The sequence below is a fragment of the Zea mays genome, chromosome 6 (genome assembly GCF_902167145.1).
Source record: "Zea mays cultivar B73 chromosome 6, Zm-B73-REFERENCE-NAM-5.0, whole genome shotgun sequence".
Classification (NCBI taxonomy): domain Eukaryota; kingdom Viridiplantae; phylum Streptophyta; class Magnoliopsida; order Poales; family Poaceae; genus Zea; species Zea mays.
Window position 1 is genome coordinate 125,198,454 of NC_050101.1, and position 53,009 is coordinate 125,251,462.

General features: G+C 43.8%; 1 protein-coding gene across 3 annotated transcripts; it reads left to right on the forward strand.

Moving 5' to 3' along the window:
- The first annotated feature begins 5,622 nt into the window (after nucleotides 1-5,622).
- LOC103629949 (putative pentatricopeptide repeat-containing protein At5g13230, mitochondrial) lies at nucleotides 5,623-11,560 on the forward strand. 3 transcript variants are annotated; one of them, XM_008651050.3, is made up of 3 exons: nucleotides 5,623-8,935; nucleotides 9,390-9,463; nucleotides 10,503-11,560. In XM_008651050.3, exon 1 carries the CDS (start codon nucleotides 5,725-5,727, stop codon nucleotides 8,194-8,196), a length of 2,472 nt encoding a protein of 823 aa, XP_008649272.1. In that variant the 5' UTR covers nucleotides 5,623-5,724; the 3' UTR covers nucleotides 8,197-8,935; nucleotides 9,390-9,463; nucleotides 10,503-11,560. The 3 variants fall into 3 exon arrangements, with proteins under 3 accessions (XP_008649272.1, XP_035816030.1, XP_020395055.1); XM_035960137.1 differs by having other exon boundaries at nucleotides 9,394-9,463; XM_020539466.2 differs by having other exon boundaries at nucleotides 5,623-9,463.
- Nucleotides 11,561-53,009: the final 41,449 nt, after the last annotated feature.

Here is a 53,009-nt window from a genome sequence, read left to right on the forward strand (position 1 = left end):
CTCAATTTGCCTTTACAAACACCTGTGCTCATGCTCTTATGTGGAGTTGTTAGTCCATTGTAATGTGTTGAGCATCTAATCACCAAAAATATAAATGGCCCAAGGGCACATTTCCCTTTCAATTTGTGGTATCTGCATCTGTGGCTGTGGATGGGGTTGCTCTTGAGCTTGCTGCATAGTTGCTAGAGTTTGCATGATAGCTTGCACTACTTGGGTTTGCATGAAGAACATCTGCTCCACTGTCATCGGGGGTGGCGAGGGAGGTAACGGCTGCGGCTGGGGCTCCTCCTCTCGCTAGACATGTTGCTCCTGCTGGGTATGCCTACCTCCTCGGCGCCTGTTGTTAGACATCTATAGAAGACATACATGATACATTGGTCTTGCAATCTTTCAGCATAAGAGAAGGTATACATAATTCATCATAACACTGGGTGAATAGAGTCTTCATTGAATTTCAACACGATCCACACAACTTCTCAGATAAAGAGGAAAGTGGAAGTAAATGGTTTCCCAACTAAACAACTGACTTTATTGACATCATTAGCTAAACCAAACTGTAGGGGAACCCACATTTGTGTGACAATCATTACAAAGATTAAAATCCAACATAGGTTCATCATAACAAGCATAACAACATCTGATAAGCAAAGCATACTAACTTGACCAACTAAGACTGAGACTCATGACTTAATGATTCATTATAGATTTCGACGCTAACGATCTAAGGATCTAGAGCTATCTTGGTCTTGCAGACGGGGGGAACCATAGGCATGGTGACTACGAGGCGACGAGCGATAAAGGTGCTGAGTCGCCTAGAGGGGGGTGAATAGGCGTAATATGAAATTTACAACTTTAAACACACACTACAAGCCGGGGTTAGCGTTAGAACTTAAATCGAGTCTGGGAGAGAGGGGGAAACAAATCAACTAAGAAATAAAGCGGATGAACACGGTGATTTGTTTTACCGAGGTTCGATTCTAAAGAACCTAGTCCCCGTTGAGGTGGTCACAAAGACCGGGTCTCTTTCAACCCTTTCCCTCTCTCAAATGGTCACTTAGACCGAGTGAGCTTTCTCCATAATCAAACGGGTCACTTAGACCCCGTAAGAACCACCACACACTTGGTCTCTCTTGTTTTGATTACAAGTCTCTTGGGAACAAGAATGAGGAAGGAAGAAAGCGATCCAAGCAACAAGAGCACAAAGAACACGAGCAAACACTCTCTCAAGTCACTAGGTGGTTGGAATGATTTTGGGACTTGAAGAGGCTTTAATCTTTTGATTTGTGTCTAGGAGTGAATGCACTAGCTCTTGTATTGAATGAGAACTTCAGAAAACTTGGATGCTTGAAGTTGTGGTGGTTGGGGGGGTATTTATATCCCTCAACCACCAACAAGCCGTTGGGGAAGGCTACTGTTGATGGGCGCACCGGATAGTTCGGTGCGCCAATGGACAGGCACTGTAGGCTGTCCGGTGTGTCGCCACGTCACCCAACCGTTAGGGTTCTAGAGCAGTTGACCGTTGGAGGCTTTGTCCTCATGCGGCACCGGGCAGTCCAGTGCCACACCGGACTGGTCCTATTCACTGTCCGGTGCGCCTCTGACTTCTGCCGCGCACTGTAGCCTTTGTAGAGTCGACCGTTGCGCGAGTTAGCCGTTGCTCCGCTGGTGCACCTGACAGTCCGGTGAATTATAGTGGAGTGCACCTGTTGAAACCCGAGAGTAGCTAGTTCATCTTTGTACGGACATGGTGCACCGGACAGTCCGGTGCGCCAGTCCACAGCACACTCAAGTTTCTTTGCTCCTTTTAATTTGATCCCTAACTTGAATATTTATTAGTTTGAGTTGAACCTTTTTGCACCTGCAGAACATGTATTCTAGAGCAAACTAGCTAGTCCATATATTTGTGTTGGTCATTCAACCACCAAAATTAATTGTGGGAAAATGTTAACCCTATTTCCCTTTCACAAGGAAACCATCCTCCTGGCGGCGACGCTCTGCCCGCTCAGCACGCAACTCCGTGATCTCCGCACGAGCTTGCTTAGGTCGTCCAAAGAGTGGTCCAGCTCGGTGTTGAGCACAACGACTAGGTTGACTGTGCTCCTCAACCTAGGGTTGTTCTCTCCAATGGGCGACACAACCACACTCTCAGTGCTACCAGTGGGACGATGGGGGTAGCATCTGAGGTTAAGACCATCGTCTACCCCACTGAATAAAGATCAGTACTGGGAAAGTGCAGGTTGTGCAGCATCCTGCATGGCCGCCTCGGTAGTGTCCCTCTTGAAGATAGAGTAGTGTTCCAAGAGAGCCTCTGCACCCAGGAGGCCATCCTCCAGACATCGCACCAAGAAGATAGCCTCCCAGCGGTCCAGATACCTCCCGTGACTGTGCTGGTAACTACACAACGATACTCAATCGATCAGGTGCATCACTCAAAATCTCGGTGCAACAGGGTGTTAAGTGCATCGTGAAAGTGAAAACCACGAGCGGCGTCATGGGTGATTGGTCGGGTGACCCTTCCCTCCGGCTCCTACTCCTCCGAGAGCTCAGTGCTATGGCCTAAGCTGTCTCCGTCGAGGTCTCCTCCAGGACCTCATCTAGCATTCAGGGCACCCAATGGTGGTGCAGTGGGCGCCTCATAGACTCTACCTCCTATAGAGGTGGGGAGTAAGAGTCCTCCTTCTCCCTCTCCTGACATCGTCGCTCCTGCTCCTTGTGCAGACGATGGTGTAGCCTTTCTAGGTGACTCGACTAACTAGTCACCGTGCGGTAGGAAATGGATCACCGACTTACGAGCGGTGTGCCTAAGACAGGCCATCTAAAAATACACCGTAAGCATAAGAGTAAGATCAAAACTATTATGAAAGGTAAGTAAGCCATAGACAAAACCAAATAAAATTTTAGCAAGGTATTATATATATTGAGAGCACAGGGCTTCCAATAGTTCGGCCTTCCCTTGGACCGCACCTAACAACCAGGTGCATATGGTCTGGTGCATCCCCTCGCCATGCACCAGGTCAAACTTCTGCCCCCTGCATGCGCATTTGTTTCTATTTGCATGCGCGAAAATTTTGAAGGCATGCACACAAATTTTGGAATGGATTGGCATGCATGGAAACAAAAAAAATCTGATTTGAATGTTTTATTCCGTTCATAAATATAGGATCTCTATAACAACCATGTAGCTAGGCTCGTTAGAAAAATTTTATGCTATATACTAACACTAATTATGCTACACGATGTAGGTATTTATGCAATACGGTACGCTGCGTAACAAATCGGTTTTCTGCTGCATGTGCACAGATTTAGGATGATAAGAATGTGCCTTGAGAGGAAATTAATTGACATGCATGAAAAAAAATCTGATTTAAATGCTTTATTTCCCCATAAATATAGGATCTGGCCACTAGCAATGCAACTAGGCTCGTTGAAACCAGTTTATGACATATATTGATAATAATTATGCTACATGATGTAGATATTTATGTAGTGTGGTACACCGCGTAAAAAATCTATTTCCTGCTACATGCGCACAAATTTAAGATGACAAAAATGTAAGTTGAAAGAAAATGGATTGACAAGCATGGAAACAAAAATCTAGTTTAAATGTTTTATTTCGTCCATAAAAACAAGATCTCTACAATAGCCATGCAACTAGACTTGATGGAACCAGTTTGTGACATATACTGATACTAATGCTACATGTTATATATATATATATTTATTTAGTGTGGTACACCGTGTAAAAATATATGTTTTCTTCTGTATGCGCACAAATTTAAGATGACAAGAATGTGCGTTGAAAGGAAATGGATTAGCATACGCAAGATTTATGGAATCATGGCAAATGACCTCATTTCTTAGAGTGGTTACTTTTTTCTAATTTTCTATTTCGTTGCGTAAATGTGTGTGTCGTAAATATCTTATATAGGGGTGTAAATGGTATGGATGTTATCCGAGCATCCGACCGTCCGAAGAGGCCAGTTATCCGGTCGAATAACTTTTTTCGGATATCCGCAGCATATTCGGATTTTCGGATTCGGATCCGGATAACATAGTTCAAATATGGGATATGAATATGAGATGGCTGATACCTGTCAGATTTTAGATATCGGGATTTCTTTTCGGATATCTCTTCCCGGATATCCAGATATCTTTTCAGATATATTTTTTCGGATATTCGGATAACTGTGTGCATTTTGATGATTTTCAGAAGAAAAAATAATAATAATACGCAAATAGCCCCAGAAATTCATAAAATTTTAGGTAGGCGCAACATATGTCCATATATAATTTTAAAAAAAATGTTTGGACCATAAAATCTACAAGATGCCATCATTTTTCCTATTTCATTTCAACTTATTGCGTAAGTTACACATGGAATCACTCTAAGTGTCCAATTTTCAACGTAATCAATATTTCACTTTATCATTTTCATGTAGAGAATTTAGGTTATCTTATTATAGAATGTTTATTACTCTTGGTAAGTTATTTGCATTTTTTGTCGACACTAAAATATTTTACGATTTTAATTGCTTTTATGCTTTTCTGCAGAAAGAAATTAACAATACACAAATAGCCTTAGAAATTCATGAAAATTTACAGAGGTGTAACATATGTCCACATATAATCCTAAAAAAATGTTTGGACTAAAAAACCCACAAGATGCCATCATTTCTTCTATTTTAATTTCACTTGTTGCATAAGTTACACGTGAAGTCACTCTAAGCATTCAAGTTTCAACATAATCAATACTTCACTTTATCATTTTTATATAGGGACTTGAGATTATCTTCTTATAGAATGTTTATTATACTTGGTAACTTATTTGCATTTTTTGTCTATTCTAGAATATTTTATGAAATTAATTGTATTTTAATGATTTTTTGCAAAAATAAATTAATAATATACAAATAGCTTCGGAAATTCATGAAATTTTACAGAGCCACAACATATGTCCATATATAATCCTCAAAAATGTGTAGACCATAAAATCTATAAGACGCTAACGTTTCTTCGATTTCACTTCCACTTGTTATGTGAGTTACACATGAAATCACTTTATGTATCCAAATTTCAACATAACTAATACTTCATTTTATCGTTTTCATTTGGAGACATGAGTTTATCTTCTTATAGATTATTTATTAGTCTTGATAATCTATTTGCAATTTTCAGTCAACACTAGAATAATTTTATGAATTTAATTGCATTTTGATGATTTTTCGAAGAAAGAAAATTAATAACACACAAATAGCATTAGAAATTCATGAAATTTTATAGGAGGCACCACATGTGTCCACATATAATTCTAAAAATATCAGACCATAAAATTCACAAAATGCTAGCATTTCTTCCATTTCTCTTTCACTTGTTGCATAAGTTACACGTGAAATCACTGTAAGTATAGAAGTTTCAATATAACCAATACTTTACTTTATCATTTTCATGTAAGGACTTGTGGTTATCTTCTTATAAAATGTTTATTAGTCATGATAATTTATTTGTAATTTTCGATCGACATTAAAATATTTTATGAATTTAATCCATTTCATCATGTAGCTATCGGTTTTTAGATTTACGGGTTAAAATTGCAATGACTAGCTTGCAGCCCATAGTTGTGGCTTTGTGTGAAATACAAGCTGGAACGGCCACCCAAGCGAGGTCACCGAATCTCGTTCCCTCAAGTTTCAAGTCCTGCCGTCCTGGCTCCATCGCTGCCGCCGGATGATCCGCAGCCGCAGCCTCCTCCCAACCTTCTCACAAATCAATGGTCTGCTCAGCCGTAACCTGGCTGCCAACGAGGCGCTGCAGTGGCTGGACGACGAACTCGCGTCGCTCGCGCTCCCCAAGCTCGACTCCTACGCGTGCGCAAGGTTCCTTCAGCGCTGCATCGCTCGTGGTGACGCCCGCGCCGGTCGCGCCGTGCACGCGCGCGTCGTGCAGCGCGGAGGGGTGGCGCAGCTGGACACCTTCTGCGCCAACGTCCTGCTCAACTTCTACGCGAAGCTCGGTCCACTAGCCACCGCGCGTAGGTTGTTCGACGGAATGCCAGAGCGGAATAGGGTGTCCTTCGTCACGCTCATGCAGGGCTACGCTCTGCGTGGGGAGTTTGAGGAGGCGCTGGAGCTGTTCCGAAGGCTGCAGAGGGAAGGCCACGAGGTGAACCATTTCGTGCTCACCACGATCCTGAAGGTGCTGGTCACCATGGATGCTCCTGGGCTTGCCTGCGGCATCCACGCCTGTGCGTGCAAGTTGGGCCACGACAGGAACGCCTTTGTGGGGACAGCACTGATTGATGCCTACTCGCTTTGTGGGGCCGTCTGTCATGCGAGGTGCGTGTTCGACGGGATCGTCGGGAAGGATGCTGTCACTTGGACAGCTATGGTTTCTTGCTACTCTGAGAATGACATTCCAGAGTATGCACTTAATACTTTCTCCAAAATGAGGATGACAGGTTTTAAGCCTAATCCTTTTGTGCTTACCAGTGCGCTCAAGGCCGCAGTTTGCCTGTCATCTGCCTTGCTAGGCAAGGGCATCCATGGTTGCTCAGTCAAAACACTCTATGATACTGAACCTCATGTTGGTGGTGCCTTGCTTGACATGTATGCCAAATGTGGAGACATTGAGGATGCCCACGCCATTTTTGAGATGATTCCCCATGATGATGTCATACTCTGGAGCTTTCTGATCTCCCGTTATGCTCAGAGCTGTCAGAATGAACAGGCATTTGAGATGTTCCTCAGAATGATGCGGTCTTTCGTTGTGCCTAACGAGTTTAGTTTGTCCGGTGTTCTCCAGGCTTGTGCTAATATTGCCTTTTTGGAGCTGGGCGAGCAAATTCATAACCTTGCTATAAAGTTAGGCTATGAGTCTGAATTATTTGTTGGCAATGCACTCATGGATATGTATGCGAAATGCAGAAATATGGAAAATTCGCTTGAGATCTTCTCGTCATTACAGGATGCCAATGAGGTGAGCTGGAACACAATTATTGTTGGCTACTGTCAGTCTGGTTTTGCAGAAGATGCTTTGAGTGTGTTCCATGAAATGCGTGCTGCACATATGCTCTCAACTCAAGTTACATTCTCTAGTGTGCTCCGGGCTTGTGCAAATACATCATCCATCAAACATGCTGTCCAAATTCACAGCTTGATTGAAAAATCCACATTCAATAATGACACAATCGTTTGCAATTCACTGATTGATACATATGCCAAGTGTGGATTCATTAGGGACGCTTTGAAGGTATTTGAATCTATAGTGGAATGCGATGTGGTTTCATGGAATTCCATAATCTCAGCATATGCTCTCCATGGACGAGCCACAAATGCTTTGGAACTTTTCGACAGGATGAATAAAAGTGATATTAAAGCAAATGATGTCACCTTTGTGTCTCTCCTGTCTGTCTGCGGTAGCACAGGCTTAGTCAATCAAGGACTCTGGCTGTTTAACTCTATGATGATGGATCATAGAATCAAACCATCTATGGAGCATTACACGTGCATTGTTAGGCTTCTGGGACGTGCTGGCCGTCTAACTGACGCTCTAAAGTTTATTGGGGATATTCCTTCAACACCATCTCCTATGGTTTGGCGAGCCTTACTTAGCTCATGTGTAGTCCATAAGAATGTAGCTCTGGGAAGATATGCTGCAGAGAAGGTGCTTGACATTGAACCACATGATGAGACCACCTATGTCTTACTGTCAAATATGTATGCTGCAGCTGGAATTTTGGATGAAGTTGCTCTTTGGAGGAAATCAATGAGAAACGTCGGTGTAAAGAAAGAGGCTGGCCTTAGTTGGGTTGAGATCAAGGGGGAAGTTCATGCCTTTTCAGTGGGATCAGCAGACCATCCAGATATGCGGATAATAAATGCAATGCTGGAATGGTTAAACCTGAAGGCTAGTAGAGAAGGTTATGTTCCAGACATAAACGTAGTGTTGCATGACGTGGATGAGGAAGAAAAAGCTCGCATGCTATGGGTGCATAGTGAGAGGCTGGCTTTAGCATATGGCCTTTCTATGACACCTCCTGGCCATCCAATACGGATAATGAAGAATTTGCGTTCCTGCTTGGACTGCCATACCATGTTTAAAGTTATATCTAAAATAGTTCAACGGGAAATCATTGTTAGAGATATCAATCGCTTTCATCATTTTGAGGAAGGAATATGCTCCTGTGGTGATTATTGGTGATTTTCTATTGTCCATTTATTTATTTGAACATATGATAGCATATCCTATATAGTGCTATCAGTACAGTTTTGTAGGAAAGCTTCTTACCATGACAAGACCTCCAAAATATACATGCATACTTGATTTTCTGGATGAACTGTCCTGAAAATGATATGTTGCTTGATCTGAAGAGTATGCTGCTGAAGTCCTGTTTGGCAAATGGTGCTGGGCACCATGTCTCGGCAACAGCACTGGAGCGCATTCCCAGTGCGGCTCCCACGCCTCCGCCACCTACAGTCTTTGCTTCCATCACCGACTCCTACTATCTCTGGCCCCACCATGCCTCTGCAGTCTCCCGAGCCACCACTTCCACCAGCTGCTGGCTGTTGTGAGTTGTGACGCTGTGGCTGATAGGCCAATCAGCGACTCCACTGGTGGCAGGCAGATCAGTACTGGAATTTCAAATGTCCGGAGCAACCATCGCTGCAGCATTAAGGACGACGAGGCTGAGTTAACAATGCTGCTTGATACTTGCAGTGGGGAGCTGAATAAGCAGTTAATAAATCATATGTGCTATTACATCTGCAGTTACCCATAGGGATATGTTTAGAGTAGCCCTCAGCTAATGATATGCTGTTAAGCTGTTTCTTTCTGCTATAACGGTATAACCATAGGTTACTGTTGTTTCTTAATTTTTGAGGTTCAAAGAAGTCCAATGGCTGAGATTATGAGGGAGGGAGTTCGTTAACAGGAACTCGAGGTAGTGTCTTTCACTTGATGCCATTTCTCTCCAGTGTCTTAGATTTTGAACTCCTACACTACAAGTATGCTATGGTAACTGAATGTACCTTATTCGCTACTCCATTAGAGCACAGGACAATCATGAAATGTAATGTCTCCCTATCATGTAGCCAGAGAAACAAAAATATTTTAGTAATTTTAGTTCTATATAAACACACAACACTTAGGTGATGATTACCCACATTGAAATGACTTAAAAAGATCACGAATAACTTAAATTTGTTAAGTCATTCAAAGGTGGGTGATCATCACCTAGCGCACGCGCACACAGAGATATCTGGATATCTGAGGATATTGCATAAGAAATAATTGATGTGTTTAGTGTAGTTTACCTGCCAGACATTGATCATGATCTATACCTAATATATCATATGATTGTCATGATTGCACTGCTCATACCCTTTTTTGTGTAGTTAGGGCCTGGAATATAGTTGGCTTTTAAGGATAGTGAGATTGAAGTCGTTGGGGGTGATGGATCAACTAAAAGGTATTTCACAGCGCTGTCAAATGCACTGAGCATTGTATATGTGAGCTACCATCAGGAGTTTGTTGTGTCAAAAGAATCAACTACTATTGCTGAATGCTGGACAAAATCTATTTTATTTGTCATCTATTGAGGCTTCTCCACCTTAATCATTTCCTTTTACCACCTCACCTCATCCTCACTTAATTAATCTGCATCTTCATTCCTTACCAGTGGCGGACTCAGCTGTTATGTTTAGGGTGTGCCAAGAAAAAAAATAAAAAAAACAAACAAAAAATAAGAATCAATAAGATTCGAACCTTGACCACCAAATTTAAAATATAGCACTTACACCACTATACTAACTATACTTATGTGATCTTAGGGTGTGCCGTGGACCATATGGACCACCCGCTGGGTCCGCCCCTGTTCCTTACCTATATCTATTTTAATGATCTGTTGTTTCAGGTTGGGCCTTATGAAATATATGTTGTTTGTTGTGAAGATGATGGTGCCTCACTAGATGATCGAACTGTCTTCAGTAGTGCTAGCTAGAAGCCTGTTGATGTCAACAAAATGGGTTTACTTGATGGCAACGACTGCTATGCAAACAGTCCTTCTTTACAAGGGTGCAAGCAAACTATCTGGTCCATTAGATTACGATCCAACCACAGATACAACCATGGTTTGTTAGGGGCTTTTTTATAAAGATTATTGAGCTGATGGTGGAAGGGTTTAAGTGTTAAATATGACCTACGGTTGGATCACGATCTAATGGATCAGATGGTTTGCTTGCACCCTTGCAAAGAAGGACTGCTTGCATAGCAGTCGTTGCCTTACTTGATTGTGTAATTAAGGGTGTGTTTGGTTCAGCTTTTCTATTTTTGCTAAAAAAGCTAAAAGCTGACCAAAGGGATGAAACCTGTAGCGGCTTTTCATCTAGTACATTTCTTGCAGCATCCATCATCCTGTTTTCATTGGTTGTGGACTTCTAACTTTTCATCAAAACTACCCACCTGCCACTAATTAAGACCTCCTCCTTTGTTCTTTTGTTTCGTATCAGCTTGACTCTTCCCTTCTTCATGAGACCATGAGTCCTATCCTCGTGCGCTAGGATTGAGGGTGGCGCCGGTGCTCGCGCATGTCACCAGCATCAATTGCAGGGTGGCGGACCTCACCTCCTGGCAACCCATCTCCAGCAATCCCTCTCCGCATGTCGCGACAATTGGCTGTCTCTTGCTCGAGCGAGCATCACAGCTTGCTGGCTGACCACACGGCTGTGCCCTGCTGGCCAGAGGCCACCCCCAGGTACGTCAATGCCCTCCCCCTGCTGCTGTCCTCCCCCCTTGTCAGCTTTACAGGAAAGCACCGAATCTCTGCATCTGTTCAATAACAGCTTTCTGATTTCTGCCTCCTCAAATCTTGCAATCTGTCCAACAAAATCTGCATCATGTATGGATAGCTGGATACAGCAATCATGATAAGCCATGATGGTGAATTGTCCAATCTTTTTTTTTCAATGCGGTGAATTGTCAAGTGATTTCAGTGATGTCATATGGCTTATAGTTTTCAGGTGATTTCATTGACGTGATCAAATTTCAGTTTGTCTTGGACTGCTGTGAATGTAATATAGAAAAATATACTAGTGCATAGAGGTGATATCCTTTAATTTCCATGGCATCTCTTGCATAGTACAACCTGTTATTAGAATTTAACACTGTTATCCTATTGATTTTTTTTGACTCTGTCATCCTTTGATGGATGTTCTTTTAGTGCTTGCTAGATGTTATTCTAGTACCAAAAAAAAATATTCAGAGCAGGGCTGCGAGATCTGTTATGCTAACTGAATTCAGTGAAATATTTGTTTGCTTGATTAAAGCATGGCTGAGAAAGCAGAGTGCAGTGATACCAATTGGGGGAAATTCATTGATATTTGTAAAGGAGAGTTGATGCTGGGGTTGGCCCATGTTTTTTCTTTCAATAGAACCATTGTTTGCTTGTATTGTAAACCATTATCTGCTTGTGTTGGTGCCATGGATATTCATGCCATATTTGTTGGGTTGCTGCCATGAAACTTGTGCTTATGTTGCTATCTTCAAATTGTTATTGCTTATGAAACAAGTGCTGTTTCCTCGCTGCCATAAATATTAGTATATTAATATCTTGTGTAGAGAGATGGAGCATGGAAGAATTACATATTCGCTGCGGCTTTAAGCCAACTAATGGGTGTTCAGGGCTAGCACTGGATCATGTGCAAGGCGTACGTGGTGGCATCACGGAGCCGGATGGTACCTCGCTGTTGCCGTGATTGCTCGTCGGAGCGAACCCTCCGCCGTAATATCGCCGTGTGCCATGGTCAGAGCTTAAAGCGGTATGAATCGCAGTAAGTGACTCCCTAATCGACTCATCTTCCTACGTAGAACGTTTAGAACCATTCGGGGAGGGAGTTGGGGCTCCGTGGCGCCGACTGCATGTTCTCCGGCGTGTCCACCTCCGCCTGTGGGGTCTGCGCTGTCGCTATGGTGACCGGAGGGTGAGAGAAAGAGAGCGGTCGTTGGACTCAAACGGAGGGTCGAGAATAGGAGCAGGATACCTCTTCGTCGCGTAATAGGATCCAAGCCGTTTATTTACAATCGGACGGATTAGGTCAGATCGTGCGTGGTTGTCTCCTGGGCCATCGATCTTCAATCCAATGGCATGTATCACGTACCGATTCATAGCGCCCAAATCTAAGCTGCACCGTGAGATCGGGATCAGGCAGCCAAAATATGCAAGTACCCATTCGGCCAAGCTCTTTTGCTAAAGAGCCCCTATTCTTTTGCATATTCAACCCGCAGTACCTCTCCTGTGTAAAACCCTTGCAAACCGGTCCTATTTGTCTCGAATTAGTCCCTAAGCTTTTATAAAATAGTGCACGCAGCTCAGGATCCCTGATATATATATATATATAGAATTAAATCTGAAAATTGATTTTAGTATAAAAATAATTCTAGAAACTTTGTAAAATCCATAACTAATTCATTTTAACTCCAATTTACTCCATTCAAATTGTGTTAGCTCCGTAATAATATTGCCTACGCTTTAGTAACATTATCTTACCATGTGCCATGCTTTCAAAATTAACCAACTAATTTGTTTGGCCTATGTTACCAGATAACTTTTCCAATTAAAACTAGTGTAATGTTTTAAATTGGTCTAACAATATATGATGATATGATCTCTACCCAAGTTATAACTTAGAGTAAAGTTGAAATAGTTATTTCTTTAATATCTTTTCTCATATGATGTACATTAATCAACATAGAATTTAGTTTTTAGTATTTAATCATGAAAATCTTCCGAAAACTATATCTTTTTAACCGTAACTCAGATCCTAGTGATTTTGGAACCTATGATCTCGTAGCTGTACGTAGAATATTCTTACGCTGTCTGTTCTCATATTTGGTGTAATGCTATTTTATGAACTCCTTGTCTATTTATATGTATTGCTACAAGTAGCAGCGAGGTCGTGAGAATCTAAAGACCAACTTGGTGAAGTATCTGGAGTTGCGCCAAAAAGGCAAGTTGTGCCCTTGATCACTCTTCTTTACCTAATAATGTTCCTGTTAATCATTGTGACATGCTCAGGTTAATTTGATGGGACCTAATAGGTTACCCTAGTTTTATTTACCCCACACCATGCAAAACAAATGAACTATTGGTTAGACTTGCTATTGTTGTATCTGGTTTTGGGATTAATGTTATATCTGAATTACGATCATATTCCATTAATACTATTGGTTTAATTATTGTTCATGATAAAATTATTGTGTTAATTTGAACATGAAGCTTAACTTGATATAATAGTGCTACCATAAGGGTGGAATGAGACGCCCTTGGTCAAGTAATTAGGAAAGCTAGCGAGAGACTACCTTACTCGAAAGGGGCAAGTGGGGAGTGCGTCGTTGTAGAGTATAGGGAGGTCCTCGGGTCGAACTGCCTGTAAAACTTTTCGGACGAGGGATTCTTATGCTTCCTTCTTCCTGAATCCGTAGCGGGTTTCTCGAACTAGCGGAACTTTGGAAAGGTCTCGTAGTGCTACCCTGCCTCGTCTCCTCGGTAGAGATGAATGGGAAGTCGTGATCCCTTGGTAAATGAGTAGCACGACTTATGGGTAAAGACGCGCAACCTCTGCAGAGTGTAAAACTGGTATATCAGCCGTGCTCATGGTCAAGAGCGACTCAGGACTCTCGCATGATTAATGTATGGAATTAAACTTAATTTATCATTTGCATTGTATTGTTAGTTTATTATTAATTGTGATATCTTATTTGATTAGGTTGATATATACTTATACTTAGTAACTGCTAATAAAATTTTGACCAATTTTAAAAGCAATGCTCAGCTTTAACCATCTTCTTTGGTAAGCATTACACTTCACATGAGCCCCCACCGTAAGTAAGCTCATGCTCATTATTTCCCACAACTTGTTGAGCGATGAACATATATGAGCTCACCCTTGCTGTACTCACATTCCCTTAGGTCAAGAACATGTACCGCAAGATGAGGAGCATGAATGAGGTCGCGATGAGTTCGTGAGAGGTCTAGACTGTCGTCTCCCAGTCAACTATGGTTGTAGGGGATCGTTGTCTTCATATGATGTAATTATTTAGTTATTTTGTTCAGAACTCCTATTATATAGTAAAGATGTGACATTCATTTCTGTACCATGAGTCGTCATATGTGTGAGACTTGATCCTAGCACACATTTGATTGGCGCCTGGATTTGCCCCTTAAATCCAAGATTGACAAAATCGTAGCGGGTTTTCTGAAGCTAGTGGAACTTTGTAAAGACCTCGTAGTGAATTCCTAGCCATTCACCTCGGAAGTATTTAAGGGCCTTGCAATCCCTAGCTAAATGAGATACACGACTGGTAGGTAAAGGGCACAACCTCTGTAGAGTGTAAAACTGGTATACCAGTCTGCTCATGGTCAAGAGTGACTTAGGACTCTCGCATTATTAACTTATGGAATTAAACTTAATCAGTAATTTGCATTGCATTGTTGGATTTATTTTTAATTGTGATCTCTTATTTTATTGGGATTATATTTACTTATACTTAGTAACTGCTAATAAAATCTTCACCAACTTGTTAAAAGCAATGCTCAGCCTTAACCAATCCTCTCGGTAAGCCTTACACTTCATATGACCCCCCACCATAAGTGAGCTCATGCATATTTGTAGCATCCCAAAAATTCAAATTCTGACATTTTCTCAAACTCGCTCTAAATTCAAAATGAATTTCAAATTTCGTTTCAAAATGTTTGTTTGCAAGTTGATATCAACAAATAAAGTATAGTGGTCTATATTCTCTCGAAAATCCTCCTCAAAATATCCTACAAATATTTCCCTAGTGACCCCCTCAAATTCTTTTCAGAAATACTGCCCAGATATTTCCCTAGTGATCCCCTTCAAGTTCTTTCCAGAAATATTGCCCAGATATTCCACCAATATATCTCCAAGTATTTTCCTCCTGAGAAATACCTTCAGAATCATTTTTCAAGTCCCTACAAATATTTTCTTCATAACTTTTCTCATGCTCATACGTATACGTATACCTCCGGTGTCATGAGTTGAGCTCTACAATCTAATTACACTCATATAAGACAAATCCATGCTAATCTCCCACTAATCCTCTCATCCTCCCACTAATCCTCTCATCCCTCCCCCTAATCACCCCACCATGGCTATAAATAGAGGGGCAAGGGCCTCCTCTCATCCCACCCCAAGCCATTTCATGGCAACTCTCTCCCCCCCCGACACACACCCACTCCACTTCCCACACAAGCACACACTAGCACAAGGATCGTTCGGTCGTTCTTCGATCGTTCGTCCCCCTGTTCTTAGTTTGTTCGTTCGTTCGTTCGTCCGATCGTTCGATCGTTCGTCCGATCGTTCATGGTTCGTTCGTCCGATCATTCGATCGTTCGTCCGTTCGTTCATCCAAATAATCTTTTTTCTTGCTGTTATGCTGCCGAAATTCCGATCGTTCGTTCGTTCGATCATTCGATCGTTCATCGTTCGTCCATAGTTCCTATTCATCGTTCATCGTTCGTTCATAGTCCCTATTCATCGTTCTTCCAGATAATCTTTGTCCTGCCGTTATGCTGCCAAAATTCCGATCGTTCGTTCGTCCGATTATTCGATCGTTCGTCCGTTCATTCGTCCAAATAATCTTTTCCAGTGGCGGAGCCAGGATTTCTCTAAGTGTAGGGCATGATATAACACTAACAAATATTTATATCAGCTAGAAAATCTTAAATTATACAAATGCATAAATAATGGCACGTATGACCATGAACGGATTATACGAATTCTCTCATTCCTTCAGAACATATTTGGGCCCCTAGCAATTTTTCGGCCCAAGAGTAGGGCCCAAGCCCTAGTGGCCCCATGCCTGTCTCCGCCACTGATCTTTTCCCTGCCGTTATGCTGCCGAAATTCCGATCGTTCGTTCGTTCGATCATTCGATCGTTCATCGTTCGTTCATAGTTCCTATTCATCGTTCATCATTCGTTCATAGTCACTATTCATCATTCTTCCAGATAATCTTTGTCCTGTCGTTATGCTGCCGAAATTTCGATCGTTCATTCGTCCGATCATTCGATCGTTCGTCCGTTCGTTCATAGTTCCTATTCATCGTTCGTTCATCGTCACTATTCATTGTTCATTGTTTGTTCATACGAACTATTCACCATCACTATTCGCCATTACTATTCATCGTTACTATTCGTTGTTACTATTCAGCATCATTACTATTCATCGTTACTATTTATCGATGATGTCTATAATAACTTTTTCTTCGTCACTATTCATCGTTACTATTTATCGTTACTATTCATCGATCATCCGATCACCCCAAATTTCAACTACTCATCCATCATGCTGTCCAGTCCACCTAAGACTAGCCAGACCCATATTCCAGTCATACGAACTCCGGTGACTGTGATTTTCCTTCAAGTAGGGAATTTCCCATTTGGTCACCCATCCCATGTTTCTCCAAGTTGAGCACACTTAACTTTGAGATTCCTTCGAACCAGACTTCTAAACTCCGATTCCAATAATTCTTGTTTCTAAATTCTTATCGAATTATTCCTTATCCAACCATGTCATCCCTTAAGCATGGTCCATATTCCAGAAAACTCCCAAAATACTCTTGTCCCATATTCTGCCTATAACTCTCCTGTTCATACTAAGTCAGACGATTCATTCATCACTATTCTCAACAACAGTGAACTTCACTGTGCTACACCACATACACCCAGCTATAAATACACCCAGCTACCCTCTCCCTCTCCACACTCACTCAACACCCTCAGCCAAGGAAAACACCCCACCCACTCAGTTACTCCGCTCTGCCGGCTACACGCATAGTGTCGCTTCGCCTCCAGTTCACCCTCCTGGTAAGCACCTCCGCTCCACCACTAGTAGTATCTCAACACCACATGACACAGATTCTACTCAAGACTCTACCCATCCATATATCGCTATTCTGACCACTATACTAAATATTTGTTGGTATACTTGCTGGTTTGTATATTTGCTTGCTCATGTTGCATAGTTATCGAAGCGTTCGTGCCATCTCGTGGAGGCCAGATCTGCAAGTCTACGCCAGGCGGTGGAGCCAGAAGCCAGTTCCGCGAGCTCTCCTTCCCCCTTCGCCGGATAAGCACGACAAGCTCACTAGATCCCTTTGATGCATAAATTACCTATGATTTTTCAACCACAACCCTCAGCCTGTTATTTTATGCATGATATGATTTTGAGACAAGTTATTATGGCCACCCAAGCTGCTTGCCGCAATCAATCCTTAATATATTTGTTACAAATGATTTGAGAAAATGTGTGAGTTTTTCAAAAGAAAATGCTCTTCAAAATGTGTATGATGAAGGGTTTTCACCCTTATCACCTTTGAGTAGGGATGATCAGGGACTCCCTGGTTTAGGGGAGGGCCTAAGGTGATGGCTCAGCTGGTTTAGGCGTGAGCAGAAGGATTGTCCCCTCACATAAGGACCGGTTTGTCATCCTTCACTACCTGTACTCATGATAAGTACAACCACTCGAGACTGTGTGGGAAGTCACTCAATCTGAACTCGTACGGTCCAACCCCAGGGTTACGAAGGCTGGGGAGCACCAGGAGGATAAGGAGGGGGAATGTTTTGTCCGGTTTGGACATGACGGTGGCCTGACTCCTTCCGGTATAACCGTTAAGGTTAGGACGTGAGAGGAAAGAAAGAGATTCGGATTCGGATCTCACTAGCTATGAGATCGCAGAGCCGAACTAGTGGGTAAAGTGTACCCCTCTACGCAGAGTTCAAACCTATTTGAATAGTCTGTGTCCACAGGAATGGACGAGTCTGGTGTGGTATGGAAATTAGTGTTTTGTTTTCCAAAAAAGAGATGATTTTGAGAAAAGTGGTTTTTAAAAGGTCCGGCGGTTGAGCCGTGAGCTATGGTGGACGGAAAGTCCAGTAGCTGTTTTTGAAAATGAAAACCAGTGGGAAACTGCTGAGATACCTGGATGGTTTAGTCCAGGGGATTTTATTCTATATTGAAAAACTTCCTGCTCTTTTGGGAGATGATGCGTTTTGAAAAATACAAAATGTTTTACAAAACAACCCTGCATAAAATATTGTTGTTTCTGCAAAATATCCTGAGCTCCACATATTCCATGCATTATATCCGATTTCCCCATTCTGCGGGTGAAGGTGGGCTGCTGAGTACGTTTGTACTCACCCTTGCTTATTTGTTGTTTTTCAGAAAAGGAGGTCGGGTAAGAGTTACGACCGTTCCCAACCTTGCCTGTGGCTGTTGGACCGCTGATTTGCTTTGCTGCGTATATCAGGCTGCTTCAGCCCCACTCTGATGATATGTCCCGAGTTGTGGATCAACTCTTAAAGTTGATCGCCACCTTTATAGGTTTGTCTCGTTTAAGCAGATCTGGAATCATCTGATGTATAAATGTGTTTACTAGCCTCTTGGGACTAGTAATTGTATCACATTTGAGTCCCAGAGGATCGGGACGCTTCAATATTATTCTCCACAACTTGTTGAGCGACGAACGTATGTGAGCTCACCCTTGTTGTACTCACACCCCCAGGTCAAGGACATGTACCACAAAATGAGGAGCATGAAGGATGCCACGATGAGTTCGTCAGAGGTCTAGGCCGTTGTTTACCAGTCAACTATGGTTGTAGAGGATCAATGTCTTCATATGATGTAATTATTTAGTTATTTTATACAGAACTCTTATTATATAGTAAAGATGTAACATTCATTTTTGTACCATGAGTCATCATATGTGTGAGACTTGATATTAGCACACATTTGATTCGTGCCCGGGTTTGCCCTTAAATCTGGGTGTGACACAAAGGACGACAGCAGCGAAGGATGGCGACATCGGAGGAGATGACAGTGGAGATGGCAGCGGAGACAGCGGCGAGGAAGAGGACGATGGAGACACACTGGTTGTTAGGGAAGGCGGAAGTTGAGACCAACATGAGTGGTGGATGGGGACGATGGCGGTGAAGAGTGATCGCAGACGATGTTTGGGCTTCAACAATAAGAACAAAGTTAAAACACTAGTAGTGGAGCAATTTCCCTGTTAGAAGCATATATTTATAAGGGTTGCAATATTGTATAATGTGCTTTATTGAATGAAAAACAAATGTCAGTCCTTTCGAGAGTACCTTTTCATGCTAATCTTCCCTTGTGATGTGTTAACAGAACACCAATAGACTTAAGCCCATCAATATAGTCAACATAGAACTCAATGGCCTCCTTTGTCTTGTAACCCTTAGCAATGCATCCTTCAGGGCTAGAACGTTTGCGCACATACTTCTTAAGAATTGTCATATACCTCTTGAATGAGAACATATTATGTAGAGAGGCAGGTCCAAGAATATCAATCTCTTTGACAATGCGAACCATAAGATGTGTCATAATGTCAAATATTGATGGAGGAAAAAGTAGTTTGTGAAAGGGAAATGTGCCCTTGGGCCATTTCTAAGTATTTTGGTGATTAAGTGTCCAACACAAATGGTTATGTGTTAAACTATGCCAAATGGTGGACAAAGTGCAAATCAATATAAATGTATGATTCTAGACTTAGTACATTGGTTTTTGTGTACTAACATATTTGTCTAAGTGCTAGAATCAGAGAAAAGACAAATGGAAAAGACTTGGCTTGAGCAGCCAAGACTCTGCTCAGTCTGGGTGCACCGGACTGTCCGGTGGTGCACCGGACAGTGTCCGGTGCGCCAGGCTGGCGTCTGGTGAACTGCCTGCTCTCGGGTCTCGACGGCGGCGTACGGATATAAATCACTGGACTGTCCGGTGGTGCACCGGACTGTCCGGTGAGTCGGCTGCGGCGAAGTCGCCGCTCTCTGGAATCAAGTCAACAGCGTACGGCTAAAATTCACCGGACTGTCCGGTGAGCCAACGGTCGGCCGAGCCAACGGTCGGCCGCGCAATCCGCGCGTGACGCGTGGCCGGGCCAACGGTCTGATGGGGGCACCGGACTGTCCGGTGTGCACGGGATAGTGTCCGGTGCGCCAACGGCTCCAAATCGTCAATGGTCGGCTGCGCCAGAACAGGAAAGAAATCTGCACCGGATAGTGTTCGGTGGTGCACCGGACTGTCCGGTGCACCAGTCGACAGAAGGCAAGAATTGCTTTCCTGGTTTGCTCTCAACGGTTCCTAGCTGCCTTGGGACTATAAAAGGGACCCCTAGGCGCATGAAGGAGAAGACCAAGCATACTTTGAGCATTCTTGATGATTCACACTTCGTCTTTGCGCACTCGTTTGACATTCTTAGTGATTTGAGCTCCGTTCTAGTAAGAACTTTGTGATATTCATTTGAGCTCAAGTCTTGGCCGTGTGTGTGTGCGTACTGCTGTGGACTTGTGTGTGTTTGCTCATCCCATCCTTACTTCCGTGTTCATTTGTGATCATCTTTTGTAAGGGCGAGAGACTCCAAGTTGTGGAGATTCCTCGCAAACGGGATATAGTGAAAGGAAGAGAAACACTGTGGTATTCAAGTGGGTCTTTAGACCACTTGAAAGGGGTTGAGTGCAACCCTCGTCCGTTGGGACGCCACAACGTGGAGTAGGCAAGTGTTGGACTTGGCCAAACCACACGATAAACCACTGTGCCTCTCTGTGTTGATATTTTTGTGGTTATTGTGTTTCTCAAGAATCTCTAGCCACTTGGCTTTATTGCTCTAACACTTAATCAAGTTTGTGGCTTTAAGATTTAAGTTTTTACAGGATCACCTATTCACCCCCCCTCTAGGTGCTCTCAATTGGTATCAGAGCCGTTCTCTTCAAGAAAGGGACTAATCGCCCGAAGAGATGGATCCTAAGGGAAAGGGGATGGTGGTCAACGACAATGAGAAGGAGTTCATCTTCAACGAGCCAAGGGACGACAAAGTAAATGACTCTGGCTCAAGTCAAAAGAAGAAAGACGGAAAGAAGAAGAGGCGCATCAGGAAGGTTGTCTACTACGACAGCGATGAATCTTCCTCTTCTCAAAAGGACGATGAATACGAGGAGAAAAAGAAAACGGTTAACTCGAACTTTTCTTTGGATTATTCTCGTATTCCGCATAATTCAAATGCTCATTTGCTTTCCATTCCACTTGGTAAACCCCCACACTTTGATGGAGAGGACTACGGATTTTGGAGTCACAAAATGCGTAGCCACTTGTTTTCTCTTCATCCAAGTACATGGGAGATAGTAGAAAATGGGATGCAATTTGATAGTTCTGATAACTCCATGTTTATCAATGAACAAATCCATAAAAATACACAAGCTACTACTGTTCTTTTAGCATCCTTGTGCAGGGAAGAGTACAATAAGGTGAGCGGCTTGGACAACGCCAAGCAGATCTGGGACACCCTAAAGATCTCGCATGAGGGGAACGACGTCGCCATGCTCACCAAGATGGATTTGGTGGAAGGCGAACTAGGAAGGTTCGCAATGATCAGGGGAGAGGAGCCAACTCAAACGTACAATAGGCTCAAGACCCTGGTCAACAAGATAAGAAGCTATGGAAGCACGAGATGGACGAACCACGACGTCGTCCGACTTATGCTAAGGTCTTTTACTGTCCTTGATCCTCATCTTGTAAACTCTATTCGTGAGAATCCTAGGTACATCAAAATGACGCCCGAGGAAATACTCGGAAATTTTGTAAGCAGGCGAATGATGATCAAGGAGGCAAGATACGTTGATGAGGCGTTGAATGGCCCAATCTACGAGCCTCAAACCGTTGCTCTCAAAGCAACAAGTAGCAGGGAGGCGCTACCTAGCAAAGTGGCGCAAGTTGAGGCAACCGGGCTAAATGAAGATGAAATGGCCCTCATCATCAAGCGCTTCAAGACAGCGCTCAAAGGTCACAAGGAGCACCCCAACAAGAGCAAGACGAAGGGGAAGCGCTCCTGCTTCAAGTGTGGTAAGATTGGTCACTTTATTGCTAACTGTCCCGATAATGATAGTGACCAGGAACAAGGAAAGAGCGGAAAGTGGGAAAAGAAGAAGACCTACAAAAAGGTGAAGGGCGAGGCACACCTTGGAAAGGAGTGGGATTCGGATTGCTCCTCATCCGACTCCGACAACGAAGGACTCGCCGCCTCAGCCTTCAACAAGTCGGCTCTCTTCCCCAACGAGCATCACACATGCCTCATGGCAAAGGAGAAAAAGGTAAATACTAGAAGTACTATTACATATGCTTCTTCAAGTGATGATGAGTCTAGTGATGATGAAGTAGACTATGCTAGTTTATTTAAAGGTTTAGATAGAACCAGAATTGATAAGATCAATGAATTAATTGATGCATTGAATGAGAAAAATAGATTGTTAGAAAAACAAGAGGATCTTTTATATGAAGAGCATGATAAATTTGTTAGTGTACAAAATTCTCTTGTTCTAGAAGTTAAAAGAAATGAAATGATTTCATGTGAACTATCTACATGCCATGAATCTATTTCTAACTTAAAGAGTATTAATGATGACTTGAATGCTAAGTTAGAAGTAGCTAATAAATCTAGTTCATGTATTGATCACGTAGTAATTTGTAATAGGTGTAAGGATTCTAATGTTGATACTTGTAATGAACACTTAATTTCCATTTCCAAATTAAATGATGAAGTGGCTAGTCTTAATGCCCAACTTAAGACTAGCAAGAATGACTTTGATAAACTAAAATTTGCAAGGGATGCCTACACTATTGGTAGACACCCCTCAATTAAGGATGGACTTGGCTTTAAGAGAGAAGCCAAGAACTTAACAAGTCATAAGACTCCCATTCCCGCCAAGGAGAAAGGGAAGGCTCCTATGACTAATAGTGCTCAAAAGAACCATGCTTTCATATACCATGATAGGAGATATTCTAGGAATGTTCATTACAATAGAAGTTATAATGCTTTTGAATCACATGCCATGATTGCTTCAAGTTCTTCTATTATGCATGATAGAAATTTGGCTAGGAAAAATGTTATTCATCATATGCCTAGAAGAAATATTGTTCATGCACCTAGGAAAGTAAGTAATGAACCTTCTACAATTTACAATGCTTGCAATGTTTCCTTTGCAATTTGTATAAAAGATAAGAAAGTGATTGCTAGGAAATTAGGGGCAAAATGCAAGGGAGATAAAACTTGCATTTGGGTCCCTAAGACCATTGTTACTAACCTTGTAGGACCCAACACAAGTTGGGTACCTAAGACCCAAGCCTAAATTTGCCTTGCAGGTTTATGCATCCGGGGGCTCAAGCTGGATTATTGACAACGGATGCACAAACCACATGACGGGGGAGAAGAAGATATTCACCTCCTACATCAAGAACAAGGATTCCCAAGATTTAATCATATTCGGTGATGGGAACCAAGGCAAGGTTAAAGGACTAGGAAAGATTGCTATTTCATCCGAGCACTCTATTTCTAATGTGTTTTTAGTTGAGTCGCTCGGGTATAACCTGTTGTCCGTTAGTAAACTTTGTAGTATGGGTTATAATTGCTTATTCACAAATGTAGATGTGTCTGTCTTTAGAAGAAGCGATGGTTCATTAGCTTTTAAGGGTGTACTAGACGACAAACTTTATTTAGTTGATTTTGCAAAAGAGGAGGCCGGTCTAGATGCATGCTTAATTGCTAAGACTAGCATGGGCTGGCTGTGGCATCGCCGTTTAGCACATGTGGGGATGAAGAACCTTCACAAACTTCTAAAGGGAGAACATGTGTTAGGTCTAACAAATGTGACTTTCGAAAAAGATAGACCTTGTGCAGCTTGTCAAGCAGGTAAACAAGTGGGAAATGCTCATCACAGCAAGAACGTGATGACTATATCAAGACCCCTGGAGCTGCTGCATATGGACCTCTTCGGACCCGTCGCCTACCTTAGCATCGGGGGAAGTAAGTATGGTTTAGTAATTGTTGATGATTTTCCCCGCTCCACTTGGGTATTCTTTTTGCAGGATAAATCTGAAACCCAAGGGACCCTCAAGCGCTTCCTAAGGAGAGCTCAAAATGAATTTGAGCTCAAGGTGAAAAAGATAAGGAGCGACAACGGGTCCGAGTTCAAGAACCTTCAAGTGGAGGAGTACCTTGAGGAGGAAGGAATCAAGCACGAGTTCTCCGCTCCCTACACACCACAGCAAAATGGTGTGGTGGAGAGGAAGAACAGGACGCTCATTGACATGGCAAGGACGATGCTTGGAGAGTTCAAGACCCCCGAGCGGTTTTGGTCGGAAGCCGTGAACATGGCTTGCCACGCCATAAACCGGGTCTACCTTCATCGCCTCCTCAAGAAGACGTCATACGAACTCCTAACCGGTAACAAACCCAATGTGTCATATTTTCGTGTTTTTGGAAGCAAATGTTATATTCTAGTGAAGAGAGGTATAAATTCTAAGTTTGCTCCCAAAGCTGTAGAAGGGTTTTTGTTAGGTTATGACTCAAATACAAAGGCGTATAGGGTCTTCAACAAATCATCGGGTTTAGTTGAAGTCTCTAGCAACGTTGTATTTGATGAGACTAATGGCTCTCCAAGAGAGCAAGTTATTGATCTTGATGATATAGATGAAAAAGTGAGAGCACCTAGAGGGGGGGGTGAATAGGTGATCCTGTAAAACTTAAACTTATAGCCACAAAAATCTTGGTTAATCGTTAGCACAATAACTGCCAAGTGGCTAGAGAGGAGTCAAAACACAATAACCACAAGAAATCAATCACAGAGATGACACGGTGGTTATCCCGTGGTTCGGCCAAGTACAAAACTTGCCTACTCCACGTTGTGGCGTCCCAACGGACGAGAGTTGCACTCAACTCCTCTCAAGTGATCCAATGATCAACTTGAATACCACGGTGTTCTTCTTTACTTTGATCTTTTCCCGTTTGCGAGGAATCTCCACAACTTGGAGTCTCTCGCCCTTACAATTGAATTTCACAAAGAAACACGGAGTAAGGGAGGGAAGCAACCCACACAAAACCACAGCGAAATGCGCACACACACGGCCAAGAAACGAGCTCAAAAGACTATCTCAAAGTTCACACTAGAACGAGCTCGAATCACTGAGAATGACAAACGAATGCGCAAAGACTGAGTGTGGATGATCAAGAATGCTCTAAGGTTGCTTGGTGTACTCCTCCATGCGCCTAGGGGTCCCTTTTATAGCCCCAAGGCAGCTAGGAGCCGTTGAGAGCAAATCTGGAAGGCCATCCTTGCCTTCTGTCGTCGGGCGCACCGGACAGTCCGGTGCTGATAGTCGCCTAGAGGGGGGGTGAATAGGGCGAAACTGAAATTTACAAATATAAACACAACTACAAGCCGGGTTAGCGTTAGAAATAAAATCGAGTCCGCGAGAGAGGGCGCAAAACAAATCGCAAGCGAATAAGTAAGTGAGACACGCGGATTTGTTTTACCGAGGTTCGGTTCTTGCAAACCTACTCCCCGTTGAGGAGGCCACAAAGGCCGGGTCTCTTTCAACCCTTCCCTCTCTCAAACGGTCCCTCGGACCGAGTGAGCTTCTCTTCTCAAATCAAAGCCGGGAACAAAACTTCCCCGCAAGGGCCACCACACAATTGGTGCCTCTTGCCTTGATTACAATGGAACTTTGATCACAAGAACAAGTGAGAAAGAAAAGAAGCAATCCAAGTGCAAGAGCTCAAAAGAACACAAGCAAATCACTCTCTCTAGTCACTATGGCGTTGTGTGGAATTTGGAGAGGATTTGATCTATTTGGTGTGTCTAGAATTGAATGCTAGAGCTCTTGTAGTAGTTGAGAAGTGGAAAACTTGGATGCAATGAATGGTGGGGTGGTTGGGGTATTTATAGCCCCAACCACCAAAAGTGGCCGTTGGAAGGCTGTCTGTTCGATGGCACACCGGACAGTCCGGTGCACACCGGACAGTCCGGTGCCCCCTGCCACGTCATCACTGCCTTTGGATTCTGACCGTTGGAGCTTCTGACTTGTGGGCCCGCCTGAGTGTCCGGTGCACACCGGACATGCACTGTTCACTGTCCGGTGCGCCGGCATGGGCGACTCTGACTTCTGCGCGCGCTGCGCGCGCATTAAATGCCGTTGCAGGTAGCCGTTGGCGCGAAGTAGCCGTTGCTCCGAGGATGCACCGGACAGTCCGGTGCACACCGGACAGTCCGGTGCACACCGGACAGTCCGGTGAATTTTAGCGGACTAGCCGTTGGAGTTTCCCGAAGCTGGCGAGTTCCTGAGGCTGATCTTCCTTGGCGCACCGGACACTGTCCGGTGTACACCGGACAGTCCGGTGAATTATAGCGCGAGTGCCTCTGGAAATTCCCGAAGGTGGCGAGTTCGAATTGGAGTCCTCTGGTGCACCAGACACTGTCCGGTGTACACCGGACAGTCCGGTGTACACCGGACAGTCCGGTGCTCCCAGACCAGAGGGCCTTCGGTTGCCACTTTGCTCCTTTGTTGAATCCAAAACTTGGTCTTTTTATTGGCTGAGTGTGAACCTTTTACACCTGTATAATCTATACACTTGGGCAAACTAGTTAGTCCAATTATTTGTGTTGGGCAATTCAACCACCAAAATTATATAGGAACTAGGTGTAAGCCTAATTCCCTTTCAATCTCCCCCTTTTTGGTGATTGATGCCAACACAAACCAAAGCAAATATAGAAGTGCATAATTGAACTAGTTTGCATAATGTAAGTGTAAAGGTTGCTTGGAATTTTAGCCAATATTAATACTTACAAGATATGCATGGATTGTTTCTTACTTATAACATTTTGGACCACGTTTGCACCACATGTTTTGTTTTTGCAAAATCTTTTGTAAATCTTTTCTAAGTTCTTTTGCAAATAGTCAAAGGTAGTGAATAGGAGTTTTGCAAGGCATTTTCAAGATTTGAAATTTTCTCCCCCTGTTTCAAATGCTTTTCCTTTGACTTAAACAAAACTCCCCCCAAATGAGATCCTCCTCTTAGTGTTCAAGAGGGTTTTGATATGCCTTTTTGAAATGCTACTTTCTTCCCCTTTTTTTGAACACAATAGGATACCAATTGAAAATATTCATCACTAAGTTTTTGAAATTGGTGGTGGTGCGGTCCTTTTGCTTTGGGCTCATTTCTCCCCCTTTTTGGCATGAATCGCCAAAAACGGAACCATTAGAGCCCTTGAAGTGCTTTCTTCACCTTTGGTCATAAATGAATGAGTTAAGAGTATACCAAAGACGTAGTCCTTGATGCTCATTTCTCCCCAAGGAATAGAGAGTTGCTTGGAGTGATGGCGAAGTATGAGTTACGGAGTGGAAGCCTTTGTCTTCGCCGAAGACTCCAATTCCCTTTCAATATACCTATGACTTGGTTTGAAATAGACTTGAAAACACATTAGTCATAGCATATAAAAGAGACATGATCAAAGGTATATAAAAGAGCAATGTGTGCAATCTAGCAAAAGAAATTGCGCGAATCAAGAATATTGAGCTCATGCCTAAGTTTGTTAAAAGATTGTTCATCAAGAGGCTTGGTAAAGATATCGGCTAATTGATCTTTAGTATTAATGTATGAAATCTCGATATCTCCCTTTTGTTGGTGATCCCTCAAAAAGTGATACCGAATGGCTATGTGTTTAGTGCGGCTATGCTCGACGGGATTGTCGGCCATTTTGATTGCACTCTCATTATCACATAGCAAGGGGACTTTGGTCAATTTGTAACCGTAGTCCCACAGGGTTTGCCTCATCCAAAGCAATTGCGCGCAACAATGACCTGCGGCAATGTACTCGGCTTCGGCGGTGGAAAGAGCAACCGAATTTTGCTTCTTTGAAGCCCAAGACACCAAGGATCTTCCCAAGAACTGGCAAGTCCCCGATGTGCTCTTCCTATTGATTTTGCACCCCGCCCAATCGGCATCCGAATAACCAATCAAATCAAATGTGGATCCCCTAGGATACCAAAGCCCAAACTTAGGAGTATAAGCTAAATATCTCAAGATTCGTTTCACGGCCGTAAGGTGAGCTTCCTTAGGGTCGGCTTGGAATCTTGCACACATGCATACGGAAAGCATAATATCCGGTCGAGATGCACATAAATATAGCAAAGAACATATCATCGACCGGTATACCTTTTGATCCACGGACTTACCTCTCGTGTCGAGGTCGAGATGCCCATTAGTTCCCATGGGTGTCTTGATGGGCTTGGCATCCTTCATTCCAAACTTGGTTAAGATGTCTTGAGTGTATTTCGTTTGGCTAATGAAGGTGCCCTCTTGGAGTTGCTTTACTTGGAATCCTAAGAAATACTTCAACTCCCCCATCATAGACATCTCGAATTTCTGTGTCATAATCCTACTAAACTCTTCACATGTAGACTCGTTAGTAGACCCAAATATAATATCATCAACATAAATTTGGCATACAAACAAGTCATTTTCAAGAGTTTTAGTAAAGAGTGTAGGATCGGCCTTTCCGACTTTGAATCCATTTGCAATAAGAAAATCTCTAAGGCATTCATACCATGCTCTTGGGGCTTGCTTGAGCCCATAAAGCGCCTTAGAGAGCTTATAGACATGGTTAGGATACTCCCTGTCTTCAAAGCCGGGAGGTTGCTCAACATAGACCTCTTCCTTGATAGGTCCATTGAGGAAGGCACTTTTCACATCCATTTGATAAAGCTTAAAGCCATGGTAAGTAGCATAGGCTAATAATATACGAATTGACTCAAGCCTAGCTACGGGTGCATAGGTTTCACCGAAATCCAAACCTTCGACTTGGGAGTATCCCTTGGCCACAAGTCGAGCTTTGTTCCTTGTCACCACACCATGCTCGTCTTGCTTGTTGCGGAAGACCCATTTGGTTCCTACAACATTTTGATTAGGACGTGGAACTAAATGCCATACCTCATTCCTCGTGAAGTTGTTGAGCTCCTCTTGCATAGCCACCACCCAATCCGAATCTTGAAGTGCTTCCTCTACCCTGTGTGGCTCAATAGAGGAAACAAAAGAGTAATGTTCACAAAAATGAGCAACACGAGATCTGGTGGTTACCCCCTTATGAATGTCGCCGAGGATGGTGTCGACGGGGTGATCTCGTTGGATTGCTTGGTGGACTCTTGGGTGTGGCGGCCTTGGTTCTTGTTCATCCTCCTTTTCTTGATTATTTGCATCTCCCCCTTGATCATTGACATCATCTTGAGGTGGCTCATTTGATTGATCTTCTTCTTCATCAACTTGAGCCTCTTCCTCATCTTGAGTTGGTGGAGATGCTTGCATGGAGGAGGATGGTTGATCTTGTGCATTTGGAGGCTCTTCAGATTCCTTAGGACACACATCCCCAATGGACATGTTCCTTAGCGCGATGCACGGAGCCTCTTCATTACCTATCTCATCAAGATCAACTTGCTCTACTTGAGAGCCGTTAGTTTCATGAAACACAACGTCACATGAGACTTCAACTAGTCCAGTGGATTTGTTAAAGACCCTATATGCCCTTGTGTTTGAGTCATATCCTAGTAAAAAGCCTTCTACAGTCTTAGGAGCAAATATAGATTTTCTACCTCTTTTAACAAGAATAAAGCATTTGCTACCAAAGACTCTAAAATATGAAATGTTGGGCTTTTTACCGGTTAGGAGTTCATACGATGTCTTCTTGAGGATTCGGTGAAGATATAATCGGTTGATGGCGTAGCAAGCGGTGTTGACCGCCTCGGCCCAAAACCGATCCGAAGTCTTGTACTCATCAAGCATGGTCCTTGTCATGTCCAATAGAGTTCTATTCTTCCTCTCCACTACACCATTTTGTTGTGGCGTGTAGGGAGAAGAGAACTCATGCTTGATGCCCTCCTCCTCAAGGAAGCCTTCAATTTGAGAATTCTTGAACTCCGTCCCGTTGTCGCTTCTTATTTTCTTGATCCTTAAGCCGAACTCATTTTGAGCCCGTCTCAAGAATCCCTTTAAGGTCTCTTGGGTTTGAGATTTTTCCTGTAAGAAGAATACCCAAGTGAAGCGAGAATAATCATCCACAATAACTAGACAGTACTTACTCCCGCCGATGCTTATGTAAGCGATCGGGCCGAATAGATCCATGTGTAGGAGCTCCAGTGGCCTGTCGGTCGTCATTATGTTCTTATGCGGATGATGAGAGCCAACCTGCTTTCCTGCCTGGCATGCGCTACAAATCCTGTCTTTCTCAAAATGAACATTGGTTAGTCCTAAAATGTGCTCTCCCTTTAGAAGCTTATGAAGATTCTTCATTCCAACATGGGCTAGTCGGCGGTGCCAGAGCCAACCCATGTTAGTCTTAGCAATTAAGCAAGTGTCGAGTTCAGCTCTATCAAAATCTACCAAGTATAGCTGACCCTCTAACACTCCCTTAAATGCTATTGAATCATCACTTCTTCTAAAGACAGTGACGCCTATATCAGTGAATAGACAGTTGTAGCCCATTTGACATAATTGAGAAACAGAAAGCAAGTTGTAATCTAAAGAATCAACAAGAAAAACATTGGAAATAGAATGGTCAGGAGATATAGCAATTTTACCCAAACCTTTGACCAAACCTTGATTTCCATCCCCGAATGTGATCGCTCTTTGGGGATCTTGGTTTTTCTCATATGAGGAGAACATCCTTTTCTCCCCTGTCATGTGGTTTGTGCACCCGCTGTCGAGTATCCAACTTGAGCCCCCGGATGCATAAACCTACAAAACAAGTTTAGTTCTTGACTTTAGGTACCCAAATGGTTTTGGGTCCTTTGGCATTAGACACAAGAACTTTGGGTACCCAAACACAAGTCTTTGAACCCTTGTGCTTGCCCCCAACATATTTGGCAACTACTTTGCCGGATTTGTTAGTTAACACATAAGATGCATCAAAAGTTTTAAATGAAAGATTATGTTCATTTGATGCAGTAGGAGTTTTCTTAGGCAACTTAGCACGGGTTGGTTGCCTAGAACTAGATGTCTCACCCTTATACATAAAAGCATGATTAGGGCCAGAGTGAGACTTCCTAGAGTGAATTCTCCTAATCTTGCTCTCGGGATAACCGGCAGGGTATAAAATGTAACCCTCGTTATCCTGAGGCATGGGAGCCTTGCCCTTAACAAAGTTGGACAATCTCTTAGGAGGGGCACTAATTTTTACATTATCTCCCCTTTGGAAGCCAATGCCATCCTTAATGCCCGGGCGTCTCCCATTATAAAGCATGCTACGAGCAAATTTAAATTTCTCATTTTCTAAGTTGTGCTCGGCAATTTTAGCATCTAGTTTTGCTATATGATCATTTTGTTGTTTAATTAAAGCCATATGATCATGAATAGCATTAACATCAATATCTCTACATCTATCACAAATAGACACATGCTCAATAGTAGATGTAGACGGTTTGCAAGAATTAAGTTCAACAATCTTAGCACGTAATATATCATTTTTATCTCTAAGATCGGAAATAGTGATATTGCAAACATCAAAATCTTTAGCCTTAGTAATCAAATTATCATTTTCTACTCTAAGGCTAGCAAGAGAAATGTTTAATTCTTCAATCCTAGCAAGCAAATCATCATCATTATCTCTAGGATTGGGAATTGAAACATTACAAACATGTGAATCAACCTTAGCATTTAAACTAGCATTTTCATGTCTAAGGTTGTCAATCATCTCACGGCAAGTGCTTAGCTCACTAGATAACTTTTCACATTTCTCAATTTCTAGAGCATAAGCCTTTTTAACCTTAACATGTTTCTTGTTTTCTTTAATTAGACAATCCTCTTGGGAATCCAAAAGGTCATCCTTTTCATGAATAGCACTGACTAATTCATTTAATTTTTCTTTTTGAGCTATGTTGAGGTTGGCAAAAAGGGAACGCAAACTATCCTCCTCATCACTAGCATTATCATCACTAGAAGATTCATATTTAGTGGATGAGTTAGATTTAACCTTTTTCCTTTTGCCGTCCTTTGCCATGAGGCACTTGTGGCCGACGTTGGGGAAGAGAAGTCCCTTGGTGACGGCGATGTTGGCGGCGTCCTCGTCGTCGGAGGAGTCGCTTGAGCTTTCGTCGGAGTCCCACTCACGACAAACATGGGCATCGCCGCCCTTCTTCTTGTAGTACCTCTTCTTCTCCTTTCTTCTCCCCTTCTTGTCGTCGCCTCGGTCACTGTCACTTGATATAGGACATTTAGCAATAAAATGACCGGGCTTACCACACTTGTAGCAAACCTTCTTGGAGCGGGACTTGTAATCTTTTCCCCTCCTTTGCTTGAGGATTTGGCGGAAGCTTTTGATGACGAGCGCCATTTCCTCATTGTCGAGCTTGGAGGCGTCTATTGGTTGTCGACTTGGCGTGGCCTCCTCCTTCTTTTCTTCCGTCACCTTAAATGCGACGGGTTGAGCTTCGGATGTGGTGGGTTCGTCAAGCTCGTTGATTTTCCTCGAGCCTTCGATCATGCACTCAAAACTTACAAAATGCCCGATAACTTCCTCGGGGGTCATTTTAGTATATCTACGATTACCACGAATTAATTGAACTTGAGTAGGGTTAAGGAAAATAAGAGATCTTAGAATAACCTTAACCACTTCGTGGTCATCCCACTTTACGCTCCCGAGGTTGCGCACTTGGTTCACCAAGGTCTTGAGCCGGTTGTACATGTGTTGTGGCTCTTCCCCTTTGCCAAGCCGGAACCGACCGAGCTCCCCCTCGATCGTTTCCCGCTTGGTGATCTTTGTTAGCTCGTCTCCCTCGTGCGCGGTTTTGAGCACATCCCAAACCTCCTTGGCGCTCTTCAACCCTTGCACTTTGTTATACTCCTCTCTACTTAGAGAGGCGAGGAGTATCGTTGTAGCTTGAGAGTTGAAGTGCTCGATTTGGGCCACCTCTTCCTCATCATAATCCTTATCCCCTACGGACGGTACCTGTGCACCAAACTCAACAACATCCCATATACTTTTGTGGAGTGAGGTTAGATGAAATCGCATTAAATCACTCCACCTAGCATAATCTTCACCATCAAAAGTTGGTGGTTTGCCTAATGGGACGGAAAGTAAAGGTGCATGTTTAGAAATGCGAGGATAGTGTAGGGGGATCTTACTAAACTTCTTACGCTCTTGGCGTTTAGAAGTTACGGAGGGCGCATCGGAGTCGGAGGTAGATGTTGATGAAGTGTCGGTCTCGTAGTAGACCACTTTCCTCATCCTCTTTTGCTTGTCCCCACTCCGGTGCGGCTTGTGGGAGGAAGATCTTTCCTTCTTCTCTTTGTGGTGAGAAGAAGATTTCTTCTCCTTCCCTTTGTTGGAGGAGCTCTTCTTCTTCTCCTTCCTTTTGGTGCGGGACTCTTCCGATGAAGTGCTCCCGTGGCTTGTAGTGGGCTTTTCGCCGGTCTCCATCTCCTTCTTGGCGTGATCTCCCGACATCACTTCGAGCGGTTAGGCTCTAATGAAGCACCGGGCTCCGATACCAATTGATATCAGAGCTCTTGTAGTAGTTGGGAAGTGGAAAACTTGGATGCAATGAATGGTGGGGTGGTTGGGGTATTTATAGCCCCAACCACCAAAAGTGGCCGTTGGAAGGCTGTCTGTTCGATGGCACACCGGACAGTCCGGTGCACACCGGACAGTCCGGTGCCCCCTGCCACGTCATCACTGCCTTTGGATTCTGACCGTTGGAGCTTCTGACTTGTGGGCCCGCCTGAGTGTCCGGTGCACACCGGACATGCACTGTTCACTGTCCGGTGCGCCGGCATGGGCGACTCTGACTTCTGCGCGCGCTGCGCGCGCATTAAATGCCGTTGCAGGTAGCCGTTGGCGCGAAGTAGCCGTTGCTCCGAGGATGCACCGGACAGTCCGGTGCACATCGGACAGTCCGGTGAATTTTAGCGGACTAGCCGTTGGAGTTTCCCGAAGCTGGCGAGTTCCTGAGGCTGATCTTCCTTGGCGCACCGGACACTGTCCGGTGTACACCGGACAGTCCGGTGAATTATAGCGCGAGTGCCTCTGGAAATTCCCGAAGGTGGCGAGTTCGAATTGGAGTCCTCTGGTGCACCGGACACTGTCCGGTGTACACCGGACAGTCCGGTGCTCCCAGACCAGAGGGCCTTCGGTTGCCACTTTGCTCCTTTGTTGAATCCAAAACTTGGTCTTTTTATTGGCTGAGTGTGAACCTTTTACACCTGTATAATCTATACACTTGGGCAAACTAGTTAGTCCAATTATTTGTGTTGGGCAATTCAACCACCAAAATTATATAGGAACTAGGTGTAAGCCTAATTCCCTTTCAGGTGCACACCGGACACTGTCCGGTGCCCGATTTCTTTCCTTAACAGGCGCAGCCGACCGTTGCCGACCGTTGCAGATCTGGCGCACCGGACAGTCCGGTGCACACCGGACAGTCCGGTGCCTCCTTCCGACCGTTGGCCAGACCACGTGTCACGCGCAGATTCCGTGGCCGACCGTTGGCTCGGCCGACCGTTGGCTCACCGGACAGTCCGGTGCACACCGGACAGTCCGGTGAATTTTAGCCGTACGCCGTCGGCAAATTCCCGAGAGCGGCGTCTTCAGGTCGAGGCAGCCTGGTGCACCGGACACTATCTGGTGCACCACCGGACAGTCCGGTGTCCCAGACCGAAACAGCCTGTTGGCTGTACACAGCCAACATTCTCCTTTTCTTCTTCTCTCTGTTTCTAACACTTAGACAAATATATTAGTACACAAAACCAATGTACTAAGGCTTAGAAACATACCTTTACTTGTGATTTACACTTTGTTCATTCATGGGCATGGATTCACATTTAAGCACTTGTGTTTGCACTCAATCACCAAAATACTTAGAAATGGCCCAAAGGCACATTTCCCTTTCAATCTCCCCCTTTTTGGTGATTTATGCCAACACAATATAAAGCAACTAGAACAAGTGCAAAATCACTTCAAATAGAATAAATTTGAGTTTTATTCAATTTTGGCATATATGGATCATCCTTTGCCACCACTTGGTTTGTTTTTGCAAATCAAACTCAAATCTCTATCTCTAAGTCAAACACACATGTTGAAGCATAAAGAGAGTCATTCCAAAAGAGATTGATCAAAGATTTCAAAAACTCCCCCTATTTCCCATAGTCAAAACTTCTCCCCACAAGTAGCCAACTTTTGACGAAAGAGACAATGCAAGAGTTTTGAATAAACCAAAAGCTCTATTCTACTATTTTCAAAATCTCTCAAGTGGTAGCTGATCCATTTTTCACTTTTCACTTTGGCCTTTATTTTCTCCCCCTTTGGCATCAAGCACCAAAACGGGATCAACTTTGGCCCTTTAACCCCATTGCCTCACCAAAATCTTCAATTAAGAGCAAATGGCAATAAGAGTTCATGAAATGAACTTGGAATTAGTTACCCTCTCATCGGAGTGCAGTGGAAGTCCTTCATGGTCCAAGTCCACCTTTTCCCTTTCAATTCTCCTTCGAGACTAAATCAAGCAAACTCAAGCATATGGTTAGTCTCAAAGGGTCAAGTTGTAACACATCTCCCCCTAAACATGTGCATCACTTTGCAACGGACTTGTGAGGTCCAGGGAGTGTTTGTACAACTTGAGCACCACAATAAGCAACAAAATGCAGAATGACCATGATCAAAGGCATATACACATGTATGCTACAATTCAATCCAAGTTCCGCGAATCTAAGACATTTAGCTCACTACGCAGCCTGCAAAAGGTCTTCTCATCTAGAGGCTTGGTAAAGATATCGGCTAGCTGGTTCTCGGTGCTAACATGAAACACTTCGATATCTCCCTTTTGCTGGTGGTCTCTCAAAAAGTGATGTCGGATGTCTATGTGCTTTGTGCGGCTGTGCTCAACAGGATTTTCCGCCATGCGGATAGCACTCTCATTATCACATAGGAGTGGGACTTTGCTCAGATTGTAGCCAAAGTCCCTGAGGGTTTGCCTCATCCAAAGTAGTTGCGCGCAACACTGTCCTGCGGCAACATACTCGGCCTCAGCGGTGGATAGGGCAACGGAGGTTTGTTTCTTAGATTTCCACGACACCAGGGACCTTCCTAAGAATTGGCACGTCCCCGATGTACTCTTTCTATCGACCTTACATCCAGCATAGTCGGAGTCTGAATATCCAATCAAGTCAAAGGTAGACCCCTTTGGATACCAGAGCCCGAAGCAAGGTGTAGCCACTAAATATCTAAGAATTCGCTTCACCGCCACTAAGTGACACTCCTTAGGATCGGATTGAAATCTAGCACACATGCATACACTAAGCATAATATCCGGTCTACTAGCACATAAGTAAAGTAATGACCCTATCATTGACCGGTATGCCTTTTGATCAACGGACTTACCTTCTTTGTTGAGGTCAGTGTGTCCGTCGGTCCCCATCGGAGTCTTTGCGGGCTTGGCATCCTTCATCCCAAACCGCTTCAGCAAGTCTTGCGTGTACTTCGTTTGAGAGATGAAGGTCCCGTCCTTGAGTTGCTTCACTTGGAACCCAAGGAAGTAGTTCAACTCGCCCATCATCGACATCTCGAATTTCTGCGTCATCACCCTGCTAAACTCTTCACAAGACTTTTTATTAGTAGAGCCAAATATTATGTCATCGACATAAATTTGGCACACAAACAAATCACCATCACATATCTTAGTGAAAAGAGTTGGATCGGCTTTCCCAACCTTGAAAGCATTAACAATTAGAAAGTCTCTAAGGCATTCATACCATGCTCTTGGGGCTTGCTTAAGTCCATAGAGCGCCTTAGAGAGCTTACACACATGGTCGGGGTACCGTTCATCCTCGAAGCCAGGGGGTTGCTCTACGTACACCTCCTCCTTGATTGGCCCGTTGAGGAAAGCGCTCTTCACATCCATTTGGTACAACCTGAAAGAATGATGAGCGGCATATGCTAGCAAGATACGAATTGATTCTAGCCTAGCCACAGGAGCAAAAGTCTCCTCGAAATCCAAACCTGCGACTTGGGCATAACCTTTTGCCACAAGTCGAGCCTTGTTTCTCGTCACCACCCCGTGCTCGTCTTGTTTGTTGCGGAACACCCACTTGGTTCCCACAACATTTTGCTTTGGACGAGGCACCAGTGTCCAGACTTCATTCCTCTTGAAATTGTTGAGCTCCTCTTGCATGGCCAACACCCAGTCCGGATCTAGCAAGGCCTCTTCTACCCTGAAAGGCTCAATAGAAGAGACAAAGGAGTAATGTTCACAAAAATTAACTAATCGAGACCGAGTAGTTACTCCCTTGCTAATGTCACCCAGAATTTGGTCGACGGGATGATCCCTTTGAATCATCGCTCGAACTTGGGTAGGAGGTGCCGGTTCCGCTTCTTCCTCCATAACATGATCATCTTGTGCTCCCCCTTGATCACATGCCTCCTGTTGATGAACCTGTTCATCGTCTTGAGTTGAGGGATGCACTGTTGTTGAGGAAGAAGGTTGATCTCGTTCAACTTGTTCCTGTGGCCGAACTTCTCCAATCGCCATGGTTCGTATAGCGGCCGTCGGAACATCTTCTTCATCTACATCATCACAATCAAAAACTTGCTCTCTTGGAGAGCCATTAGTCTCATCAAATACAACGTCGCTAGAGACTTCAACCAAACCCGATGATTTGTTGAAGACTCTATACGCCTTTGTATTTGAGTCATAACCTAACAAAAACCCTTCTACAGCTTTGGGAGCAAACTTAGAATTTCTACCTTTCTTCACTAGAATGTAGCACTTGCTCCCAAATACACGAAAGTAAGATACACTGGGTTTGTTACCGGTTAGTAGCTCATACGACGTCTTCTTTAGGAGGCGATGAAGGTAGACCCTGTTGATGGCGTGGCAAGCCGTGTTCACGGCTTCTGTCCAAAAGCACTCGGGGGTCTTGAACTCTCCTAGCATCGTCCTCGCCATATCGATGAGCGTCCTGTTCTTCCTCTCTACCACGCCATTTTGTTGTGGTGTGTAGGGAGCGGAGAACTCGTGCTTGATCCCTTCCTCCTCAAGGAACTCCTCCACTTGAAGGTTCTTGAACTCGGACCCGTTGTCGCTCCTTATCTTCTTCACCTTGAGCTCAAACTCATTTTGAGCTCTCCTGAGGAAGCGCTTGAGGGTCCCTTGGGTTTCAGACTTATCCTGCAAAAAGAACACCCAAGTGAAGCGGGAAAAGTCATCAACAATAACTAGACCATACTTACTCCCTCCTATGCTCAGATAGGCGACGGGTCCGAAGAGGTCCATATGCAGCAGCTCCAGCGGTCTTGAAGTGGTCATCACATTCTTGCTGTGATGAGCTCCTCCCACCTGTTTACCTGCTTGACAAGCTGCACAAGGTCTATCTTTTTCGAATTGAACGTTAGTCAAACCTATCACGTGTTCTCCCTTTAGAAGCTTGTGAAGGTTCTTCATCCCCACATGAGCTAAGCGGCGATGCCACAGCCAGCCCATGCTAGTCTTAGCTATTAAGCATGCATCTAGACTAGCTTCTTCTTTTGCAAAATCAACTAAGTAAAGTTTGCCGTCTAATACACCTTTAAAAGCTAGTGAACCATCACTTCTTCTAAAGACAGACACATCTACATTTGTAAATAGACAGTTATATCCCATATTGCATAATTGACTAACTGATAGTAAATTATATCCTAAAAACACATTAGAGATAGAGTGCTCATTAGAAATTGCAATTTTACCTAACCCTTTTACCTTGCCTTGATTCCCATCACCGAATATAATTGAATCTTGGGAATCCTTATTTTTGACGTAGGAGGTGAACATTTTCTTCTCCCCCGTCATATGGTTTGTGCATCCGCTGTCGATAATCCAGCTTGAACCCCCGGATGCATAAACCTGCAAGGCAAATTTAGGCTTGGGTCTTAGGTACCCAACTCATGTTGGGTCCTACAAGGTTAGTGCAAATATCCTTAGGGACCCAAATGCAAGTTTTGTCTCCCTTGCATTTTGCCCCTAACTTCCTAGCAACTATTTTCCTATCCTTTCTACAAATAGCAAAGGAAGCATTTAAAGCACAATAAATTGTAGAAGGTTCATTCACTACTTTCCTAGGAGCATGAGTAATATTCTTTCTAGTCACATAATGAATAGCATTTTTCCTAGACATATTTCTACCATGCATATAGGAAGAACTAAAAGCAAACATGGCATGAGAGTCAAAATCATCATATGCATTATAACTCCTAATAGCATTTCTAGTTTGTTTCCTATCATGATACATAAAAGCATGGTTCCTTTTAGTACTAGTAGCCATAGGGGCCTTCCCTTTCTCCTTCGCGGGAATGGGAGCCTTATGTCTTGTTAAGTTCTTGGCTTCCCTCTTGAAGCCAAGTCCATCCTTAATTGAGGGGTGTCTACCAATTGTGTAGGCATCCCTTGCAAATTTTAGTTTATCGAAATCATTCTTGCTAGTCTTAAGTTGAGCATTAAGACTAGCCAATTCATCATTAAGCTTGGAAATTGAAACTAGGTGTTCACTACAAGCATCAATGTCAAAATCTTTACACCTAGTACAAATTACAACATGTTCTACACAAGAATTGGATTTACTTGCTACTTCTAATTTAGCATTTAAATCATTGTTGACACCTTTTAAAGTAGAAATGGTTTCATGACAAGTAGATAGTTCAAAAGAAAGCATTTCATTTCTTTTAACTTCTAAAGCATAGGATTTTTGTGCTTCCATGAATTTATCATGTTCTTCATACAATAAATCCTCTTGTTTCTCTAAGAGTCTATCCTTCTCATTCAAGGCATCAATCAATTCATTGATTTTATCAATCTTATTTCTATCCAATCCCTTGAACAAGCTAGAGTAATCTATTTCCTCATCGCTAGACTCATCATCACTAGAAGAAACATAAGTGGTGTCTCGAGTACTCACCTTCTTCTCCCTTGCCATAAGGCATGTGTGACGCTCGTTGGGGAAGAGGGTTGATTTGTTGAAGGCGGTGGCGGCAAGCCCTTCATTGTCGGAGTCGGAGGAGGAGCAATCCGAATCCCACTCCTTTCCGATATGTGCCTCGCCCTTGGCCTTCTTGTAATGCTTCTTCTTTTCCCTCTTGTCCCCTTTTTCCTGGTCACTTTCATTATCGGGACAGTTAGCAATGAAATGACCAATCTTACCACATTTGAAGCATGAGCGCTTCTCCTTTGTCTTGGTCTTGCTTAACTGTCCCTTGCGACCTTTAAGCGCCGTTTTGAAGCGCTTAATGATGAGGGCCATCTCCTCATTATTTAGCCCGGCCGCCTCAACTTGCGCCTCCTTGCTCCTTGTTGCCTTGAGAGCAATGGGTTGAGGCTCATGAATAGGACCGTTCAACGCGTCGTCCACGTATCTTGCCTCCTTAATCATCATTCGCCCGCTTACGAACTTCCCAAGAACTTCTTCGGGCGACATTTTGGTGTACCTGGGATTCTCACGAACATTATTCACCAAATGAGGATCAAGAACGGTAAAGGACCTTAGCATTAGGCGGACGACGTCGTGGTCCGTCCATCGCGTGCTTCCATAGCTCCTTATCTTGTTGACAAGGGTTTTGAGCCGGTTGTATGTTTGGGTTGGCTCCTCCCCCCTTATCATAGCGAATCTTCCAAGTTCGCCCTCCACCAACTCCATCTTGGTGAGCATGGTGACGTCGTTGCCCTCGTGAGAGATCTTGAGGGTGTCCCATATCTGCTTGGCATTGTCCAAGCCGTTCACCTTATTGTATTCTTCCCTGCACAAAGATGCTAAAAGAACAGTAGTAGCTTGTGCATTTCTATGGATTTGTTCATTTATAAGCATAGGACTATCCGAGCTATCAAATTTCATTCCATTCTCTACAATCTCCCATATGCTTGGATGAAGAGAGAATAAGTGACTACGCATTTTGTGACTCCAAAATCCGTAGTCCTCCCCATCGAAGTGTGGAGGTTTGCCAAGAGGAATGGAAAGCAAATGCGAATTCGAATTATGTGGAATACGAGAATAATCAAATGAAAAGTTCGAATTGACCGTCTTCCTGTAGTCGTTGTCGTCGTCCTTTTGGGAAGAGGAAGATTCATCGCTGTCGTAGTAAACAATCTCCTTGATGCGCCTTGTCTTCTTCTTCTTCCCATCTTTTCGTCTATGACCCGAGCCCGAGTCGTTGGACTTGTCATCCTTTGGCTCGTTGACGAAGGACTCCTTCTCCTTATCGTTGATCACGATTCCCTTCCCCTTAGGATCCATCTCTTCGGGCGGTTAGTCCCTTTCTTGAAGAGAATGGCTCTGATACCAATTGAGAGCACCTAGAGGGGGGTGAATAGGTGATCCTGTAAAACTTAAACTTATAGCCACAAAAATCTTGGTTAATCGTTAGCACAATAACTGCCAAGTGGCTAGAGAGGAGTCAAAACACAATAACCACAAGAAATCAATCACAGAGATGACACGGTGGTTATCCCGTGGTTCGGCCAAGTACAAAACTTGCCTACTCCACGTTGTGGCGTCCCAACGGACGAGAGTTGCACTCAACTCCTCTCAAGTGATCCAATGATCAACTTGAATACCACGGTGTTCTTCTTTACTTTGATCTTTTCCCGTTTGCGAGGAATCTCCACAACTTGGAGTCTCTCGCCCTTACAATTGAATTTCACAAAGAAACACGGAGTAAGGGAGGGAAGCAACCCACACAAAACCACAGCGAAATGCGCACACACACGGCCAAGAAACGAGCTCAAAAGACTATCTCAAAGTTCACACTAGAACGAGCTCGAATCACTGAGAATGACAAACGAATGCGCAAAGACTGAGTGTGGATGATCAAGAATGCTCTAAGGTTTCTTGGTGTACTCCTCCATGCGCCTAGGGGTCCCTTTTATAGCCCCAAGGCAGCTAGGAGCCGTTGAGAGCAAATCTGGAAGGCCATCCTTGCCTTCTGTCGTCGGGCGCACCGGACAGTCCGGTGCACACCGGACACTGTCCGGTGCCCGATTTCTTTCCTTAACAGGCGCAGCCGACCGTTGCCGACCGTTGCAGATCTGGCGCACCGGACAGTCCGGTGCACACCGGACAGTCCGATGCCTCCTTCCGACCGTTGGCCAGACCACGTGTCACGCGCAGATTCCGTGGCCGACCGTTGGCTCGGCCGACCGTTGGCTCACCGGACAGTCCGGTGCACACCGGACAGTCCGGTGAATTTTAGCCGTACGCCGTCGGCAAATTCCCGAGAGCGGCGTCTTCAGGTCGAGGCAGCCTGGCGCACCGGACACTGTCCGGTGCACCACCGGACAGTCCGGTGCCCCAGACCGAAACAGCCTGTTGGCTGTACACAGCCAACATTCTCCTTTTCTTCTTCTCTCTGTTTCTAACACTTAGACAAATATATTAGTACACAAAACCAATGTACTAAGGCTTAGAAACATACCTTTACTTGTGATTTACACTTTGTTCATTCATGGGCATGGATTCACATTTAAGCACTTGTGTTTGCACTCAATCACCAAAATACTTAGAAATGGCCCAAAGGCACATTTCCCTTTCAATAAGACGTTCCAACAACCGCAATACGCACCATGGCAATTGGAGATGTGCGACCACATGAACAAAAGGAGTAAGATCAACCTTCTTCCTCAACAATGGTTCAACCCCCAACTCAAGATGATGAACAGGAGGCGTGTGATAAAGGGGGAGCACAAGATGATCATGTTATGGAGGAAGAAGCACAGCATGCCCCTCCAACTCAAGTTCGAGCGACGATTCAAAGGAATCATCCCGTCGACCAGATATTGGGTGATATTAGCAAGGGAGTAACTACTCGCTCTAGATTAGTTAATTTTTGTGAGCATTACTCTTTTGTCTCTTCTATTGAGCCTTTCAGGGTAGAAGAGGCCTTGCTAGATCCGGACTGGGTGTTGGCCATGCAGGAGGAGCTCAACAATTTCAAGAGAAATGAAGTTTGGACACTGGTGCCACGTCCCAAGCAAAACGTTGTGGGAACCAAGTGGGTGTTCCGCAACAAACAGGACGAGCACGGGGTGGTGACAAGGAACAAGGCACGACTTGTGGCAAGAGGTTATGCCCAAGTCGCAGGTTTGGACTTTGAGACTTTTGCTCCTGTGGCTAGGCTAGAGTCAATTCGCATATTGTTAGCCTATGCCGCTCACCATTCTTTCAGGTTGTTCCAAATGGATGTGAAGAGCGCTTTCCTCAACGGGCCAATCAAGGAGGAGGTGTACGTAGAGCAACCCCTGGCTTTGAGGATGAACGGTACCCCAACCACGTGTGTAAGCTCTCTAAGGCGCTCTATGGACTTAAGCAAGCCCCAAGAGCATGGTATGAATGCCTTAGAGACTTTTTAATTGCTAATGCTTTCAAGGTTGGGAAAGCCGATCCAACTTTATTCACTAAGACTTGTGATGGTGACTTATTTGTGTGCCAAATTTATGTCGATGACATAATATTTGGTTCTACTAACCAAAAGTCTTGTGAAGAGTTTAGCAGGGTGATGACTCAAAAGTTTGAAATGTCGATGATGGGCGAGTTGAACTACTTCCTTGGGTTCCAAGTGAAGCAACTCAAGGATGGCACTTTCATCTCCCAAAGGAAGTACACGCAAGACTTGATCAAGCGGTTTGGGATGAAGGACGCCAAGCCCGCAAAGACTCCAATGGGAACGGACGAACACGTCGACCTAAACAAAGGAGGTAAGTCTGTTGATCAAAAAGCATACCGATCTATGATAGGTTCCTTGCTTTACTTATGTGCTAGTAGATCGGATATTATGCTTAGTGTATGCATGTGTGCTAGATTTCAATCCGATCCAAGGGAGTGTCACTTAGTGGCCGTGAAGCGAATTCTTAGATATTTAGTCGCTACACCTTGCTTCGGGATCTGGTATCCAAAGGGGTCTACCTTTGACTTAATTGGATATTCAGACTCCGATTATGCTGGATGTAAGGTTGATAGGAAGAGTACATTAGGGACGTGCCAATTCTTAGGAAGGTCCCTGGTATCCTGGAGTTCTAAGAAACAAACTTCTGTTGCCCTATCCACCGCTGAGGCCGAGTATGTTGCCGCAGGACAGTGTTGCGTGCAACTACTTTGGATGAGGCAAACCCTCCGGGACTTTGGCTACAATCTGAGCAAAGTCCCACTCCTATGTGATAATGAGAGTGCTATCCGAATGGCAGATAATCATGTTGAACACAGCCGCACAAAACACATAGACATCCGACATCACTTTTTGAGAGACCACCAGCAAAAGGGAGATATCGAAGTGTTTTATGTTAGCACCGAGAACCAGCTAGCCGATATCTTTACCAAGCCTCTAGATGAGAAGACCTTTTGCAGGCTGCGTAGTGAGCTAAATGTCTTAGATTCGCAGAACTTGGATTGACTTATAGCATACATGTGTTTTATGCCTTGATCATATTCCTTATGCATTTTGTTGTTTATTCATGGTGCTCAAGTTGTACAAGCACTCCCCAGACCTCACAAGTCCATTTGCAAGTGATGCACATATTTAGGGGGAGATGTGGTACAACTTGACCCTTTAAGACTAACCATGTGTTTGAGCTTGCTTGATTTAGTCTCAAAGGTGGATTGAAAGGGAAAGGTGGACTTGGACCATGAAAGACTTCCACTGCACTACTCCAAGTTCATCTCCATACTCTTATTGCCTTTTACTCTTATTTGGAGATTTTGGGTGAGGTAATGGGGTTTAAGGGCCAAGATTGATCCCATTTTGGTGCTTGATGCCAAAGGGGGAGAAAATAAGGCCAAAGCAAGAAATGGATCAGCTACCACTTGAGAATTTTGAAAATAGTAGAATTAGAGTTTTTGTTTTGTCAAAATCCTCTTAATGTCTCTTTTTGTCAAAAGTTGGACTCTTGTGGGGAGATTGTTTGATTATGGGAAAAAGGGGGAGTTTTTGAATCTTTGATCAATTTCTCTTGGAATACCTTTCTCTATGCCTCGACAAGTGAATTTGACTTAGAGATAGGAAATTGAGTTTGATTTGCAAAAATAAACCAAGTGGTGGCAAAGAATGGTCAAAATATGCCAAATTTGAATCAAAACAAATTCTTGTTCTCATTTGCATTGATGTTGCACTTCTATATGTTGCTTTTTATTGTGTTGGCATAAAACACCAAAAAGGGGGAGATTGAAAGGGAAATGTGCCCTTGGGCCATTTCTAAGTATTTTGGTGATTAAGTGTCCAACACAAATGGTTATGTGTTAAACTATGCCAAATGGTGGACAGAGTGCAAATCAATATAAAGGTATGATTCTAGACTTAGTACATTGGTTTTTGTGTACTAACATATTTGTCTAAGTGCTAGAATCAGAGAAAAGACAAATGGAAAAGACTTGGCTTGAGCAGCCAAGACTCTGCTCAGTCTGGGTGCACCGAACTGTCCGGTGCGCCAGGCTGGCGTCTGGTGAACTGCCTGCTCTCGGGTCTCGACGGCGGCGTACGGATATAAATCACCGGACTGTCCGGTGGTGCACCGGACTGTCCGGTGAGTCGGCTGCGGCGAATTCGCCGCTCTCTGGAATCAAGTCAACAACGTACGGCTAAAATTCACCGGACTGTCGGGTGGTGCACCGAACTGTCCGGTGAGACAACGGTCGGCCGAGCCAACGGTCGGCCGCACAATCCGCGCGTGACGCGTGGCCGGGCCAACGGTCTGATGGGGGCACCGAACTGTCCGGTGTGCACCGGACAGTGTCCGGTGCGCCAACGGCTCCAAATCGTCAACGGTCGGCTGCGCCAGAACAGGAAACAAATCTGCACCGGACAGTGTCCGGTGGTGCACCAGACTGTCCGGTGCACCAGTCGACAGAAGGCAAGAATTGCTTTCCTGGTTTGCTCTCAACGGCTCCTAGCTGCCTTGGGACTATAAAAGGGACCCCTAGGCGCATGAAGGAGAAGACCAAGCATACTTTGAGCATTCTTGATCATTCACACTTCGTCTTTGCGCACTCGTTTGACATTCTTAGTGATTTGAGCTCCGTTCTAATGAGAACTTTGTGATATTCATTTGAGCTCAAGTCTTGGCCGTGTGTGTGCGTATTGCTGTGGACTTGTGTGTGTTGCTCATCCCATCCTTACTTCCGTGTTCATTTGTGATCATCTTTTATAAGGGCGAGAGACTCCAAGTTGTGGAGATTCCTCGCAAACGGGATATAGTGAAAGGAAGAGAAACACTGTGGTATTCAAGTGGGTCTTTGGACCACTTGAAAGGGGTTGAGTGCAACCCTCGTCCGTTGGGACGCCACAACGTGGAGTAGGCAAGTGTTGGACTTGGCCGAACCACAAGATAAACCACTGTGCCTCTCTGTGTTGATCTTTTTGTGGTTATTGTGTTTCGCAAGAACTCCTCTCTAGCCACTTGGCTTTATTGCTCTAACACTTAATCAAGTTTGTGGCTTTAAGATTTAAGTTTTTACATGATCACCTATTCACCCCCCTCTAGGTGCTCTCAGTTTGCAACTGGCCTGGTATTGCATAACGTCGTTTTGCAGCTTATCTAGGCTGCATGGATCAACTGCCTTCTATGACACCGTATTCAAGAAGTGCATAGCTTTGTGATTGTTTTTCTAACATTGATCAAAAGGACACCCCTCAACACAATTGGAAGTTGTGTCATCTGAACATGGCAGTCATGACACTTTATATGCAAACAATTCGTGTCCTGCATATTTATCAGTCTTTTGTATATTAGAGGAGTAGCCAGTTGGGACTTTAATACTATTCAACCATTCAAACATGATGTCCTTTTCTTTCTTACTAAGGGTATATCTAGCAAAACCTAAATAAAGTTGTCATGTATCCCTCTCTTATAGGTGTAGATCCTTTTGTTGATTCATAGCTTTCAAGTCCTCTTGTGATTCCAATGTATATTTGTCCTTCCCATATATACCTAAGAAACCAATAATGTTAATGCAAAGATTCTTTGTAAGGTGCATTACATCGATTGAGTTGTGAACATCTAAAACTGTCCAATAAGGTAGGTGCCAAAATATTAACTTCTTCCACATTGGTGCCTTTCCATCTTCACTCGGAGCATGTTCGCAACTAGACCCCTTTCCAAATACTATGTTTAAGTTCCATGCCATCTAGAATACAAGATTGCCACTTTGGTGAATTGGCTTGGCATAATTGTCTATTAAAGTCGCCTAGAGGGGGGGTGAATAGGCGAATCTGAAATTTACAAACTTAAGCACACACTACAAGTCGGGGTTAGCGTTAGAAATATAAACGAGTCCGAAAGAGAGGGCAAAAACAAATCACAAGCGAATAAGAGCGGATGACACGATGATTTGTTTTACCGAGGTTCGGTTCTTGCAAACCTACTCCCCGTTGAGGTGGTCACAAAGACCGGTTATCTTTCAACCCTTTCCCTCTCTCAAACGGTCACCTAGACCGAGTGAGCCTTTCTCTTTAATCAAATGGGACACTAAGTCCACTACAAGGACCACCACAACTTGGTGTCTCTTGTTTTGATTACAAGTGATTTGAACACAAGAATAGAGGAAGAAGAAAAGCAATCCAAGCGCAAGAGCTCAAATGAACACAAGTATCTCTCTCTCACTAGTCACTATTTGATTGGAATGATCTTTGGACTTGGGGGAGGATTTGATCTCTTGTTTGTGTCTTGTATTGAATGCTATAGCTCTTGTATGAGGTGTGAAGGCTGAAAACTTGGATACAATGAATGGTGGGTGGTTGGGGGTATTTATAGCCCCAACCACCAAAGGAGCCGTTGGTGGAGGCTACTGTCGCATGGCACACCGGACAGTCCGGTGCGCCACCGGACACTGTCCGGTGCGCCAGCCACGTCACCCGGCCGTTGGGTTCTGACCGTTGGAGCTTCTGACAGCTGGGCCACCGGACAGTCTGGTGGTGCACCGGACAGTCACTATTCACTGTCCGGTGCGCCTTCTGGCTCTGCTCTGACTTCTGCGCGCATTGTAGCGCATTAACTGCTCTTGCAGACGACCGTTGGCGTTGTGTAGCCGTTGCTCCGCTGGCGCACCGGACAGTCCAGTGAATTATAGCGGAGCGGCTCCCAGAATTCCCGAAGGTGGCAAGTTTAGAGTCGGGTTCCCTGGTGCACCGGACACTGTCCGGTGGCACACGGGACAGTCCGGTGCGCCAGACCAGGGCACACTTCGGTTGTTTTTTGCTCTTTTTATTTGAACCCTTTCTTGGTCTTTTTATTGGTTTGTTGTGAACCTTTGGCACCTGTAGAACTCATAATCTAGAGCAAACTAGTTAGTCCAATTATTTGTGTTGGGCAATTCAACCACCAAAATCAATTAGGAAAAGGTGTAAGCCTATTTCCCTTTCAATCTCCCCCTTTTTGGTGATTGATGCCAACATAAACCAAAGCAAATATAAAAGTGCAGAATTGAACTAGTTTGCATAATGTAAGTGCAGAGGTTGCTTGTAATGAAACCAATAATTATTTCTACTAGATATGCATGGATGGCTTTCTTCTTATTTAAAATTTTGGACCACGCTTGCACCACTTGTTTTGTTTTGCAATCTTTTGGGAAATTCTTTTTCAAAATATCTTTTGCAAATAGTCAAAGGTATATGAATAAGATTTTGAGAAGCATTTTCAAGATTTGAAATTTTCTCCCCCTGTTTCAAATGCTTTTCCTTTGACTAAACAAAACTCCCCCTTAATGAAATCCTCCTCTTAGGGCTTGTTTGGGACAAAGGGTAATGGAGGGGATTGAGGGGGCTATAATCCCTCACTATTCAAAATTAAGTAGTAGGGGATTCTAGTCCCCTCAATCCACTCCATTACCTTTGATCCCAAATAATCCCTTAGTGTTCAAGAGGGTTTTAGATATTAATTTTGAACAGGGTATATCAATTTGAAATTATATCAAAAAATAAGATACCAATTGAAAAATCTTTTCTTAATCCACATTTGAAAGACTACTTTTTTGAAATTGGTGGTGGTGCGGTCCTTTTGCTTTGGGCTAATACTTTCTCCCCCTTTGGCATGAATCGCCAAAAACGGATACTTGTGAGTGAAATATAAGCCATTTACTTTCTCTCCCTTTGGCAAATAATATGTGAGTGAAGATTATACCAAGTTGGAGAGCGTTGCGGAGCGACGGCGAAGGATGAATAATTCGATGGAGTGGATTGGAAGCCTTTGTCTTCGCCGAAGACTCCATTTTCCTTTCAATCTATGACTTAGCATAATATGCACTTGAAAACACATTAGTCATAGCATATGAAAGAGACATGATCAAAGGTATATAAATGAGCCATGTGTGCAAAATATCAATCAAAATTCCTAGAATCAAGAATATTTAGCTCATGCCTAAGTTTGGTAAATGTTTGCTCATCTAATGGCTTGGTAAAGATATCGGCTAATTGTTCTTTGGTGTTAATATATGCAATCTCGATAACCCCCTTTTGTTGGTGATCCCTTAAAAAGTGATACCGAATGGCTATGTGTTTAGTGCGGCTATGCTCAACGGGATTATCCACCATGAGGATTGCACTCTCATTATCACATAGAAGAGGAACTTTGGTTAATTTGTAACCATAGTCCCCAAGGGTTTGCCTCATCCAAAGCAATTGCGCGCAACAATGGCCTGCGACAATATACTCGGCTTCGGCGGTAGAAAGAGCGACAGAATTTTGCTTCTTTGAAGCCCAAGACACCAGAGATCTTCCCAAGAACTGGCAAGTCCCTGATGTGCTCTTTCTATTAATTTTACACCCTGCTCAATCAGCATCGGAATAACCAATTAAATCAAATGTGGATCCCCTGTGGTACCAAAGGCCAAACTTAGGAGTGTAAACTAAATATCTCAAGATTCGTTTCACGGCCCTAAGGTGAACTTCCTTAGGATCGGCTTGGAATCTTGCACACATGCATACGCAAAGCATAATATCCGGTCAAGATGCACATAAATAGAGTAAAGATCCTATCATCGACCGGTATACCTTTTGATCTACGGATTTACCTCCCGTGTTGAGGTCGAGATGCCCATTAGTTCCTATGGGTGTCTTGATGGGCTTGGCATCCTTCATCCCAAACTTGGTGAGTATGTCTTGAATGTACTTTGTTTGGCTAATGAAGGTGCCCTCTTGGAGTTGCTTGATTTGAAATCCTAAGAAATACTTCAACTCCCCCATCATAGACATCTCGAATTTTTGAGTCATGATCCTACTAAACTCTTCACATGTAGATTCGTTAGTAGACCCAAATATGATATCATCAACATAAATTTGGCATACAAACAAATCATTTGCAAGTGTTTTAGTAAAGAGAGTAGGATCGGCTTTTCTGACTTTGAAGCCATTAGCGATAAGAAAATCTCTTAGGCATTCATACCATGCTCTTGGGGCTTGCTTGAGCCCATAAAGCGCCTTAGAGAGTTTATTGACATGGTTAGGGTACTCACTATCTTCAAAGCCGGGAGGTTGCTCAACATAGACCTCCTCTTTGATTGGTCCATTGAGCAAGGCACTTTTCACGTCCATCTGATAAAGCTTAAAGCCATGGTAAGTAGCATAGGCAAGTAAAATGTGAATTGACTCAAGCCTAGCTACGGGTGCATAGGTTTCACCGAAATCCAAACCTTCGACTTGTGAATATCCCTAGGCCACAAGTCGGGCTTTGTTCCTTGTCACCACACCATTCTCATCTTGCTTGTTGCGGAAGACTCACTTGGTTCCTACAACATTTTGGTTAGGATGTGGAACTAAATGTCATACCTCATTCCTTGTGAAGTTGTTGAGTTCCTCTTGCATTGCCAGCACCCAATCCGAATCTTGAAGTGCTTCCTCTACCCTGTGTGGCTCAATGGAGGAAACAAAAGAGTAATGTTCACAAAAATGAGCAATACGAGATCGAGTGGTTACCCCCTTATGAATATCGCTGAGGATGGTGTTCACGGGGTGATCTCGTTGGATTGCTTGGTGGACTCTTAGGTGTGGCGGTCTTGGATCCTCATCATCTTCCTTGTCTTGATAATTAGCATCTCCCCCTTGATCATTGTCCTCCTATTGAGGTGGCTCCTCTTGATATTCATCATCATCATCTTGAGCTTGATCCTCATCTTGAGTTGGTGGAGATGCTTGCATTGAGGAAGATGGTTGATCTTGTGCTTGTGGAGGCTCTTCGGATTCCTTGGGACACACATCCCCAATGGACATGTTCCTTAGCGCGACGCACGGAGCCTCTTCATCATCTAGCTCATCAAGATCAACTTGCTCTACTTGAGAGCCGTTAGTCTCATCAAACACAATGTCACAAGAAACTTCAACTAGTCCAGTGGACTTGTTAAAGACTCTATATGCCCTTGTGTTTGAATCATAACCAAGTAAAAAGCCTTCTACAGCCTTAGGAGCAAATTTAGATTTTCTACCTCTTTTAACAAGAATAAAGCATTTGCTACCAAAGACTCTAAAATATGAAACATTGGGCTTTTTACCGGTGAGGAGTTCATAAGATGTCTTCTTGAGGATTCGATGTAGATATAACCGGTTGATGGCGTAGCAAGCGGTGTTAACCGCCTCGGCCCAAAACCGATCCGAAGTCTTGTACTCATCAAGCATGGTTCTTGCCATGTCCAATAGAGTTCTATTCTTCCTCTCCACTACACCATTTTGTTGTGGCGTGTAGGGAGAAGAGAACTCATGCTTGATGCCCTCCTCCTCAAGAAAGCTTTTGATTTGTGAGTTCTTGAACTCTGTCCCGTTGTCGCTTCTAATCTTTTTGATCCTTAAGCCGAACTCATTTTGAGCCCGTCTCAAGAATCCCTTCAATGTCTCTTGGGTTAGTGATTTTTCCTACAAAAAGAACACCCAAGTGAAGCGATAATAATCATCCACAATAACTAGACAGTACTTACTCCCGCCGATGCTTATGTAAGCGATCGGGCCGAATAGACCATGTGGAGTAGCTCAAGCGGCCTGTCAGTCGTCATGATGTTCTTGTGTGGATGATGGGCTCCAATTTGCTTCCCTGCTTGACATGCACTACAAACCCTGTCTTTCTTAAAATGAACATTGGTTAGTCCCAAAATGTGCTCTCCCTTTAGAAGCTTATGAAGATTCTTCATCCCAACATGGGCTAGTCGGTGATGCCAGAGCCAACCCATGTTAGTTTTAGCAATTAAGCAAGTGTCGAGTTCAGCTTTATCAAAATCTACCAAGTATAGCTGACCCTCTAACACTCCCTTAAATGCTACTGAATCATCATTTCTTCTAAAGACAGTTACACCTATATCTGTAAAAAGACAGTTGTAGCCCATTTTGCATAATTGAGAAATAGAAAGCAAATTGTAATCTAAATAATCTACAAGAAAAACATTGGAAATAGAATGTCAGGAGATATAGCAATTTTACCAAGACCTTTGAACAAACCTTGATTTCCATCCCCAAATGAGATAGCTCTTTGGGGATCATGATTTTTCTCGTAGGAGGAGAACATCTTCTTCTCCCGTGTCATGTGGTTTGTGCACCCGCTATCGATGATCCAACTTGTGCCCCCGGATGCATAAACCTATAAAACAAGTATAGGCCTTGTTCTTAGGTACCCAAACGGTCTTGGGTCCTTTCACATTAGAAACAAGCACCTTGGGTACCCAAACACAAGTCTTTGACCCCTTGTGTTTGCCCCCAACATATTTGGCAACTATTTTGCCTGATTTGTTAGTTAGCACATATGAAGTATCAAAAGTCTTGAATGAAATGTTATGATCATTTGATGCAATAGGAGTTTTCTTCTTAGGCAATTTAGCTTTAGTGGATTGCCTAGTGAAAGGGAAATAGGCTTACACATTTTCCTAATTGATTTTGGTGGTTGAATTGCCCAACACAAATAATTGGACTAACTAATTGGCTCTAGATTATAAGGTTTACAGGTGCCAAAGGTTCACAACAAACCAATAAAAAGACCAAGAAAGGATTCAAATAAAGAGAGCAAAAGACAACCGAAGTGTGCCCTGGTCTGGCGCACCGGACTGTGTCCGGTGCACCAGGGAACCCAACTCAGAACTGCTCACCTTCAGGAATTCTGGGAGCCGCTCCGCTATAATTCACCGGACTGTCCGGT

Bases quoted from the DNA above. Each gene is read 5' to 3' on its own strand.
- LOC103629949 (XM_020539466.2), top strand. From the start codon at position 5,725: ATGATCCGCAGCCGCAGCCTCCTCCCAACCTTCTCACAAATCAATGGT.